Source organism: Mytilus californianus, unplaced genomic scaffold (genome assembly GCF_021869535.1).
Source record: "Mytilus californianus isolate M0D057914Y unplaced genomic scaffold, xbMytCali1.0.p SCAF_11, whole genome shotgun sequence".
In the NCBI taxonomy this organism is placed as follows: domain Eukaryota; kingdom Metazoa; phylum Mollusca; class Bivalvia; order Mytilida; family Mytilidae; genus Mytilus; species Mytilus californianus.
In genome coordinates this window covers 10051483-10123571 of record NW_026262593.1, presented here as the reverse complement: position 1 = coordinate 10123571, position 72089 = coordinate 10051483, and the positions used below count along the sequence as shown (strand labels likewise).

At 32.2% G+C, this 72089-nt stretch overlaps 4 protein-coding genes across 9 annotated transcripts in view; 2 read left to right on the top strand and 2 right to left on the bottom strand.

Moving 5' to 3' along the window:
* LOC127719523 (collagen alpha-1(XII) chain-like) overlaps nucleotides 1-19628 on the top strand; it is a 565245-nt gene extending 545617 nt beyond the window's left edge. For all 6 annotated transcript variants that reach the window (XM_052225688.1, XM_052225695.1, XM_052225692.1 and 3 more), the window contains exon 19: nucleotides 18389-19628. The gene's annotated coding sequence lies outside the window, so the exon portion shown is untranslated. The remainder of the gene's footprint in view (nucleotides 1-18388) is intronic.
* On the top strand, nucleotides 15094-16915 carry LOC127719533 (collagen alpha-1(XX) chain-like). The gene is made up of 2 exons (XM_052225740.1): nucleotides 15094-15521; nucleotides 16518-16915. The coding sequence occupies exons 1-2, from the start codon at nucleotides 15101-15103 to the stop codon at nucleotides 16670-16672; spliced, it is 576 nt and encodes a 191-aa protein (XP_052081700.1). The 5' UTR covers nucleotides 15094-15100; the 3' UTR covers nucleotides 16673-16915.
* A 3959-nt stretch (nucleotides 19629-23587) lies between the features above and the next one.
* Nucleotides 23588-56426, bottom strand: LOC127719529 (sulfotransferase 1B1-like). Its single transcript, XM_052225735.1, has 6 exons — nucleotides 56307-56426; nucleotides 27416-27585; nucleotides 26825-27148; nucleotides 25662-25762; nucleotides 24411-24579; nucleotides 23588-23763 (listed from the first exon to the last, which is right to left on the bottom strand). Exons 1-6 carry the CDS (start codon nucleotides 56321-56323, stop codon nucleotides 23648-23650), a joined length of 897 nt encoding a protein of 298 aa, XP_052081695.1. The 5' UTR covers nucleotides 56324-56426; the 3' UTR covers nucleotides 23588-23647.
* A 9350-nt stretch (nucleotides 56427-65776) lies between these two features.
* LOC127720785 (ankyrin repeat domain-containing protein 50-like) lies at nucleotides 65777-66856 on the bottom strand. Its single transcript, XM_052227537.1, has one exon. The coding sequence runs from the start codon at nucleotides 66854-66856 to the stop codon at nucleotides 65777-65779; it is 1080 nt and encodes a 359-aa protein (XP_052083497.1).
* Nucleotides 66857-72089: the final 5233 nt, after the last annotated feature.

Below are 72089 nucleotides of genomic sequence, written 5' to 3'. Positions count from 1 at the left end.
TACAAACTATCCTGAACTACTGAGTTTAAATCATCACACCTCAGCAAGCACAACTAATTTATGCGCAGACCAACCCATCACACAATAGCCCAAAAGGAATCTGTGATGTACCCATCCATATTCAGAAGTCATGGAAGTGGGAAATACAGATACTGATACTGACTTTAGTGACAGTTTTATATAACGAATACAGAGATGAAATGCTGGCACTCTAAATTAAAGCGGACAAGATTTTGTTATCATTGTATTGCAATGTTGCTGTCATTTGTATTATACAGTCCATCCTGACATCAAAATATTGCTGATTTACTATGCGGCTGCCGATATATAGATTTACATAATAAAGTGCAAATATGGTCAGTTTTGTTTGATACTTTAAAATAGTTTTGTTATACGATTCAGCCTGAGGTATCAAAACTACTGAAATTTTCTTGCGAGACAATATTTTTAATAAAAAAAGGACATGCTGGCTATCTAGATTGTTGGGGACAAATTTTTGTTGTCATTGTATTGCAATGTTGCTGTCATTTGTATTATACAATCCATCCTCACATCAAAATATTGCTGATTTACTTTGCGGCTATATGCTTATTTACTATGTGGCTATATAGATTTACATACATGACATAATAAAGTGCTAATATGATCAGTTTTGGCTGATGCTTTAAAATAATTTTGTTATACAAGTCAGCCTGAGGTATCAAAACTACTAAAATTTTCATGGGAGACAATATTTTGAATAAAAAGAGGACATGCTGGCTATCTACATGTAGATTGATGGGGACAAATTTTTGTTGTCATTGTGTTGCAATGTTGCTGTCATTTAATTTGTATAATGCAATCCATTCTGACATCAAAATATTGTTGTTTACTATGCAGCTATATAGATTTACATAATAAAGTGCAAATATGGTCAGTTTTGGTTGATTCGTTTAAATAATTTTGTTATACGAGTCAGCCTGAGGTATCAAAACTACTGAAATTTTGTTGCGAGACAATATTTTGAATAAAAAGAGGACATGCTGGCTATCTAGATTGATGGGAACAAATTGTTGTTGTCATTGTATTGCAATGTTGCTGTCATTTGTATTATACAATCCATCCTGACATCAAAATATTGCTGATTTACTATGTGGCTATATAGATATACATAATAATGTGCAAATATGGTCAGTTTTTGTTGATGCGTTTAAATAATTTTGTTATACTAGTCAGCCTTAGGTATTAAAATTACTGAAATTTTGTTGCGAGACAATATTTTGAATAAAAAGAGGACATGCTGGCAATCTTAATTGATGGGGATAATTTTTGTTGTCATTGTGTTGCAATGTTGCTGTCATTTGTATTATACAATCCATTCTGACAATAAAATATAACTGCTTTACTATGTGGCTATATAGATATACATAATATTAAAAGTGCAAATATGGTCAGTTTTGGTTGATGCTGTAAAATAATTTTGTTATACAAGTCAGCCTGAGGTATCAAAACTACTGAAATTTTCTTAAGACACAATATTTTGAATAAAAAGAGGACATGCTGGCTATCTAGATTGATGGGGACAAATTTTTGTTGTCATTGCATTGCAATGTTGCTGTCATTTGTATTATACAATCCATCCTGACATCAAAATATTGCTGATTTACTATGCGGCTATATAGATTTTCATAATAAAGTGCAAATATGGTCAGTTTTGGTTGATACTTTAAAATAGTTTTGTTATATGAGTCAGCCTGAGGTATCAAAACTACTGAAATTTTCTTGCGACACAATATTTTGAATAAAAAGAGGACATGCTGGCAATCTAGATTGATGGGGACAAATTTTTGTTGTCATTGTGTTGCAATGTTGCTGTCATCTGTATTATGCAATCCATTCTGACAACAAAATATTGCTGATTTACTATGCGGCTATATAGATTTACATAATAAAATGCAAATATGGTCAGTTTTGGTTGATTTGTTTAAATAATTTTGTTATACGAGTCAGCCTGAGGTATCAAAACTACTGAAATTTTGTTGCGTGACAATATTTTGAATAAAAAGAGGACATGCTGGCTATCTAGATTGATGGGAATAAATTTTTGTTGTCATTGTATTGCAATGTTGCTGTCATTTGTATTATACAATCCATTCTGACATCAAAATATTGCTGATTTACTATGTGGCTATATAGATATACATAATAATGTGCAAATATGGTCAGTTTTTGTTGATGCGTTTCAATAATTTTGTTATACTAGTCAGCCTTAGGTATCAAAATTACTGAAATTTTGTTGCGAGACAATATTTTGAATAAAAAGAGGACATGCTGGCAATCTAAATTGATGGGGATAATTTTTGATGTCATTGTGTTGCAATGTTGCTGTCATTTGTATTATACAATCCATGCTGACAATAAAATATAGCTGCTTTACTATGTGGCTATATAGATATACATAATATCAAAAGTGCAAATATGGTCAGTTTTGGTTGATGCTGTAAAATAATTTTGTTATACAAGTCAGCCTGAGGTATCAAAACTACTGAAATTTTCTTACGAGACAATATTTTGAATAAAAAGAGGACATGCTTACCAGGCTATCTAGATTGATGGGGACAAATTTTTGTTGTCATTGTATTGCAATGTTGCTGTCATTTGTATTATACAATCCATCCTGACATCAAAATATTGCTGATTAACTATGCGGCTATATAGATTTACATAATAAAGTGCAAATATGGTCAGTTTTGGTTGATACTTTAAAATAGTTTTGTTATATGAGTCAGCCTGAGGTATCTAAACTACTGAAATTTTCTTGTGACACAATATTTTGAATAAAAAGAGGACATGCTGGCAATCTTGATTGATGGGGACAAATTTTTGTTGTCATTGTGTTGCAATGTTGCTGTCATTTGTATAATGCAATCCATTCTGACAACAAAATATTGCTGATTAATACTATGCGGCTATATAGATTTACATAATAATAAAATGCAAATATGGTCAGTTTTGGTTGATTCGTTTAAACAATTTTGTTATACGAGTCAGCCTGAGGTATCAAAACTACTGAAATTTTGTTGCGTGACAATATTTTGAATAAAAAGAGGACATGCTGGCTATCTAGATTGATGGGAATAAATTTTTGTTGTCATTGTATTGCAATGTTGCTGTCATTTGTATTATACAATCCATCCTGACATCAAAATATTGCTGATTTACTATGTGGCTATATAAATATACATAATAATGTGCAAATATGGTCAGTTTTTGTTGATGCGTTTAAATAATAATTTTGTTATACTAGTCAGCCTTAGGTATCAAAATTACTGAAATTTTGTTGCGAGACAATATTTTGAATAAAAAGAGGACATGCTGGCAATCTTAATTGATGGGGATACTTTTTGTTGTCATTGTGTTGCAATGTTGCTGTCATTTGTATAATGCAACCCATTCTGACAATAAAATATAGCTGCTTTACTATGTGGCTATATAGATATACATAATATTAAAGGTGCAAATATGGTCAGTTTTGGTTGATGCTTTAAAATAATTTTGTTATACAAGTCAGCCTGAAGTATCAAAACTACTGAAATTTTCTTACGAGACAATATTTTGAATAAAAAGAGGACATGCTGGCTATCTAGATTGATGGGGACAAATTTTTGTTGCCATTGTATTGCAATGTTGCTGTCATTTGTATTATACAATCCATCCTGACATCAAAATATTGCTGATTTACTATGCGGCTATATAGATATACATAATAAAGTGCAAATATGGTCAGTTGTTATTGATGCGTTTAAATACTTTTGTTATACTAGTCAGCCTTAGGTATCAAAATTACTGAAAAATTGTTGCGAGACCATATTTTAATTAAAAAGAGGACATGCTGGCTATCTAAATTAATGGGTATATTTTTTGTCGTCATTGTGTTGCAATGTTGCTGTCATTTGTATTATACAATCCATTCTGACATCAAAATATTGCTGATTTACTATGCGGCTATATAGATTTACATGATAAAGTGCAAATATGGTCAGTTTTGGTTGATGCTTTAAATAATTTTGTTATACGAGTCAGCCTGAGGTATCAAAACTACTGAAATTTTCTTGCGAGACAATATTTTGAATAAAAGAGGTCATGCTGGCTATCTAGATTGATCAGGACAAATTTTTGTTGTCATTGTATTGCACTGTTGCTGTCATTTGTGTTATACAATCCATCCTGACAACAAGATATTGCTGATTTACTATGTGGCTTCATAGATATACATAATAAAGTGCAAATATGGTCAGTTTTTGTTGATGCGTTAAAATAATTTTGTTATACGAGTCAACCTGAGGTATCAAAACTACTGAAATTTTGTTGCGAGACAATATATTGAATAAAAAGAGGACATGCTGGCAATCTAGATTGATGGGGACAAATTTTTGTCATTGTATATGTTGTTTTGCAATGTTGCTGTCATTTGTATTATACAATCCACCCTGACATCAAAATATTGCTGATTTACTATGCGGCTATATAGATCTATATAATAAAGTGAAAATATTATGGTCAGTTTTGGTTGATGAGTTAAATAATTTTGTTATATGAGTCAGCCTGAGGTATCAAAATTACTGAAATTTTGTAGCGAGACAATTTTTTTAATAAAAGGAGGGCAAAAACATTTCCAAATTTTTTAACCCTATATAAATTAACAGATTGACACACTTCCCATTTCCATTCTCAATTTTATAATTATAAGTTCAAATATGGTCAGTTTTGGTTGATGCTTAAAATAATTTTGTTGTACATGTTGTACATGTACCAGTCATCCTGAAGTATTCATTTTTGGCATTGTATGTCGATTTTATCTGAAAACCAAGTTTATAAGATTTACGATACATGTTAAAACCGATAATAATAGCATTGTAACCAATATCGTTTTTAATTTATAGATAGGCAGATCGCGGATAAATTTGCATTACAAGCAAAGTTTTATGCGTACTTTATTTACAAATACATGTATATATATTTAATCTGTATTGTTTATATAACCATCATAGGCATGACCACGGAGATTTTAATTTTATACATTAATTTACAATATTGTGATCAAAATTCGTTTTTTAAATCAAATAAATAATTTTGTAGTCGCACGCTTTCTTTGAAATTTAATTGCATTATGGGTAATTTCGGATCGTGTAGATAGAATGGGGAATGGTGTATGGTGTAATGTGTAAGGTGTATGGTGCAAAGGTGTAACGTGTATGGTGTAATGGCACAAGGTGTATGGTGTAATGGTGTATGGTGAATGGTGTAATGGTGTATGGTGTGAGTGGGAAGTTTACACCATCCAAGGACTGTAACTTCAAAATTTATATACGGACAATTTTAGAAAGGTTTGTTATTGATCAACATTATGTCCTCTAGCTCATGTAAAAATTATGCAGCTCCATGGAATACATTATTTTTTTTAACTTAGAAAAGAAAACTCTGATGATAATAGCATGTATAGTTACTCTATAGATTTAAAAACTCTAATTTTTATCAAAATGTAGAATTTTTTTAAAACGACCAATCGCTTTTCATTATATTTAGACATTATTGCTAATCATATAAACATTTAAGTTTATTTACTTGTTTTGTTGACCACGAATTGAATTATTCAATTTATTCAAAGATATGGACCATCCATTTGATTTTATATAGAATATCATATATGTTGACAACAATAATGTGCTTGCTTTGAAAATAAAATTTACATTTAGAGTGAATGTTTATTCCCAGATTAAAACATTCTACTTGGTTTTTGACAAATAAATTTACGGTCAACTCGACTTTTAGAAATCGATGATCTACGTCGTTTCAATTTTTGTTCATTTCATGTCTCCATATTAATATTGTATATGATGCTATTCACATGTATTTTATTTTGTTCAGTAATTTATTATTTGTGTGTAATGAAGAAGACGTTCTAAGTTGAAAAACCTTTGACTGGTAAAAATAAAACCCTAACAACTGAGAGAATTGTATAAAAAAACATCTTAGACAAAAGGCTATGTGTTACATATACTAGTAAAAACAATCTTTGAAAATGAAATAGCTCTTGTATGAAAAAAAATTCAGTACTAAAGCCTACTTGATAAAAACAAAACTTACTATTTTTTTCATTGGGAGAATTGTGTGCCAATAGCAGAATTCATTTACAACTATGCTGGTTCTAAATATCAGCGTTTCCTTTCCATTTATTTTCGTGGATACCAATTTTCATGGCTTGAGGAGAAATTGTATTTTCGTGGATATTTCATTTCGTGGTTTTGATCATGTTTCCATACAAGCATATAGAAAATTTGAACTTCGTTGAACATTTAAATTCGTGGATCACTTTTACCCACAAAATCCACGAACATTGGTCTCCAATGAATAATAATGAATCCACAGTATTCATAATAAAAAAATCAAATCAACATTAGATGATAATAACATTTTGTTAAATGTACCTCCTTCAAAGGGCCATTAGCTACGATTTAGACAAAAATTTATATACAATTATTTTTGTTTCAAGTATAAATAAAAGAGGACTTTTGATATAATATTTCGTTACAAGCAGTCAGTTTGTCTCAAATTTGTCAAAATAAGCTCAAAAACATCGATGATGTATCATTGACTTGCAAGTCAATGATTTAACCTCATTTTATCCGTATTCATGTGGCCTTCAATTTAACCCTTTAGGTAGAGATGGGTTACGCATGTACTAAGCATGTTCAGCTATTAAAAGGGAAAGAATGTCAACATTTGGTTGGCGGATTCAATCCACAAAAGATCATTCTTATACAGATAAAAACATATTTTAACCTATAATATGAAATCAAACATATCTAGAAAAATCCTTTGCACCTGCTCGCTTTCTATTGCTATTTCTATTAATGACCGTCGTCAGTCTTTGGAGGTCATCGCAATAGTTAAATGGACGGCATCTAGACTGAAATACACGAACTGCTCATACATATTATCGAGTCCATGCATTGTTAATTGTTTATTTTAGACTTTTTGTAATTTGGATATACGATTTAGAATGATAGAAATCAAATATGAGAATTTGAGTGAAATTTGTGAACATAAATTTGACAGTTGTGCCCCTTGAACTAAAAGTTAAAACGTTTCAATAATTCGGGTGTTCCGAAATCATTGTATATAAAGTACTTATTTTCTGTTATCTAATAACCATTTAATATTCGTTCAATTTGTTTTGGGTTGTTTTTAGTAATTATGTTTAAGTATTGAATGTTTTTGTTACAAGAGCTATTCGATTTTAAAAGGCTTGTTTATATATAATACATAACCTTCTGTTTAAGTTTTTCTAAGTGTATGTTCATATTGCATATAAACATTCGGTTAACAACTGCTGCCTGTAATTTGAAAGCAACACATTTTTGACAAAAAAAGAAATAAATTATCGCAATGTAAAGCAATATGTAAAACAGAAAGGATATAAAAAGTTTCTCGGAGCGTTGAATTGTTATTTTTCACTACCGTAAGAGTTATGTGAACCTGCCATTGTTCTTATGATTTGACAAACATTATTAATCAAGTGCATATCAGAACTCTCTTTTCGCACTCAAAACTTGATACTGGTCGAAATGAAATTATTTTTGCAAGTCTATAGCTATGAAAACACTTTTAAAATAACAATAGATATAAGAAGATGTGGTATGAGTGCCAATGAAACAACTATCCATCCAAGTCACACTTTGTAAAAGTAAACCATTATAGCTCAAAGTACGGCCTTCAAAACGGAACCTTGGCTCACACCGAACAGCAAGCTATAAAGGGCCCCAAAAATATTCACATTATTCTATCAATTTCCCTTTTTATTGAGATAAGAGGCCAATGAATTAATAATGTGTCATGTAAGGGCTGTTTTAATTCAAGTATTGGGGACCGCTCATTATTTATCTCCAGTGGGCCGGCAGAAAAGTAGGGGGTCATGAGAAAAATGAAAACTGATAGAAGGGTGTCACTCCTTTCCAGGTTGATCAAGCAGGGGGTCATGATTTTATTGGCCATAGATTCACTGATCGCCATATTGTGCCATAGACTATATTGTTATTGTGGGCCCTTCAGAGCTAACTTGCAGCTTGATGTGGGTTCCACATGTTGAAGAAATAAATGTGGTGACTTCTGAATGTTATTTCTACTTTTGCATGTAAAATAATAAATGGATTTACATATAAATGGAAATAAAGATATTCAGCCCAAAAATATGTCTCCTAGTTTTTACATTTTGCAAAATATCAAACTGTCACTATCAGTGATCTAACTTGAGCTAGTCACTTTACTCTTTGACTAATAATAAAGTCAAGTGAGAAATGAATTTTGCCAAAAAACGTGCAAAATTAATCATTTTTTATATTTTTTTCTTAGATGTTATAGGACTAAGAAAAAAATTGAAAACAAAACGTTTAATAATTTCATGCGTCCGAAGCGCTTTTCTGGATTTACCTTCATCAGGAACGCTACTAGGAGAAGTGACTATAAAACTGGTTTCAAAATCCTGGCTTCACCACAGCAAAAATAGACTTTCAGTTTGCTCTCAAGTCTTATGGAATAATTTTACATATTATACATATAAAACACAATTTATAAAAGATTGATCACATTAAAAAGTCGTGTTCATTTGATTTGAATATTTCATTTTCCTTTCAATTTTTTACATTTTTTAAAACACTTGAAGACTGCGCTGCTGGAATGTTGGTACATAGAAAAGTTCACAATTGGGAAGCTGAAATCATCTCTTTTGTCGTAAATTTTTAAATTGATATATTTCAGACGTCGGATAGTCGTAGTTTTTTTCTCCTCTTAACCAGATAATCTCTTACATATACAACCACTGACAAATCAAACTTTGGATGTGCAAATATTTTATTTTATAGAATGAAAGATTGCAAAACAATGACTATAAGACATGTTTTTTTTTCATTTGAGTATGATAAAGACAGTTTAAGTGGCAACGTAAACATACATTGTTTTGGAAATGGTATGCTATAAAATAAAAATCTATAACACATTAGAAATTTATGCTAGCAATGATTTAACATTAAATCGAACATATATTATATTTGTAGCCTGTCGCCGAGCAGTGGCCGACATTTTCTTCATTGCTGATAGCTCGACAAGTATAGGTATCACTGCTTTCAACGATTTGAAGAGATTTGCAAAATCTGTTGTGAACAGGTTTACAATTGGTCCAGACCACATAAAGATTGGTCTCATTACATTTTCTGATGATGCAGAAATGCAATTTACACTAAATACGTACCGTAGAAAGTCTGATGTTATAAATGCTGTCTTAAATATTCCATACATTACTGGCATTACCAATACACATAAAGCCCTACAACTGCTTGATAAGTATGGATTTACGAGAGCTAGTGGCGGACGAGGAAACACAGTCCCTAAGATTGCAATCGTTGTTACAGACGGAGCGTCAACTAAACCATTGCGTACGAAAATGCAAGCAATTAAGGCAAAAAATCAAGGAATTATCATGTTTGCAATAGGTAGGTTAGAATAAAACAAAACGGTAAAAAATGAAAAGGTTTAAGAGCGCATATAAAGGCGACGGTATGACTGTAAAAGTCGTATCAAAATTTTAACATACGTGTAGGTGAATGCAGTAGATACGTGATCAATAAAAATGAATTCATATATTATTCAAAAAGGGAAGTCATTTCAGTATCAATCTCGCTATGAAATCGGAATAAAATTCTATACCACAACATGCTACGTCGAACTAACACTGTAAAATATACAACTACAATCATTGTCTAAACAAATGGAATAAGCACATGGAATAGGGCGAATTTCCCCTGAAATTCATTCACACACAGAGTCAAAATCTGGAAGTTGTTAAGACCTACTTAAATTTAATTCATAAACATTAAAGATTTCTCTATAAATTTAACTATTTCCATAAGATAAACAATTGTTTGTCAGTGCTGCATATTGTTGTTGAAGACCGTGCGTGTTTAAACAATATGATCACAAATCATTAAGTTTCACATTGAATGATATACCTGAACTAAAAAATGAATAAGTTTGCATCTTAAAGACAAAACATATCTTTAATTCGCACAGAATATTGCGTCTATAATTACCAAGTATTTAAACAAATTTACCACAATTGCAGTCTTGAAACCTCTTGAGGCATTTACAATGTGTTCCCATGTTTCTCCAGAAAACGTCATTATGCTGTTAGGCACATGTGAAGCAGTTCTACCGTGAATCTAAGTTTAAATTGGAAATTTTTTTGAAAAAAGATCTGATGGGAAATGAATCAGTGGCAATTGGTCATACCTCTATTTTATCTATAAGTAAAAATCAAATCTTTGCACACAAATTAACCAATGAGAAGATGTGTCATGAATGTTCTTCTGAAATAATAACAAATAAATAAGACATCCAATGTTTGCAAGACTTCAAACACATATTTTATATATAGTAGTTAAACATGGATATAATATATTGAATACAAATAAGAATTAATTTACTTTTTCACCAGGGGTTGGACCATACATTAATCAGTAAGAATTGGATATCATGGCGTCCAGTCCTAAATCAAAGTATTCGTTTTCTGTAGACAGCTATGCTGCTCTTTCGTCAATCGAAAGTTCATTAGCTAGAAGGATATGTATTGTTACTAACTAACTTAAGTATTTCTTAAAAAAAGAAGTAATTATAGCATGCATTTGAGATCAGTCATATTTGGAAAAAAAGTGTGAATTGTTTCATGTATTTTTTTTTTGTTATCTTTTGTTCTACAGTTTTGCCTGGTGTTTTTTTTTTTTTTTTTTTGTTATCCGACAATATAAGCTTGCATTGTGATTTTTTGTAATGGATTTACCCTTGAACAACCCTTACACGTTAAAAAACAAAAACAAAAATTAACGCATTTGTTATATGATCGTTGTCCAGTATTAACCTTTTAACTTTAAAGGGGCACTAGCTACGAGATATATAAAAACTCTAATATATGATTTTTTTTTGTTTTGTTCAATCATTAATGAAAGTGAAATAGTGAAATGATTATTCGCTTTTAGCCGCGAGTATGGTTCAATTTTGTCAAAATAAGCTAAGAAAAATTGATGATGAATTATTCACTTGCAAGTGAATAATTCGACCTCATTGAAGTTTCCTCGTTTGAAGCGTTAAATACAGATACTGTTAAACGAACGTTATTATCGAGAGTTTGTGTCGGTAAGTACGATAGTAACCGTACGACATTTATAAACAATTACATCTCAAGTATTAAACAGTTTGAATATGTTATGGATACACTATACATTAATAACTTCTTATCCAAAGGACAACATTTAGCATTTATATGTTTCTGATTTTGGACACGAATATGAAAACATAAGGAGATAAACTAGTTTTGTTAGATATAACCTGCCTTTTTTAACGTCTACCATTGAACTATAAAAAGGCTCACACAAAACAGCACAGGAAAAACTATCAATGTGATAACGTTATGAATCACTTCTATGTTGAAGGCATAATTATGATAAAAGAAAACAAAAACATACGTTCGAAAATAAAGAAAAACACAATAAAAAAAAAACAATCACGCAAAGAATAATGCTCGCGAATATTGACAGCAAGGCAAAAATATGTATTCTGATAATATGAAAGCATGCTGCGTTACACTCTAATATAATATGCTGTTCTTAAAAGTAAATTTCATAAAAGAACACAACCGCCTAAGTGGTCTCATGACGGCGGGTAGTGGGTTGGAAACCCGGCCGGTCAAACCAAAGACTTAAACATTGATATTTGGTGCTTCTCCACCAAGCAATCGACAAGATGCTTTTTCTTTTTGTCTTTGAGAAGGTTCTGTATTGCTTCTGATCTTACCTCCTATACATTTCTGGGAATATTATTGGTTAAAAGCGACCGCGTGGAGACCCTGTATACTGTACATGGGGTTGGTAGGCGTGGGTTATTTTAATACACGGTTAGTAGTGATGTTACGTCCCTTTATAAAAACAACACGGCGTTGAGGAAAAATCTGAAACATATCACCCGGACAACAGACGAAGAAATTGATGATGAATGATAGAAATAAATCCAGAAAACACATTAAAAGCTAACAAGTTGTCATTGTTGGCATTTGTTTTTGTATAAGACCAATGGAAGTAGGTTTTTTATATTGAAGACTTGATCACTTTAAAAGGCCACTAGTCTAATTTACTGACCCCATATAGATTATAGTAGGTCAATAGCACACTGTGTAACTAATAATATGAGTAAAAAAAAGCAAGTTGGCCAGTAGTGATGCACAATTAGTACCCAGTGGAATACTGACTGTCTGAAATATCAATCCACCAAACACAACGAATATGTTATCGATCAAAAGGTCCAGCATTTTAATGATATCTTTCTCGGTGTGTTTGTTTTTAGAATCATATATGAATATCACATTATCATGTTCTCGTTCTGAATATGCATTGTATTTGCCACTGGGCTTTAAATATCCACCCGTCCATCATATATACAACAACGTCATAAAACATACAGGAAGACAAGACCTATAAATAAATAAAACATTTGTGCTAAACATAGACATGTTAACAACTGTACATAATAAAAGGTGTACGTCATTGTATTAAAATCACATAATTTGTTTTGTTTTAGCTGTAGGGACAACTACCCCACAACCACAACCATATATAAGTACACGTGAGTCTTTTAAGAAATTGTTAGTGCATTAAAAATTTCTTTTTTCCTGCTTTTGGGATCTGATATTTCAAATGTCACGCTTTTTAACTTAATATTATTCAAGACTTATTCTTTCATTTGTAAATTTTCCTTTTCTTCCAAACAATGATCGAATTACTCTTTTCTGATGAGTGTAAATATTTTTCAAATCATTTCAATACATGTTGTTACAGTATGAATAATCTGAGACCAACAATCGTAATATCTTGGAAAGTGCGTTAAAAGGACAACTATCGACCTTCAACAGGAATCAATATTCATAAGTATATGTCAACCTTTAAGCTCATATAAAGATCAGAGAAACTGAAAACCGTCATCAAATTCAGATATTATTTAATAAATTTAGCTATGTATGGGTAGAACAATTTTATACGAGTATACGTTATGCTTTCGTGTAATTTTATTATTTGTAATGTACGGACCGTTATTGATTGACGTAAACAACTACATTGTACTATACGTTATGTTGTTTTGTAGCCATACCACCGTCACCACGTAAGTAAATTTGCATTTAGCTAATAGTCTAAAGGGAATACATTATTAGACAAATATTTAATATATAATGAATGAAATGTAGAACTAGTTTTGCTCATTGTTGAAGGCAGTACGTTGACCTACAGTTGTTAACTTCTATGCCATTTGGTATCTGGTGGATAGTTGTCTCATTGGCAATCATACCACATATTCTTATTTTTATAATAATCAAATGCAGATATTAATAGAAAAAATCTTAAATTAAATGATTTTACTGATACAAATGAAAAGAGGAGATAAACACAAACAATAAGCAAGTACTCTGTAAAATAATATCGTATTGTTTGATATAACAGTATAATATTTAAATAAGTGTGTGCCTGCCGTTCTTAGATGACTGTTGTTGATGTATCAGATGTTACACATTCATGTTTGCCTTCTACGATTAAGTTTGATTCTAAGTCATTGTTTTGTGCAAATCTGGATTGAATGTATCTTCTTAACGGCTTATGACATTTAAACATTGGTTAACTGTTGTTGCTTCTTATTTAGGACTTGCCAATGCGATGACATAGGGTGAATTAATAAAGATGCGTTGGATGTAAATGTATTGTGTTTAACAAGTAATTACAAGCACGAAATCATAAAATGTTATTTTCATTTCATACTAGAGAATACAGGACTTATATATTTTTCCAATTGAATTTTAATAATAAAAAAACCCTATTATTGACTCCCTTTGCTTTCTATGTTATTTTCTTTTTAATTTCAATCATTGGCGGTGGGGGAGTTGGGTCAATATACCTTTATTTACAGATCAGAGCGTAGGATTACCGGAACTTTGAATATACCAAAGCAGGAACTTCATATCTGAGAAACAGGCAATATATGCCACCTTTTTAAGATTTCATTCAAACATTTTTTTTTATTATTCCAAATTATCAGTCAAAAGGCGTTCATCGTTTACATGTATTTGATACCTTAATTATCAATATATATTCTACATAGTTTGATATTTACACCTATGCGCTTGAACTTTTTTGTTTGAATAAGTACTACTTTCTGGTATGTTCTTTTTGGCCGGGGCCGAGTTGGGTGTGTTATTTGCCCTATACATACGTTATTTCCTGCCTGGTTATCGAAAATACATCTTAGTGTGGCCCGTGGTTGTCTAAATGTTTATTGGGCTAAATTATTACAATTAATGTTTGCTTCTTTGCAAGATTTATTTCATTAATATTACTCCATGGCATTGTTTCTTCGATTGTGACTTGATCACCATTTTGCAAAGAATTAAGTGTTAAGAGCCGTCTTAAACTTGCAGTGAGGTGAGAGTTTTTGCTCTGTGTTGAAGGCCGCATTTTGACTTTAAGATGAAGAACAGCAACAAAAGAGCTGTTCCTTTGCTTTTTGTGTTTTTTTCTGTGCATGTACTTATTTTGTATCATGGATGGATACCCCATATCCTATCTGTTCTATTAATATTACACATGCATTATATGTATGCTACATACATCAAATACTTGAGTTGAATTAAATGATTTATCTATTCTTTAAATTGATATATTTCAGACGTCGGATAGTCGTAGTTTTTTGCTCCTTTTAACCAGCTAATCTCTAACATACACAACCACCTACAAATCAAACTTTGGATGTGAAAATTTTTTAATTTTATAGAATGAAAGGTTGCAAAACAAAGGCTATAAGACATGCTTTTTTTCATTTGAGTATGATAAAGACAGTTTAAGTGGCAACGTAAACATATATTGTTTTGGAAATGGTATGCTATAAAATAAAAATCTATAACACATTGGAAATTTATGCTAGCAATGATTTAACATTAAATCGAACATATATTATATTTGTAGCCTGTCACCGAGCAATGGCCGACATTTTCTTCATTGCTGATAGCTCGACAAGTATAGGTATCACTGCTTTCAACGATTTGAAGAGATTTGCAACATCTGTTGTGAATAGGTTTACAATTGGTCCAGATCACATAAAGATTGGTCTCATAACATTTTCTGATGATGCAGAAATACAATTTACACTAAATACGTACCGTAGAAAGTCTGATGTTATAAATGCTGTCTTAAATATTTCATACATTACTGGCATTACCAATACACATAAAGCCCTACAACTGCTTGATAAGTATGGATTAACGAGAGCTAGTGGCGGACGAGGAAACACAGTCCCTAAGATTGCAATTCTTGTTACAGACGGAGCGTCAACTAAACCATTGCGTACGAAAATGCAGGCAATTAAGGCAAAAAATCAAGCAATTATCATGTTTGCAATAGGTAGGTTAAAATAAAACAAAACGGTAAAAAATGATAAGGTTTAAGAGCGAATATATAAAGGAGACGGTATGACTGTAAAAGTCTTATCAAAATTTTAACATACGTGTAGGTGAATGCAGTAGATACGTGATCAATAAAAATAAATTCATATATTATTCAAAAAGGGAAGTAATTTCAGTAACAATCTCGCTATGAAATCCGAATAAAATTCTATTTTATTAACATGCTACGTCAAACTAACACTGTAAAATATACAACTACAATCATTGTCAAAACAAATTGAATAAGCACATGGAATAGGGCGAATTTCCCCTGAAATTCATTGACACACAGAGTCGTAATCTGAAGGTTGTTAAGACCTACTTAAATTTAATTCATAAACATTAAAGATTTCTCTATGAATTTAACTATTTCCTTAAGATAAACAATTGTTTGTCAGTGCTGCATATTGTTGTTGAAGACCGTTTTGAAACAATAATAAACATTATTAAGTTTCACATTGAATGATATTCCTCAACTAAAATGAATAAGTTTGCATCTTAAAGACAAAATATATCTCTAATTTGAATAGAATATTTCGTCTATAATTACCAAGTATTTAAACAAATTTACCACAATTGCAGTCTTGAAACCTCTTTAGGCATTTACAATGTGTTCCCATGTTTCTCCAGAAAACGTCATTATGCTGTTAGGCACATGTGAAGCAGTTCTACCGTGAATCTAAGTTTAAATTGGAAAACTTTTTGAAAAAAGATCTGATGGGAAATGAATCAGTGGCAATTGGTCATACCTCTATTTTATTTATAAGTAAAAATCAAATATTTACACACAAATTAGCCAATGAGAAGATGTGTCATGAATGTTCTTCTGAAATAATAACAAATAGATAAGACATCCAATGTTTGCAAGACTTCAAACACATAATTTATATATAGTAGTTAAACATGGATATAATATATTGAATACAAATAAGAATTAATTTACTTTTTTCACCAGGGGTTGGACCATACATTGATCAGCAAGAATTGGATATCATGGCGTCCAGTCCTAAATCAAAGTATTCGTTTTCTGTAGACAGCTATGCTGCTCTTTCGTCAATTGAAAGTTCATTAGCTAGGAGGACATGTATTGGTACTAACTACCTTTCTTAAGTATTTCTTAAAAAAAAAGTAATCATCGCATGCATTTGAGATCAGTCATAGATTTACCCTTGAACAATCCTTACACGTTAAAAAACAAAAACAAAAAATAACGCAATTGTTATATAATCGGTGTCCAGTATTAACCTTTTAATTTAAAAACAGATATAACGACTAATAATTTGAACACAACTGGCATGTTGAAGTATAGTTATTAACGATCATTAAACTTTTAAGAAAAATTTAAAAAATCTAAATGAGGAAATGACCACCAAGATGAATAAAATCTTTGGACAATTAATAACGATAAGTCGAAAAAAACAAACATACGTGTTACACCATGGCTTTAAAGGAAAAAGATGAAGATCAAAGATTGATCGAAACAAAACCCACCAGAACATGAATGTGATTGGAGGATGGAAAATTTCTCCTGCTCCACAAGTGGCACATGACATGTAATTCATTTGAAGTAAATGTTCAATGGTCAGTCGCATTTCAGGGCGAATAATCGTGAGGAAGAGGACTTGATTAACTGATAATTTGAAACTTTATCTTCATAGTAACTACACATATATATCAATTTAGCGTGTTACATTTGCAACATTTGTTATAATCATTACTAATATGCAACTGTTGTCCTAGGAACTCTGCTCTATACATGTTATACTAAGTAAATGTTAGCAGATGATACAAATCAATGCTTAATCAAAAGAACACATATTTATTAATGTTTTCGTGTATTGTTTTTCTTGTAGCTGTATTGCATAGGAATCCATGACTACACAAACTACAGTAATACATAGGTACGTGAACCTTATTTTTAAGCATAATACTATTGCAGATGTATAAAAACAAATAAAGCAGCACCATTAACAGTATTGTAAAGCATTATACTGTCCGAAAGTTTTAGTACCGATTTTCGCTGGATCGATCAATGTACGGAGATTGATTGTAAGATATTCTACAAAAGACATGATTATACAATTTTTAAAGGAAGCAGCCAAAACGTCCCCTAAAATATCATATTTAGAACAAACTGATAAACAAGTTTCTATTATTTTCATTGAGTAATACGAAAAGAAATATAGCGAAAAAGAAAAACACTCTTAAACTCCCCAACGGTTGGTTGTATCTGCTGTTCTCGTGATTGAGAATTTTTTGTCACAGTCCAGTCAGTTGTAAATATGTCATTAATACTCGGGATAAGACCAAACTGACAATTAATAAATTAAGGAATTCGGCAAAGTTGGATGAAGGTAATTTCGACCGAAAAGAAGATAAGATGGTAAAGAATATTGCATTGGTTCACAAAAGGATCCCTTAAATGTTTATTGCAAAAGTTCTTTAGCTTGCAGAGAGTGTGGTACTCTTCCTACACGAGGCATTGCATTTAAAGTCCTTTAACTGCTTAGCAAAACCAACAACCTTCTCTTTAGCATGGATTTTGCCTTCAGGACGGTTCGAGTCAAGGTAGCAAAATTTCTATATCCCAGTTCATGATACACTATTTTGCATTAATTGCCGGCAGGCAAAGATATTATGTAAAGGACTCCTATGAAAACTAGATATTGGATGTGAAATGAAAAATTTGACAGTAATGACGAAATTTTAAATTAAGGAAATTCTCAATTATAAAGGCCAGACAAGTCATAATTTAAAAAAATTAAAACAAATCCAGTTATTGAATGCAGGTTAAAACATATTCATAATAGTATTTACTTTTTTCAGTATGATGACTTGGATATAAATGAGATTGAGGTATACAGTCATGAAATTATATGGAACATTTTATGTAAGAATCCTGTGTCAGTGGTTCCTGTTCTTACTATTTTGATTTTGAAATTCAATATGTATCACTTGCAAAATGAAATGTTTTATTCATTGCAAAATGAAATGCTCTTATTCATTGCAAAATGAAATGTTTTTATTTATTGCAAAATGAAATGTTTTATTCATTGCAAAATTTTGTAACTTTTGAACGTATGTTTATCTATTTGTACATATTAGTCAATATGTCAATACGCTTCAACGTCTTACTTAAATTGGCATTTAACTATTTTGATATGAGCGTCCTTGATGAGTCTTTTGTAGACGAAACGCGCGTTTGGTTTTCAAAATTTTAATCTTGGTATCTATGACGAGTTTATTGACATTTGTTCACGAATTTTTAACGTAAAGGTATTTTTATAGAGTCACAATTAGCACACTTTTTTTTATGAATATGCATGTTCTGTTACGTCATATTTATGAATTGAACATTATATGTATTAAATTTCGCACCATGTGTAACAAAAATTAATGACACAAAATATCTTCGCACACTTCTAAAAAAAACATTTCCGATATTTTTCTACATGTAAACTAAGGCTCCGTGTTGAAGACCGTACTTTGACCTATAATGGTTTACTTTTATAAATTTTGACTTGGATGGAGAGTTGTCTCATTGGCACTCATACCACATCTTCTCATATCTATAAACGTTAGTTTTCTCAATTGAATTGTTTCATATTTTTCATGTCGGGGCCTTTTATCAGTGGAAAATCTAATGAACGAAAACAAAAGAAAATTCACTCTTCTTATGATAGAGTCGAGAAAGTCAATAATAAAACAATTCCGGTGACGATAGTGATCAAAAGTTATTTCTAAATAATAATTGTACATTTCAAAAAAAATATTTGTTAAACTGTGTTAGAAGAAATATACATGCAAATACACTATGTTTTATGTTCGGTATTTATCGAGATAATTGCATTAGAAGCTAGTGAAACTGAAATATAAAAAAATGCCAATCCTTGCTGCATATTGATTAAAAAATTGAAGAAAATCATGTACATACAAAATGTTAAGATCCTTCAGGTCACCAATTTTCGGAGTGTTCCACAAAGTCCTTAGCATGTTACAATTTCTCAAAGTTTATTTATTTTTTCACACCTAAGTTATTGAGAGATGCCGAATTGGTCATACTAGAGTGACATACGAGTATCGTTTAAAAAATGAAGATGAACCACAATGTGTACCTTGCAACTGCAAGTATACTATTAAACATGTTTTAATTCATTGTATTGACTTTGCTGATATTCGGAAGAAGCTTTTCAATGTCAATAATATGTATCATTTATTTAATAATGTTCCATTTACAAATATTGTTTCATTCTTAAAAGAAATTGGAATATATCATAAAATATAAAAAAAATATTGTTATATTTAAAACGATTTTAATTTTTATCACGTTATCTTAGTGTTGATTTTTATTTGTAAATAATCAATTTGCTTTAGTCTAGAATTTTAGTTTATTGAAAGACCTTTTGTCTGATTTTAAAAATATACCTTAAATTGTTATAATATTCGAATTAGCTGTCGCCGCGATATAGCCTTTCTGTGCTAATGCGGCGTAAAGTAAACAACAATCAATCAATCAATCTAAGTTATTGAGCACACCGGTCTGCTCTTGTCACATGTACACCCAATAGAGAAATATTGTCTTTTCGTGAATATGAAAATTTAAGTCTGTCTATGCAGGTTCAGACATTAAGAATAACTATTCTAATAAAGTAGGTATCTTTCTACTATTTTCTATAAAAATTTAAGAAATGGTCGTCTCGATTTTTTGTACATGTATTTGCGGTCTTCTCGATCTATTCACATTCAATGTTTACATCGAGATAAGGTCCGTTTGAATTTGCTCAGTAACTTAATTCCAAAAGTGCCAATCTTTACTGCATATCAATCGATTCCTTTGGATTTTTTTCCCTGACTTTCTCTGATCTAGCTGTATACATATACGGATAATTAGCATGTTCCAGAGAGGTATACAGCCAGTAGAAAAATAAATTGAAGTTAGTACTCCAGGAATTTATTAGCGTTTGTTGTTGTTTGTGTTTTTTTTTTTTTTTTTGTTGCAGTTCAGTGTTTCTGTTGTTCCATTGTTTATCACTTATAGTTGATGAGTTTCCCTCGGTTTTAGTTTGTAACCCGGATTTGTTTTCTCCTAATCGATTTATGACTTTTGAAAAGCGGTATACTACTGTTGCCTTTATTTCGCATAGCAATATTTTACATCAAGCTTATATAGCCTTCTGTTCTCGTCATTTGCCACTTAAGGAGGGAAATGACAACATTAAATGGAAGTTTTGTTTTTATTTCAACTTGCCTGTAATTGCTTACATCCACCTCATTTGAACTTTGGTGGATAGTTGTCTCATTGGCAATCATACCACATCTCCTTATTTTTATAAACTGTATAAAATGGTGTTTAGATCCTAACAACAATTTTAAATACTTTGTTTGCGCACTTATTTTTAAAAGACTTAGTTTAACTTTGTAACATGTTTAGATCAATTTGATTGTGTTTAGAATCATGTTTGGCTTCGAAATTAGTGTTTTTAAAAGTCCTAAAAACTTTTAATTCTAAATCACATTTAAAAGTGTTTATATTCAAGACATGTGTACATTTAATGTGTTTACTTAGAAATGTGTTTAGATAATATTATAATTCTAGACACGAGTTTTCATGCATGTCAAATAGATGATCGCTGGAAAATAAAACTTACTTTAAGTCATAGAAAAAAAAAGATTCCTAGTTAACCACTAGAAAATTGTGTTCTTACTTCCACATTACAATCTACCGAATGCAATTCCTGGCCTTTTTAATCTTCATGCACAATTCAATAAAATTGCAATACGGTTACATCGGATATAGATTTTCCAGATATAAGAGAGCAAAAAAAGTTAAGTGTAATAGATATTTTTTGTCTCGCCTCTACGAAGTAATAAAGGTGTGCTGTTTCCGGTGGCGTTGGCGGGGTCAACATTTAAAAAAAAATTAATAATTTAACTTTTTAGGCTATTAAATAAAAATTTCGGAGTAACTATCACAAATTTATGTACGAAATGTGATAATAAGTGAGTAATTGAAGTGTTCAAGCTGACTGAACTTAAGTTTACGCCGCCTTTCAGAGAGGGATAAATAAAATGATTCTCTTTAAGTAAATATTTGTTGTTACTGCTTCAAAAACATTTCATTTACTTATGACTGTATATTTCTTAAATAATTACTCAGGAAAAGGTTTTTTTTTATAGCCCAATATAAGAAATATGGAGAAAAAGAACACTAAATCACTGAGTATAGCTTGCTATGCTTACTAACATTCATGGTAGAGCCATATTTCAAGGCAAGTTTCCCTCAAATGTGTTTTTGAAACTCAATCCACTCAAAATATTTCATGTTTGCAACTTTTCTGTAAAAAAGCATGAAATTTAGAAAAATGAGAGTACATAGAGGTCAAAGGCGCATGTACAGCTTCCCTAAATAGGAGAAATACAACCATTGTTATTCCCTATTTGTCTTTGTTAAATTGACATTTTCAAATAATAACCATCACTAGAAGTTAACCAATTAAATTGTCACCCCTATTTTACCTGTTTACAAGCATTAGTAAGCATGTCACCTCAAGATTCCAAAATATTTTATAAAAACACCATTTAAACATGTTAAAAAATGTTGCTTTGAATCACCCAAGGTATTTGTTTATGACTCAGATTTATTTTCTGCAATAAAATGCAGGATTAATTTCCTACAACTGTCAAATTCAAGGAAATATTTTTTTGAATCTTTTTTCGTATGAAACCGGATGGGACGAGAGCATTACATTTGGGGATTAAATTTTCTTACGTTAACGCTCAGCTTTTGATTACATTTGCGCGCATTTCACAGGTAACACAGGTAATAACGAAGATAATTCATAAAAGATATAACTATAGTTATCATGAATTTTTAACATATTTATAAATTTGAATTATATATTTTTCATATTGAATTCTATAAGAAAAGAAAGTGATCATGAGAAATCCTGTTATAGTTAAGACATACATGTAACTTAATTGAGAATATTTCAGAGTAAGTAGTAATTTGTTTCCGAATTTTACAGAATACTGATCGCTTCAGTAAATAATTTTAGTCCGTTTTAAAGTTGCGTCAAGGCACAAAGTTCGTTTGTCAGACAAAAATATCGGGGAGAAGATCATTAATGTACGATGGATTTACTTTCCGTATCGACAGAACACTTAAGTCAGGATATTTCATGGGAATGCACCGTAAATAATTGCAAACTAAGATATTTCACCAGATTTCTTATTTTCTGCAAGTCTTTGGGAACCAGTACCATAAGCAGATTCCATGCGTACTACAAACAAACCGGAATCATCCCAAGCTCGCTACAATGAGTAATTGTATTCAGCAAATCCATGTATTTTTGTGTTATGTGTTTCCTGGAAGCAGTGGGCTTCAAAATATTCATCACGTTACGACATGTAAAATCAGTACTTTAATTTTTAGATTTTGTAATGTTATTACATTTTTATCTGTATGTATTTCAAGGACTATTTTTTACTCTTTTAAAACTATGACTGCATCTCTCGTTGGCAAAGTTGACCTTAATCGACTTCGGCTGTATTGATAGAGTCATTTGAATTTATACTATTAAACGTTTCATATTTAGGCATTCCAACATTAGTAGTCGCTAACATACTTATTTTGAAATACCTTCTTTATCATATGTAAAATGTGTGCCCAATGAACTCCAATAAGCGACGGAAATACCTTTCAATAGAATGAATAGCATTATATCAAAATACAGCGCAGCTGGAGTACTATCAGTCTTTTAGGTTACCATAATCCCCAGTGGCAATGTCCCCGGGACTAACATTTGTCATTCAATTATATAATAATGTTAAACTAGGGTTGCATTTCTAGAGATCGGTTATCAGTTGTTGTGTGGTTGTGTGTGAACGATTATACCAACCAGGGTTGTAAGTGATTTGGTACATGTACTATTAGGCCGATAGGTGAATGCATTTTTGGTGAATTCATCCATTTGAAAACTTTCATACATTGTTATGTTGAAATAATTTCTAGTTCATATGGCTCAGTCGAATTCGTTTTTTAATATTTGATTAATACAAAATTTTAACGTAATATCGATACAGTATCTACTGTATTTCGTATGTGAAGTCTACTTCAACACCCTCCATTTCTTTTCTGTACATTACATCAAATTGTTCATTTTGCGAGACCGAAAACCAGTTCTTCCAGTCTCCAATTTCCCCTGTAAGAATACAAAAAAAAGTAAAAATATATTTATAATGAGCTACGGGAGGGAGGGGAAAACTTAGATAAGGAACATTTCTAAATTATGATAGTTTATGAACTAGTTCTTATAGACAAAATGTGTGTAAATGAATATTTTACACACCCATGACAGTTTTGGAGAAATTCCACAAGATTTTGACATTGCAATTTTGTTTGTATTTAGAACTCGTTGATCTGCATCAGAGCATCGCAAAAGATAAATGTTGCATTTATAATTCCAGAAATACAGTCAATCAAAACTTAAAACCTAAATAATGTGCACAGAAAGGAGCGAAACATTTGAAATTTCTCCTTTGATTTACATTTTCCCGAAAATCTGTCCTCATAATTTGGATTGCAGATGATATTTCATAATTATATCACTTTCGTCTTTTATGATATATCGATATAAGTGGATCACCGGATTCGTTTTTATTTTTAACCGAAGTATTTGTAGCGTAGTTTCTAAACAATACTGACTTATTATCTCTTGATATTTACCTTTTCTAAACAACACTGACTTATAATCTCTTGATATTTACCTTTTCTAAACAACACTGACTTATTATCTCTTGATATTTACCTTTTCTAAACAACACTGACTTATATTCTCTTGATATTTACCTTTTCTAAACAACACTGACTTATATTCTCTTGATAATGCAACTGTAGCATCCTGTTTATGATCTTTTAACTTTTGAAAGTCATTTTTATCGGCAACTTCTGCTATAAACTGATCGTCAAAGGGAACTTCCAGGAACTCAGCAAGTTGTTTGATTGTTTCAATCGGGCGCTACAATGTATATGTTAAAGTTAGAAATCGACATTTGGAAAATTGGTGTTGATAGCTAGTCTTTATTCTTTTTATTCACAACTGTTATTGACTCATAGTTGTTGACAGCTTGACATATTGTATAGAAACAATTATAAACAAAATACCGAACTCCAAGTCAAATTCAAAAAAGGTAAGTTGAAGATCGTATATTGTCCTATCGATGTTGTTATGGCGCTTGTTTCCTGTCTCGTGTATGTATCTCCAACATCATATTATTCATATTTGACGTTTGCAATATCTGTCACAAACGATGATCAACAAACCTCGTGATATGTAAAGGTTTAATTTTTTTTTCATTAGGCAATTGTTTTTTCTTTTTTTTAATTAGATATTTAATGTCCATAATATACTATAGCTAGTATTTAGATTTGCTAGTATTTACATGTAGATTCAATATCTAACTTCTGTTAAACATTTGTGGCAATCGTGAACTTACTAAAATTTATAGAGGTTCAAGTTCTGTAATGGTTGATATTTATTTATACTCGAACTAATAGTACTTTATGCAACGATGAATGTGTAGAAGTTTCTTTCAAACAAGAATTTGTTACTATAAAGTTCGACTATATAAACTATGCATCTGTTTAATAAATGTGTCCTTCTCATTAGAGATAGGGAAGTCAATCGGCAAAACTCGGCAGATTTCGCTTCTCTTCGTTTAGATCTGCCGATATGTGTTGAATGATAAATAAGGAATTTTGAAACTGTTACATTAACCCTTAAATTCTGTTACATTTTGAAAATAAAATTTCAGTTCTGTGAAACTCGCATTGTTTTATTTTAGTCGAATTACTGTCAATTCATTATCATTCGTTGGATACCAATTTTTGAGGATTTCGTGGGTACAGGGGAACAACGAATTCAAATGTTCAACGAATTGTAAATTTTCTAAAGGAATGTATGCAAACTTTGCCAAAGCCACGAAATTAAATATCCAAGAAAATGCAAGTTTTTCTGACTCCACGAATATAGGTATCCGAGAAAATAAAAGAATCCACAGTAACCGACAAACGCAAATAAAGTCTTTATAATCGTTCTACCAATTTCAAATCTTCAAACAGCACACCATGCACATTCTTGTTATTTCTTGCAGCATTTGTCATTTCTTTCGTGTAATTGAACCAACCAGTTAACAATGTATCTATAATGATATGAAAGTAGATTAAAAGAATGAACTACATGTAACAGCATAATACGCGAACAAGAGATGACATAAACACAAATGGCAGTTTACATTCTAGTTAAAGGGAAACTGACAATGTCATGGCAAAAATACGAAAACGGCCAAAAGACAAAACGAGTCCTAAAACACTACATAGAAAACCGAAAGACTGAGCAACATGAACACCACTAAAATCCTGATTGATCCTTCTTCCCGTAACATTTCTACTCGGGTGTCATAGCTTTTGTATGGCTTGAACCATCAATGTTTTTGTATGGCTTGGACCTTCATTGTTTTTTTATGGCTTGGACCTTCAATGTTTTTGTATGGCTTGGACCTTCATTGTTTTTGTATGGCTTGGACCTTCAATGTTTTTGTATGGCTTGGACCTTCAATGTTTTTGTATGGCTTGGACCTTCAATTTTTTTGATTTGATCGTTCCTAATGAAGGTAAATCCACAAAAGAGCTTCGGACGCGCCACATCTATACAAATTCTATGTTCATAAAACGTCTGTATTTTCATACCTATATGAGGTATATGTATGGAAATAAATAAAGTTTACTTTCACCTTAGCTCATTTTCAAAAAATGCGCGAGGTAATTTCATAACACGATGTGCACCTTCTTTTAACTTAAATGTGTTTTGTGAATGTCCATTTAGTATCTTCTTTTACAAATGTAGATTGATTTAAAATATTATGGTAATATTTCATCATTCATAACTTTTTGCTTCTTCAAAAAACATATAAAACAGCAGGTAGATTTATGCTCTGGAATTATATTAAGATTTTATTTGTATAGTATCAACGAACCGAACATTATAGTTTTATACAAATGAATAGTAAATGAAAAAATGAACGTATTGAATTTTTAACCTAAATAACTTTTTTCTTTGTCAATTATACACAAATTTTGGATTATGACGTACATAAAAAATAAATATGTCTTTGTTTTGCAAAACAATTTTTAAAGTTGTTTTGTAAAGTATCTACGGGTCTAAAGCTTACACAAACGTAATTATTAAAAAGAAAACACTTTACCATTGATAACCACATCTTCATAATACTGCTTCCATGTCCAATTTGGAGGAACACCATTCATCTCTTTCAACCAATTGTACTGAGAAACGTGTCTATCCTTAGGATTTCTGTTCACATACACGACTTTAGCCTTTTTGTCTATATGCTTTGACGGCAAGAAGCTCCAAGGAAGATGTGAATGTAGAATTCTTCGCCTATTTTCAGCCTCCAATAATTGAAAGTCGGTCATAAAATCTAAATGGATTTTCAGTGTAGCGGCCCTACTGTTATATTCTGTCGTGTGGTCTACTAGCATGCATATAATCTCATGAACCCAATGTGTACCTGGTAGAAAAATCGTGAAAAACAATAACATCTACATTTCTTAAACGATAAGCAAAAGAATATTTTTCCCAAAATAGATATGGACTTTCGTGTTTAGCTTTGTAATGATACAGGACATTGTTTTTACAGTAAAAGTGTTAAGCAAAAAATATGTAGTCATTGGAATACATGTAATTAAATATGAAAGCGAACACAAAATATTATATATGTAATTATAAGATATTGATGAATAATTTGACTTTGATTGGAAATTAAAATGGAACTTACCTGTTTTCGGCGCCGTGCATAATAAAATGTCATCATCCCTGGAAGGAAATTCCTTTATGTCCTGGAACTGTTTTTTGGGATTTTCCTTCAAGCAAGGCCATGCAAAATATGTTGATTCTTCATACTCAATGAAAGGATAGATGGCCAGTTGTAAGTCTCCGTCTGCACGTCTTAAAAAGAAATGTTTTGTATTACACACTTCATACGAATATATATATTTAACAACTATGTAACAATGGCTGAAAGCGCTAAATAAAGGCACCAGTAGTATACCGCTGTTCGAAAGTCATAAATCGATTGAGAGAAAATAAATCCGGGTTACAAAACTAAAACCGAGGGAAACACATGAACTATAAGAGGAAAACAACGAAACAACAAAAAAACTGAAAGATTGATTATATGTCATTAAAATATTTATTGAGATATACGACAAAAGCTTTTTTGGCATACAATACAGTTACAGCTGAGGTTATCACGTCGCTAAAGAAAAAAGGTTTTCGCTAACACTTCTTATCATGTAATTAAGGTCTTTCCTTTCTTAATGGAAAAACCTTACTGTATTTCGTTTGTTTATTATTATTATTATTCTTTTTCCTCGTCCGATTTCAAAGTCAAAAGTCAAAAAAAGTACGCGACAGATCCAAATGATCTTTGGTGCCAAGTATTGGATTAATAAAATCTATCTTGTATTAGGGGAACCAAAGTGTACTATTTACCTTATAGGAGTTATCTCCCCAATTACAAAAACCATTGTTATCGCTACTCTTCATAAACTATAAGAGTTAGCGGCAAATGTTTTTTTTTTAAATGTTCCTTGCCACTTGTCGCAGCTTTAAATAACTTTAACCGAAACGATCCAGTGACCTCTTATAGGAGTTATTTCCCCTTGAATATTTTACTTTTCGGTATGCATAAGAATCTCATAAACCGTAAGTTGTAAAGACCTAGGGTCTTTTTATTTGAGATCATTGGACCATAACTTGAAAATGTAGGTCAAGGTCAAAGGTCAAGGTCATATTTTAGATTTTGACATTTCGTTGATTTCCCTATAATTCTCAAATGGTTATAGATAGGGAAAATTTAAATAGTGAAAAATGCTTGGTACTTCAAGGGGCAACTTTGTTACATTATGACTGTATTGGTTTTATCATTATGTAAGGGACATAACTCCCATTGATGGTTTGTAAAAAGACATTATTAGGCAAAACTCTTAAACAAAAGGCCTAGACCCATAGGGTCTTTTGCAATGACATTGTGGACCAATGACCTTGACCAAGGTCACAAGGTCAAGGTCATGTACAAAGAGGCAAATTATGTGTTTTTGGCACTATTTAAAGAGTTTGATGTGTGTTTTTTGTAGGTTGACATTGACCTTTAACCTTACTTCTTGTTAAGTGATCTCTCAAAAGATAAATCCCATGTGTTTAGATATAATATTTAGGCTTTCTATTCCGTTTTTGCATGATCAAAGTGGATCCGTTCTCTGTGTTAACCAACCAACCAACAAACCAACAAACCAACCAACCAACCAATCAATCAATCAATCAATCAATCAAACAATCAATCAATTAGTCAGTCAGTCAGTCAATCATTGCATGCATGTTTCTGTCTCATGTGTTTAATATGGGGACCAAGATCTTATTTCTTTCTATTTCGATTGTTTGAATAGACCATATCCCACGTGTTTAATTAATTAATTAATCAATCAATCAATCAATCAATCAATCAATCAATCAATCAATCAATCAATCAATCAACCAACCAATAATAAACCAACCAATCAATCAATCAATCAAGCAACCATTCAATCAATCATTGCATGCATACATGTTTCCGTCTCATGTGTTTGATATATGGGGGTCCAAGATCTCATTTGTGCTTTTTTTTCTCTTGTTTCAAGAGACCACCATATCCCACATGTTCAATTTTTTAACCAACCAACCAATCAACCAACCAATTAATTAATAAACCAACGATCTAATCAATACTTCATTGTATGCATGTTTCCGTCTTATGTGTTTAATACGGGGTCCAAGATCTCCTTTGTTTCTTTTTTGCTTGTTTCAGGAGACCCTATCCCACGTGTTTAATTAATCAAATAATCAATCAATCAATCAATCAATCAACCATATCCCACATGTTAAATTAACCAACCAACCAACCAACCAATCCATAAACCAACCAACCAACCAAGCAATCATTTATTGTGTGCATGTTTCCGTCTCATGTGTTTAATACGGGGTCCAAGATTTCCTTTGTGTCTTTTTTCATTTGTTTCAAGAGACCCTATCCCACGTGTTTAATCAAATAACCAACCAACCAATCAACAAATCAATCAACCAACCAATCAACAAATTAATTAATTAATTAATCAATCAATCAATTAATAAACCAACCAACTGATCAATCAATCATTCATTGTATGCACGTTTCCGTCTCATGTGTTTAATATTGTATTTACATCTCTTCTGAAAAAAAAAAATCCACATGCTTGTTATCAGATGTTCTGAGAAACTACATGTCCAGTTGACCCCAAAATTTGCAGTCAGCAGGGTATACATGTATTACATCTCCATAAAACAACGTGGTGCAGATATCTCCCAAGAATTTTCCTAGAGAAAAGAAATTGCAAAGCCGTAAAAATCGCTTGCTAGCTCCGTGAATCTCAGTGAAATCCTACAATAAAATGTCCGCTCCTAGATTAAAATACAAATCTGTGTTACAAACTGCTACTGAAAAATGTACATCAGATGAAAATAATCAACAAACGTCTTTTAAAATTACACAGGATCAATTAAATCCAAAGCATGCACTGCTCGTAAACTGTGATCAAAATGTCAATTACCTACAATGACAAAAGAAATACATTTTGTAAACTCCGTCGCTATACATGTTGTCTGTTTAACGTCCCCACCTAAAAAAAATAAAAATGCTAAGTTTTTGCTATTATAAAGCTTCGTCACGTGACGCCACAATCTGGCGCGAGACAAATACGCGCGCGGGACCTGAAATAGAATAAAAACTTTCCAACTAACTAAATATAGAATCTTAAACAACACACTAATATGGACCCTTTAAAGAAAGAAAGAAACAAACAAACAAACAAACAAACAAACAAACAAACAAACACACACACACACATATCAATCAATCATGTTTCAGAAGGGGGGAAAGACCGTTTACAATTGCTTTTTTAAAGCAATTGATTTATATTTCTTTGTGTTTTTTTCGCAAGACTAACGAAGGCTAGAGGTTCCTGATTTGGGACAGGCGCAAAAAGTGTTAAGGTAGATAGGGTGTCTTCCTCCATCTTGGATTTTGAAATACCAGAAAATAATCGGTCTAGACCTTTAATAAAATATGCAAATTTTAAGAGTAGTGGGTAATTCATGTGTAAGAATTTTCATTCTAATATAGAAAATGACATGTTTTATTATATTTATGGTTGTATTTTACAAAAAACAGAATAGTTTTGTTTGATTCAATTTTTTACAACTTTGCCACATAAGGGGAGGCAACTCAAATGTAAGGGCAGATAATTCAGATAAAGTTACTTTTACGATATAATGTGTTAGGAATTTATCTATTTTATTATGTAGCAAGAAAACGGGCCCGGTGATTCCATTTTTTTCTTTTTCTTATCTGAAAGTATAATATTAGAGCTATCTTCTCATATTTTATCTCAAATATCTATGGTGTAGTTTTCGTTTTATGGTAGAAAATTGCGTTTTCCATGCATAATCTATACAAAATCTGCCAATTTTGCACAACCTGTAGCGTGAAAATAAGCCCCGTGATCCATTCTTTTTATTATTTTTTTCAAAAAAGCATGATATAAACTACATTTTGGCAAATTATTAAAAAATTCTTTGGATTATAATTTAGACACCCCATCTACCTTAAACATGTTTTGTGAGATCTCAACCCTCCCCCTATACCTCTTATTTAGAATTAACAAACATACACCAAAACATTCATTGTTATAAAAAGATTAATATTTACATTAAATATTACATTATACATTAGATAAGCAAAACCCGTTACTAAGCACCAAAGGTAAAATTGAGCAGTCGAATGAGGACATACCACAAGAAATTGGTAGCAACAAAAGACAGCAATAACCCAAACAGTAATAATTGATTATTTTATCTATAATTCGATAAAGCCAAAACGGATGGAATAAAAGTACGATTCATAAACGTTTTTATATATCTTAAACGAAAATACCACCATACAATGATAAAAGCCAAGGTGTTTAATATTACTTAAGCTAATTCCTAGAAATGACATAGTCTTTCTTTAAAAAATTTACGTCGTCGAGCATAAACCCAAAATTATGGTAGGGTTGATTGCATGTCATTAAAATATTTATTGAGATATATTAATTGCATACGATACAGTTACAGTTGAGGTTATGACGTAGCTAAAGCAAAAAGGTTATTTTTCGCCACATCAAATTTTTTCCGCAGATTTAAGTCATAAACTTGAAAATTATGTAGGAAGATTATATGTGGCAATTTCTAATGAAAAAAGTCCCCGATGAGGTTTTTTTTTTAAATTAAATATATAAACAGCACAAATTGCCAGCTTTTTACAAAAATCATGAAATATTTGACAGATAACTATTTCCAAACAATTGTTACGCAAATGTAATGCATATATGTGTAAAGAAGAAATTGCAAAATGTTTTTACCACAAAAAATGCGTGTGTTTATCTTAAAAAGGACACAAATGACGAAAAAGATCAAAATGTTTGGCAAAAATCTACAATTTCGACCACATTTATCTTTAACATTAGCACATGAAGGTATAGTTTTATAACATATTTGATTTGATCAGGTAAGAATGACACATGCATGGCTCTACAATCTGACAATACCTGTATCGTAGCATTGCACAAGGTCATGTTTTTCTCTGATTGTTAATGACGTCTTTACACTAAATCCATTGGATGTTGGATGTGTACTGAATGATATTTTAGTCTTAGATGCATGATTTTGTTAGTTGTTATTGGCTTTGAACTAACTGTCAGTAACTGCGAGTACTCTCAGATCTGTACTTAGTGTCTTTTTTGTTGTGGGGATGTACACGTACCCTGCCACGTCCGGTTTGTGTTTTTGTTAGATGTATCTCTGCTTTGTATCGATCTGATTTGTTAAGCCCTTTTCAACTGATTTTTAGCTCATCTGGCCCAAAGGGCCTAGTGAGCTTTTCTCATCACTTGGCGTCCGTCGTCCGTCGTCCGTCGTCCTGCTTCCTGCGTCCTGCGTCCGTAAACTTTTACAAAAATCTTCTCCTCTGAAACTACTGGGCCAAATTTGACCAAACTTGGCCTCAATCATCATTAGGGTATCTAGTTTAACAAATATGTCCGGTGACTCGGCTAACCAAGCAAGATGGCCGCCATGGCTAAGAATAGAACATAGGGGTAAAATGAAGATTTTGGCTTATATCTCTGAAACCAAAGCATTTAGAGCAAATCTGACATGGGGTACAATTGTTTATCAGGTCAAGATCTATCTGCCCCACAATTTTCAGATGAATCTGACAACCCGTTGTTGGGATGCTGCCCCTGAATTGGTAATTTTAAGGAAATTTTGCCGTTTTTTGGTTATTATCTTGGATATTGTTATAGAAAGAGATAAACTGTAAACAGCAATAACGTTCAGCAAAGTAAGATCTACAAATATGTCGTCATGATAAAAATTGTCAGTCGACCCCTTAGGAGTTATTGCCCTTTATAATCAATTTTTAACAATTTTCCGTAAATTTTTGTTATCTTTTACAAAAATCTTCTTCTCTGAAACTACTGAGACAATTTAACCATACTTGGCCATAATCATTATTAGGGTATCTAGTTTAAAAAATTTGTCCGATGACCCCGCCTTCCAACCATCATGGCCGACTTGGTTAAAAATAGAACATAGAGGTAAAATGCAGTATTTGGTTTATATCTCTGAAACTAAAGCATTTAGAGAAAATCTTACAGGTGACAAAAATGTTCATCAGATTGAGATTTATCTGCCTGGAAATTTTCAGACCAATCTGACAACCCGTTGTTGAGTTGCTGCCCTGAGTTAGTAATTTTACAGAAATTTTGCAGTATTTTGTTATTATCTTACATATCATTATAATATCTAATATCTAATACTATTAATTTTGATTTTAACCTTATTTTAAATGATTTACAAAGCATCAGTAAATACAGGTGAGCGACACAGGCTCTTGAGAGCCTCTAGTTATATTTTGTTCTTATGTTGTACTGTTATACCACTTTTCCAGGTTAGGGGAGGGTTGGCGCTTTCAAATAAGTTTAACCACGCCACTTTCTGTATGCGCCTATCCCAAGTCAGGAGCCTGTAATTCAGTGGTTGTAATTTGCTGCTGTATATCATATTTGTTTATCGTTTATTATTCTAGTTCATAAATCAGGTCGTTAGTTTTCTCGCTTGGATTGTTTTACATTTGTCATTTTGGGGACTTTTATAGCTGACTATGCAGTATGAGTTTTGCACATTGTTAAAGGCTGTACAGTGACCTATAGGTTGCACTTTGTAAATACAGCTGTTTCACAAGCCACGCCTCCTTTGGGGAGATATTATAATATTCATAGATATTTTGTTTTGTTTACGTACTGGTTCCAAGATATGATCTCTATGTTTCATATCATAGAGAAATAACTTGGGAATGTTACCAGACGAGTATAAAAACGAGAGGTAGCGGTGAAAAATGAATTATGAGGAAGACCCAAAGTGAAGGTATGAGTAGTACAGAATTTTAGTATAAGTTTAAACTCTTAGAAGTTCGGGACATATAAATGTTGAAAATATGCCGCACAGCCCTATGCTTTGATCTTTGAATAAAAAAGTAGTGCATATCAACTTTTCGTTCTAGGATATATTTTTTAACGAAACTTCATAGTAAAAGTGGCACATCTTTAGCCGCAAAGAGAGTTCCTATGGGAAATTGCATTGTGTATATTTACAGAAGTGCAATCTATAGTTGTTAATTTCTATGTCATTTGGTCTCTTGTGGAGAGTTGTCTCATTGGCAATCATACGACATCTTGTTATTTTTATATGAATGTAAATTTTGGTAAAGATACAAATCACTTTTTGCCCTTGAAATAATGAATTGTTGTTGCTGTAATTTATATTTAAGAATAACTGTTTTTTTCTCTAAAAAAAACATGTATATTTAGATATAGTTAAAAACGTATCTTATCAAATTCAACTGTAGTTGGAAATAAGACATTTAACGTTATGCTATACTATGTGACATTTAACATAATAACCTAATGATCAATGAAAAGGATAGGAATGCCCTTTACCGTCAGGCGTCAAACGGTAATTTTCGGCTACCGTTAGCGTAAAATTGGTTAAAATTTTACCGTGATTCGTCAAAATATCCTTTAACGTGATTCGTCAGAGGTCTCAAAATAATTATCGTTACCGTTATTTTTGGAAAAAAATTATTGTGATTTGTCCAAATCAGTCGATTTTTTTATCATCTTAAAGAAAGTGTACATTTTATCGTCATGCACCAAAAAATACCGTTAACGTCATTTGGCAAGATTTGTTACCGTTACTCGTCATGAAGGTACCCCCATTACGACCCTCATCCATTTTTCTACAATTTCTAATAAAATATTATAAAACCTGCAGTTCAATAGGTCACATGCCCCAAATAAACATTCCCCGATTGGTCGAACAACTGTGGCCTCGGTGTAAAGCAACGCAAGCCTCGATGTAAAGATCACGCTTCCAAAAATAGAGGTATGTCCCAACTTAACATTCCCCGATTGGTTGAATGGCTGCTCGATGTAAAGCAACGGAAGCCTTGATGCAATGAAGAAAAGGGGTTGACAGGATAAACGTAATCATTGTAAATTTTAACTTCATGGTTCTTATGCAAGCAAATTTAATAAACAATGATTTTATACAGTTGTGTTATTGTTTTCACCTTACATAGGGCTTTATTTCTGATCTTATTATGGCAAGCCGTTGTGGAATTTATTCCCTATTTATTAATATTAATAAATCATTTATTAATATTAAAAAATGATTTTTTAATATTACAAAATCATTTTTTAATATTAATAAATCGATTTTTTAATATTAAAAAATACTGTCATTTTTTAATATTAATAAATGAATATTTAATATTAAAAAATCATTTTTTTAATATTAAATATTCAGTCTGATATTTTAATATTAATAAATGAATTTTTAATATTAAATAATACGCTGATTTTTTAATATTAAAAAATCAACATCAATGTTACCTTAGCGTTTAATATAAGGCAAACCAATCATTTATCTGTCAAACGCTTTAATGATTATTATTGGACAGGTCGGTCCGGAGAAATTTTGGACCGACTATGTTAAGTCAACTCGGACCATCTTATATCGACCCAGACAAGTAATTAAGGAAAGTTCGAACTATTTAATGACTATAAACCATTAAATATTGAATTTTGAATAAAATTTTCTTTTAAAATCGTGCATTAAATTTGCCAAAATAATTTCAAATTATAATTTAATCCATGTGAATGGACTCAATCCTACGGAAGCGTGTTAGGAACAAAACAAATTAGCATTGACCAATATTTGGCAAACATATAGACTAAGCAACTCTTTCGTATGGCAAGCCGTTGTGGAATTTATTCCGTGTACCACTCTCAATGTAAATTTTTTACTCTTCTGGTGATAGCCACGTGGTTAAATATTCTGCATTGTCCCTATCAGAGCTTTGAAAAGATCTATTCATATCAATATTTAAGTTCATGAAAAAATCAAAACATAGTGTCACATTCGTGTTTACCACTGACTAAATTCTCGATCGATTTATTTACTTGGGCCAACATAAGCGATTTGTAGGTATTTTTTTGTTAGTCAAATAGGACACGGAATTTCAACCCTTCCATTTTGTACATTTCAAATATCTGTAATAACGTTACGCACGCTGTTCCTACAACCCATAGGATTTAAAAAAGAATCTTCGACATTACCTCCGCAAAACAAAAAAAAATGTTAACAAACTCTAACCACTATAAAAACAAATTCAGTATATGTTTTCAATAATGTTCTTATAGCTCTTGGTCATATGCTTAGTAATATCTAGTATATTTGAGGATTAAAACAACAAAGCTATATGTGAAAAAACGGATGTCCAACGTTACATTTTTGAACAACTGTTTTAACTCTTATGTATAGTGATCCTATTTCTTATTCTCTGATCTTCCTGAAACTTGGTGAGAACAACGACATGTGTCGGTTCTTTTTGACAATTAAGTCATTAGTTTGTCAAATTTCATTTGACTCGGCGGCTGCATATTAAGCTGGAATAAGAAAAATGTCCAACGACGTTTTTCGTTGACTCAACGACTGAAAGTGTATGTTATAAGTAGATATAGCAGAAAATGTCTAAAAATGGTAAGATGATAATAACATCTACCAATAGTACAATTATTTGCCTCATTGTTCGTGAGTTCAAATATTGTAGATTCTATAAAATCTTCTCTTAACAGTCGTTTTTCAAGCGGTAGTCATTTTGTCCAAGTTGATATTTCATTTGTCAAAGCAATTAATGCGGGTTTTTTACCTGATATTTCAATAAGTTGTTTATAATTTATAAAAACAAAAGTTAGATACACGAAGAGTACACATTGCCTAGATTTGTTTTTTATTAACTGCATGCTTGGGTCTGAAAGGTATAAAATGCTACGAAACATTACAAAACGGTAGTCATTTTGTCCAAACGGGTGAAAACGTCGAAAAATCCGAAAAACGCTTATTTCCGACGTTGCATGTGCTAAATTTGTTTCAACTAAATGTTCCTGGTAATAAAAACAAATCGTGTGGTGAAATTTGGAAAAAGATATTGAAGGCTGTCGAAAAAAGAATAGTGCATATTGACAAACTCGGAACATAGATTCGACACAGATTAAATTTTGATATTTTATAACCATTTTTAGCTTTTAGTGATTTATTGTTGCTAGAGGCAAATGTTTGATTCAGAATGCGAATGATATGTACAACTTTTGCAAAGACAATTTGGAGACACCATCACAGTCCTCTATATGTTAAAGGTGAATTTTTCGTTATGTTGTGGAAGTACCCTGAAATAGATATAGATCATTTAAAGTCGCCCCTTCAGTAAGGTACATTCACCAAATTAAAAGTACAAGTACTCGAAAAGATTTAGTTCGCGACTTGTTCTGCTACTCATGTTTTAACTGTCGTACTGAAACTAATTCATGTACTAGCGAAGCCGGACCTTTTCGTCAAAATAAACTTGTGCATGAAACGGAGGTAACTGAAAGACTGATTGCAAACATCGACGAAAACAGTGTCATTGAAATAATACAACCCGGGATTGTATTACCCGTTTTTACGGACGATCCAGGAGAAGATTTCTAAAATTCAAAAAGTACATTAGACGTTAGAAAACTGAAGCAAGAAACTATAGATGACTGGGGAAATAACTTTGAAGCTGGGGTTCAAATAATTGAAGGGCTGTATTTCGACAAATTGTGTGTCAAGGAAAGTACAATTCATTTCAAATTAATCAAGGGTTAAAAAAAAATGATTTACTTGCATAGTGTCGGATATATTTGTATTGGGGTTGAATCAAGCTATGGAAAATTTATAATGACATATGATATGCACCATAAAATTTTAGCAGCCTGTGATTAAAGTTTTGTGCTTCTAAAATTATGTTTTAATTTATTTATGGAAAACTGTATATTTAATAATTCCGTCCCATTTTGCCTTTCTACATTATTTACGATTATACAGCATTTTAAGGGGAATTAAGGGTAAAACATTGTTAATCGATTTCTACAACTTCAGGTAATTCATGGTAAAAATACATCACAAAAATAACAGAGACAGAATAAACCCATAAAAAAAACGAATGCAACTAACACATTTAATTAATCGACGTCAAAATTTCAGAAAACACTCTTTGACGTCCCATTTTTGGTGTAAAGTCGTGTTGTAGGAACATCATGCACAACGTTAATACGATTTCCGTAACCTGGAGTCTGGACTAAGCAAACATACAAACTATTAGTCCCATGCATACAGTTACCTTGTTTCTTCTGTCAAACATTTGAAACGTGTTTAGGTTAAACTAGTAGTACAGTGACACGATATTTCTTTATAGCAATATAAAGAATAAGGAGGTGTTATGTGGTAATATATGATTGCCAATAAGACAACTATTCCACCAAAGTTCAAATGAATTGGGTGTAAGCAATTATAGACAACTGTTCGTCCATCAACAATAAGAAAAATATAGGGACATAGTAAAAAATAAAATGGGCACATTTGTTTCGAAGTCGAACTTTTGACATGTCAAATCTAAAAATTTCGACTTTAACTCAAATTTTTGACTTTTCAAATCTCGAAATTTTGACTTTTTTAAAAAGTATTACAACTTTAATATAAGTATTCAAACACAGCAATTACAATTTTAGAAGGAGATGACATAGACGCAAATAAATAAATAAAGCGTCATCCAAACATTTTGTCAATTTATATTCAGAAATAGTTTTGTTCTCTTTAATAATGATATGGATTAACATTTAAGATTGAAGAGTTTAATTCGGAAGGAGCATGCGTGTTAACAGAAAAAAAAATGTTATTTTCCCATATTCCATGTATTAGTGTCCACGACTCTGTCATAGGGTCGTCACATCTAAGGACATTTTGCATCCTATGTTTTATGATTGGGTTAAAAGTCCTGTTCGGTATCCCAAAAGCAGGTCAACGACTTTGCCTTGTTGAAACAATGGTAAATCAAGTGGCAAAATATGCCATGCATATTCAGGACGACTCATGAGCTCCTCAGTTTTCTAGTTTTAGAACATATAAACATATAAATACTGAGAAGTTGAAATTTCCAGATTTTAAAACTTGAAATTTTGAGTTTAAAGTCTAAATTTTGACTTTATAAAGCTGAAATTTCGACTTTTCAAAAAGTCCAAACTTTCATCTTTCTAACAGCCGAAATTTCAAAATTTCTAATAGCTAAAATTTCCAATTAAAGTCAAAATTTCGAGATTTGAAAAGATGAAAATTCGATGTTTCAATAAGATTTGATTTGTCAAAATTTCGAATTTGAAACAAAAGTTCAATGCCAATTTTAATTCTAGTTTGTCCCAAATATGATTCCGTAGTATCCAAATTTCATCAAGTTTATCATAAAACTTAATTCATACCCAGAAAAAAAACCTTGTGAAGTGGATGCTGATTATAGTGTGTGATACACAGCGTTATCATCATAAACAAATATAATAATGATTGATTAAACAAGAGTTTATATACTAGTAGTTTGTTCTTATGTTGTGCCGTTATACCACTGTCAAAGGTTAATGGGTTAATGGGTTCTCACATACATGTTTAATGTTTTACCCCGGCACATTGTCTAAGTCATGAGCCGTAGTTCAGTGGTTGTCGTTGGTTCCTGTCTGTCATGATATTTTATTTCGTAAAAAGCCGTTAGTTTTCTAAGTAACGTTGTTTCATTTTTCATTGCGGGGTCTATTATAACCACCTATACCAGTGTATATAAAGTCTAGGTACTTGTTAAATGTCTTATAGTTCTTCAAGTTACCTATGGTGCTTCCTTGTTTGCTTTTGATACAGGTAGGAAAGAGACATTTACACACATTTTACATGCCTATGGCCCATAAGGTATCGCCCCCTGGTGTCAGCTGCCTTTAGGAAACTATAATACTTTCCTATTTGCTGCTGACACAGGATGAGTCATGGACATGCTTAATTTCTACTTTCTTTTTGGCTAATTATTATATGTTTAATTGATCCAACTTTTTGTGTACTATACATATATGGATATCTATTTTTCTTTTTTTCTTTTTGGGCTGCTTGTTTGTTATCTATATCAACCACGCTTGCAATAAAATGCATTAGTATTAAAAAAAAAACATACTATAGATTTTTTATCTTCGTATTCTTTAAGAACTTTTAAATAGTTCTCGTTAAACTTTTTTTTTTATCTCATTGTTTGTATTGTATTATGAAAAAATTATTGATGTTGTAATGTTTATGCCCTTTGGGGCCCATAATTGGAAATAAAATATCTTATCTTATCTTATCTGATCTTATAGTCAAATGAGGTACTTGTTAAATGTCCTCAATTAAAAGATGGTATTCGATAATTGTCCAATATTTGTAGCAGGTCCTTGATGAATGTCCTATAGTTAAAGCAGGTACTTGTTGAATGTCCTATAGCTATAGCAGGTACTTGTTGAATATCCTATCGGTATACTAGGTTCTTATTGAATGTCCTACAGATATAGTAGGTACTTGTTGAATGTCCTATAGTTATATCAGGTATTTGTTGAATGTCCTATAGTTATAGCAGGTACTTATTGAATATCCTATTGGTAAAGTAGGTTCTAGTTGAATATCCTATAAATATAGCAGGTACTTGTTGAATGTCCTATAGATATAACAAATACGTATTGAATGTTATATAGCTATAATAGGTAAGTGTTGAATATTCTATTGGTATAGTATGTTCTAGTGGAATATCATATAGATACAGCAGGTACTTGTTGAATGTCTTATAGTTATAACAGGTACTTGTTGAATGTCCTATAGTTAAAGCAGGTACATGTTGAATGTCCTATTGGTAAAATATGTTCTTGTTGAATGTCCTACAGTAATAATAGTAGGAACTTGTTGATTGTAATCTAGCTATATCAGGTATTTGTTGAATGTCCTATAGTTATAGTAGGTATTTGTTGAATATCCTATTGGTATAGTAGGTCCTTGTTGAATGTCCTACAGATAAAGCAGGTACTTGTTGAATGTTCTATAGCTATAATAGGTAATTGATGAATATCCTATTGGTATAGAATGTTCTTGTTGAATGTCCTATAGTTGTAGAAGGTACTGGTTGAATGTCCTATAGTTATAACAGTTCTCGTTGAATGTCCTATTGCTATAGCAGGTACTTTTTGAATATCCTATAGCTTTAGCAGGTACCTGTTGAATATCCTATTGGTAAAGTATGTAGGTACTCATTGAATGTCCTATATATATATATCAGGTACGTGTTGAATTTCCTTTTGTTACAGTATGAACTTGTTGAATATCATAGTTCTAGCCGGTAGTTGATGAATGTCCAATATAATTACTAGGTAGTTGATGAATGTTCTTTACGTATAGCAGGTACCTGTTGATTATAGTATAGCTATAGCAGGTACCCGTTGAATTTCCTATAGATATAGCAGGTACTCGTTGAATTTCCTATATCTATAGCAGGTACTTTTTGAATATCCTATCGGTATAGTAGGCTCTTGTTGAATGTCCTAGACATATAGCAGTTACGTCTTGAATTTGCTTTTTTATAGTATGAACTTGTTGAATGTCATTTAGTTATAACAAGCACTTGTTGAACGTCCTATATTTAAATCAAGTACTTGTCGAAAATCCTATTGGTGTAGTAGGTTCTTGTTGAATGGCCTATAGATTTAGGAGTTACGTGTTGAATATCCTATAGATATAGCAGGTACTTGTTGAATGTCTTATAGTCATAGCAGGTACTTTTTGAATGTCCTATAGTTATAGCAGGTACTTGTTGAATGTCCTATAGTTATAACAGTTACTTGTTGAATGTTCTAAAGTTATAGCAGGTACTCGATGAATTTCCTTTATGTATAGCAGGTACTTGCTGAATATCCTATCGGTATAGTAGGCTCTTGTTGAATGTCCTAGACATATAGCAGTTACGTGTTGAATATGCTCTTTTATAGAATGAACTTGTTTTATGTCATTTAGTTATAAAAGGTACTTGTTCAATGTCCTATATTTATAGCAAGTTCTTGTTGAAAATCATATTGGTATAGTAGGTTCTTGTTGAATGGCCTATAGATTTAGGAGTTACGTGTTGAATATCTTATAGATATAGCAGGTACTTGTTTAATGTCTTGTCTTATAGTCATAGCAGGTACTTGTTGAATGTCCTATAGTTTTAGCAGGTACTTGTTGAATGTCCTATAGTTAAAACAGGTACTTGTTGAATGTCTTATAGCTGTAGCAGGTACTTGTTGAATATCCTATCTGTATACTAGGTTCTTATTGAATGTCCTACAGATATAGTTGGTACTTGTTGAATGTCCTATAGTTATATCAAGTATTTGTTGAATGTCCTATAGTAATAACAGGTATTTGTTGAATATCCTATTGGTATTGTAGGTTCTTGTTGAATGTCCTACAGATAAAGCAGGTACTTGTTGAATGTTCTATAGCTATAATAGGTAATTGATGAATATCCTTTTGGTATAGAAGGTTCATGTTGAATGTCATATAGTTGTAGAAGGTACTTGTTGAATGCCCTATAGTCATAACAGGTACTCGTTGAATGTCCTATTGATATAGCAGGTACTTGTTGAATATCCTATAGCTTTAGCAGGTACCTGTTGAATATCCTATCGGTAAAGTAGGTACTCATTGAATGTCCTATATATATAGCAGGTACGTGTTAAATTTCCTTTTTTACAGTAGGAACTTGTTGAATATCATAGTTATAGCCGGTAGTTGATGAATGTCCAATATAATTACTAGGTAGTTGATGAATGTTCTTTACGTATAGCAGGTACCTGTTGATTACACTATAGCTGTAGCAGGTACTTGTTGAATTTCCTATATCTATAGCAGGTACTTTTTGAATATCGGTATAGTAGGCTCTTGTTGAATATCCTAAACATATAGCAGTTTCGTGTTGAATTTGCTTTTTTATAGTATGAACTTGTTTATTGTCATTTAGTTATAACAGGTACTTGTTGAATGTCCTATATTTATAGCAAGTACTTGTTGAGAATCCTATTGGTATAGTATGTTCTTGTTGAATGGCCTATAGATTTAGGAGTTACGTGTTGAATATCCTATAGATAAAGCAGGTACTTGTTGAATGTCTTGTAGTCATAGCAGGTACTTTTTGAATGTCCTATAGTTATAGCAGGTACTTGCTGAATGTCATATAGTTATAGCAGTTACTTGTTGAATGTCCTAAAGTTATAGCAGGTACTCGATGAATTTCCTATATCTATAGCAGGTACTTTTTGAATATCCTATCGGTTTAGTAGGCTCTTGGTGAATGTCTTAGACACATAGCAGTTACGTGTTGAATTTGCTTTTTTATAGTATGAACTTGTTGTATGTCATTTAGTTATAACAGTCACTTGTTGAATGTCCTATATTTATAGCAAGAACTTGTTGAAAATCCTATTGGTATAGTAGGTTCTTGTTGAATGGCCTAAAGATTTAGGAGTTACGTGTTGAATATCCTATAAATAAAGCAGGTACTTCTTGAATGTCTTATAGTCATAGCAGGTACTTTTGGAATGTCCTATAGTTATAACAGGTACTTGTTGAATGTCCATTAGTTATAGCAGTTACATGTTGAATGTCCTAAAGTTATAGCAGGTACTCGATGAATTTCCTATATCTATTTCAGGTACTTTTTGAATATCCTATAGGTATAGTAGGCTCTTGTTGAATGTCCTAGACATATAGTAGTTACGTGTTGAATTTGCTTTCTGTAGTATGAACTTGTTGAATGTCATTTAGTTATAAAAGGTACTTGTTGAATGTCCTATATTTATAGCAAGTACTTGTTGAAAATCCTATTGATATAGTAGGTTCTTGTTGAATGGCCTATAGATTTAGGAGTCACGTGTTGAATATCCTATAGATATAGCAGTTACTTGTTTAATGTCTTGTCTTATAGTCATAGCAGGTACTTGTTGAATGTCCTATAGTTATATCAGGTACTTGTTGAATGTCCTATAGTTATAACAGGAACTTGTTGAATGTCCTATAGTTAAAGGAGTTACTTGTTGAATGTCCTACAGTTAAAGCAGGTATTTGTTTCATGTCCTATTGCTATATCAGGTACTTGTTGAATATCCTATTGGTATAGAAGGTTCTTATTGAATGTCCTACAGATATAGTAGGTACTTGTTGAATGTCCTATAGTTATAGCAGGTATTTGTTGAATGTCCTGTATTAATAGCAGGTACTTGTTGAATATCCTATTGGTAAAGTAGGTTCTAGTTGAATGTCCTATAAATATAGCAAGTACTTGTTGAATGTCCTATAGATATAGCACATACTTGTTGAATTTTCAATAGCTATAATAGGCAAATGTTGAATATCCTATTGGTATAGTATGTTGTAGTTGAATATCCTATAGATATAGCAGGTACTTGTTGAATGTCTTATAGTTATAGTAGGTTCTTGTTGAATGTCCTATAGTTGTAGAAGGTACTTGTTGAATGTCCTATATTTATAACAGGTACTTGTTGAATGTCATATTGCTATAGCAGGTACTTGTTGAATGTCCTATAGCTTTAGCAGGTACCTGTTGAATATCCTATTGGTAAAGTAGGTACTCATAGAATGTCCTATTTATAAAGCAGGTACGTGTTGAATTTCCTTTTGTTATAGTAGGAACTTGTTGAATATCATAGTTTAAGGCCGGTAATTGATGAATGTCCAATATTATTACTAGGTAGTTGATGAATGTCCAATTATATTACTAGGTAGTTGATTAATGTTCTTTACATATAGCAGGTACCTGTTGATTATACTATAGCTATAGCAGGTACTTGTTGAATTTCCTATAGATATAGCAGGTACGTGTTGTATTTCTTATTGTTATAGTAAGAACTTTATGAAAATCATATTGGTATAGTAGGTTCTTGTTGAATGGCCTATAGATTTAGGCGTTACGTGTTGAATATCCTATAGCTTTAGCAGGTACTTGTTGAATGTCTTATAGTCATATCAGGTACTTTTTGAATGTCCTATAGTTATAGCACGTATTTGTTGAATGTCCTATAGTTATAGCAATTACTTGTTGAATGTCCTAAAGTTATAGCAGGTACTCGATGAATTTCCTATATCTATAGCAGTGGCTTTTTGAATATCCTATCGGTATAGTAGGCTCTTGTTGAAAGTCCTAGACATATAGCAGTTACGTGTTAAATTTGCTTTTTTATAGTATGAAAACTTGTTTGATGTCCTACTGCTATAGCAGGTACTTGTTGAATATCCTATTGGTATAGAAGGTTCTTATTGAATGTCCAACAGATATAGTAGGTACTTGTTGAATGTCCTATAGTTATATCAGGTATTTGTTGAATGTCCTGTATTAATAGCAGGTACTTGTTGAATATCCTATTGGTAAAGTAGGTTCTAGTTGAATGTCCTATAAATATAGCAGGTACTTGTTGAATGTCCTATAGATATAGCACATACTTGTTGAATTTTCAATAGCTATAATAGGCGTGTTGAATATCCTATTGGTATAGTATGTTGTAGTTGAATATCCTATAGATATAGCAGGTACTTGTTGAATGTCTTATAGTTATAGTAGGTTCTTGTTGAATGTCCTATAGTTGTAGAAGGTACTTGTTGAATGTCCTATATTTATAACAGGTACTTGTTGTATATCATATTTCAAGCCGGTAATTGATGAATGTCCAATATTATTACTAGGTAGTTGATGAGTGTTCTTTACATATAGCAGGTACCTGTTGATTATACTATAGCTATAGCAGGTACTTGTTGAATTTCATATAGATATAGCAGGTACGTGTTGAATTTCTTATTGTTATAGTAGGAACCTTTTGAAAGTCCTATACATATAGCAGGTACTTGTTGAATGTCTTATAGTTATAGCAGGTACTCGATGAATTTCCTATATCTATAGCAGGTACTTTTTGAATATCCTATCGGTATAGTAGGCTCTTGTTGAATGTCCTAGACATATAGCAGTTACGTGTTGAATATGCTCTTTTATAGTATGAACTTGTTGGATGTCCTATAGTTATAACAGTCACTTGTTGAATGTCCTATATTTATAGCAAGTACTTGTTGAAAATCCTATTGGTATAGTAGGTTTTTGTTGAATGGCCTAAAGATTTAGGAGTTACGTGTTGAATATCCTATAGATAAAGCAGGTACTTGTTGAATGTCTTATAGTCATAGGAGGTACTTTTGGAATGTCCTATAGTTATAGCAGGTACTTGTTGAATGTCCTTTAGTTATAGCAGTTACTTGTTGAATGTCCTAAAGTTATAGCAGGTACTCGATGAATTTCCTATATCTATAGCAGGTACTTTTTGAATATCCTGTCGGTATAGTAGGCTCTTGTTGAATGTCCTAGACATATAGTAGTTACGTGTTGAATTTGCTTTTTGTAGTATGAACTTGTTGAATGTCATTTAGTTATAAAAGGTACTTGTTGAATGTCCTATATTTATAGCAAGTACTTGTTGAAAATCCTATTGATATAGTAGGTTCTTGTTGAATGGCCTATAGATTTAGGAGTCACGTGTTGAATATCCTATAGATATAGCAGTTACTTGTTTAATGTCTTGTCTTATAGTCATAGCAGGTACTTCTTGAATGTCCCATAGTTATAGCAGGTACTTGTTGAATGTCCTATAGTTATAGCAGGACCTTGTTGAATGTCCTATAGTTAAAGCAGTTACTTGTTGAATGTCCTACAGTTAAAGCAGGTATTTGTTTCATGTCCTATTGCTATATCAGGTACTTGTTGAATATCCTATTGGTATAGAAGGTTCTTATTGAATGTCCTACAGATATAGTAGGTACTAGTTGAATGTCCTATAGTTATAGCAGATATTTGTTGAATGTCCTGTATTGATAGCAGGTACTTGTTGAATATCCTATAGGTAAAGTAGGTTCTAGTTGAATGTCCTATAAATATAGCAAGTACTTGTTGAATGTCCTATAGATATAGCACATACTTGTTGAATTTTCAATAGCTATAATAGGCGTGTTGAATATCCTATTGGTATAGTATGTTGTAGTTGAATATCCTAAAAATATAGCAGGTACTTGTTGAATGTCTTATAGTTACAGCAGGTTCTTTTTGAATGTCCTATAGTTGTAGAAGGTACTTGTTGAATGTCCTATAGTTATAACAGGTACTTGTTGAATGTCATATTGCTATAGCAGGTACTTGTTGAATGTCATATAGTTTTAGCAGGTACCTGTTGAATATCCTATTGGTAAAGTAGGTACTCATAGAATGTCCTATATATATAGCAGGTACGTGTTGAATTTCTTATTGTTATAGTAAGAACTTTATGAAAATCATATTGTATAGTAGGTTCTTGTTGAATGGCCTATAGATTTAGGAGTTACGTGTTGAATATCCTACAGCTTTATCAGGTACTTGTTGAATGTCTTATAGTCATATCAGGTACTTTTTGAATGTCCTATAGTTATAGCAGGTATTTGTTGAATGTCCTATAGTTATAGCAGTTACTTGTTGAATGTCCTAAAGTTATAGCAGGTACTCGATGAATTTCCTTTATCTATAGCAGTGACTTTTTGAATATCCTATCGGTATAGTAGGCTCTTGTTGAATGGCGTAGACATATAGCAGTTACGTGTTAAATTTGCTTTTTTATAGTATGAAAACTTGTTTGATGTCCTATTGCTATAGCAGGTACTTTTTGAATATCCTATCGGTATAGTAGGCTCTTGTTGAATGTCCTAGACGTATAGCAGTTACGTGTTGAATATGCTTTTTTATAGTATGAACTTGTTGAATGTCCTATAGTTATAACAGGTACTTGTTGAATATCCTATATTTATAGCAAGTACTTGTTGAAAATCATATTGGTATAGTAGGTAGTTGTTGAATAGCCTATATATTTAGGAGTTACGTGTTGAATATCATATATATATAGCAGGTACTTGTTGAATATTTTATAATCATAGCAGGTACTTGTTGAATGTCCTATAGTTATAGCAGGTACTTATTGAATGTCCTAAAGTTATAGCGGGTACTTGTTGAATATCATATAGTCATGGCAGGTACTTGTTGAATGTCCTATAGTTATAGCAGGTACTTGTTTGATATCCTATTGCTATAGCAGGTACTTGTTGAATGTCTTATAGTCATAGCAGGTACTTGTTGAATGTCCTATAGTTATAGCAGGTATTTATTGAATGTCCTAAAGTTATAGCAGGTACTTGTTGAATATCATATAGTCATGGCAGGTACTTGTTGAATGTCCTATAGTTATAGCAGGTACCAGAAATAAAGGTAGGTATGGCCTCTAAAATGTTCCATAGCACTTATACCCTTAGGAGTGTGTCAGGAAAGAGAAGGGGATTGGGGTATTCTTGTATGGCACATAGCTGAAGGGGGATTTTCTCGCTGTGTTGAAGACCCATTGGTGGCCTTCGGCTGTTTTCTGCTCTATGGTCGGGCTGTTGTCTCTTTGACATTTTCCCCATTTCCATCCTCAATTTATTTTTATGTCCCACCTACGATAGTAGAGGGGCATTATGTTTACTGGTCTGTGCGTCCGTTCGTCCGTTCGTCCGTCCGTTTGTCCGTCCGTTCGTCCGTCCCGCTTCAGGTTAAAGTTTTTGATCAAGGTAGTTTTTGATGAAGGTGAAGTCCAATCAACTTGAAACTCAGTACACATGTTCCCTATGAAATGATCTATAATTTTAATGCCAAATTGGAGATTTTACCCCAATTTCACGGTCCACTGAACATAGAAATGATAGTGCGAGTTGGGCATCCGTGTACTATGGACATATTCTTGTTTTATCTCTACTATTGCCCGCTGGGAAAACTAAGAGATTCTCCATTGGGGCCATGGTACTAGAAAATGGTAATGGTCTCTAACATGGAATATAGCATTTAAAACCCTACAACTGTACGAGTTTGTCAGCAAAGGTTAATGGGGACCCGGAATGTTACATAGTCCAACTTTTATATTGCCTGCTGACCAAACTAAGAGATTTTCTACGTGGGCCATGGGAATAGAGGTAGAGGTTGGAATGTCTCAAAGCAATTAAAGCTTAGACCCATACGTGTGTGTCAGCAAAGAATGGGAGTTTGGGTATCCTGGTATGGCAAATATGCCAACTTTCCTATTCCCCACTGGCCAAACGAAGATATTTTCCATGTGGCCCACGGTTACCAGAAGTAGAGGTAGGCATGGTCTCTAAAATTACCCATAGCACTAGACATGTAAAAGTTTTGAAGCATATTGTAGGAGGTGTCTGGTTTGTCACAAAGACCACATGAACTATCACCTGCTGGCCAAAGTAAGTGATTCACCACATGGGCCATGTTATAGAGGTAGAGGTAGAGTTATGCATGACCTCTATTATGGACCAAATCATTTATACATTTAAAATTATAAACAAAATTTATTAAAAAATATCTTACACAGTTATTATTTCTGAGACTTATTTTTCTACATTCCAATTCACTATGACAGCATGTTTTTGTTGTCTCTTAAACACCACAAAGGACCTCCTTTGAGCACAAAAAAAGCACAATGTAGCACATAGGACCACAAAGGACCTTATAATCATTTTTTTGTAAGGAAATAATATTTTTTTTAAATCTCTATTTCAGAAATGTCAATATATGCTTTGCTTTATCAAATTTTATTTTGGACAAAAACAAAGCATCTACAGAAATGTTCTTACTTTATACGAATCTTAAATTGCTATGAGGAACAAAAAGTGCACATGGTGCAATAAATAAGGTGCAGTAAAAAAGGACTGTACAGCTGTCTTTTGGGAATATGTTTCGTTGGGCTGTTTGATGAAAATGAAAATATACCTGTTGCCGTCTAGATAACCCCGATAAGTAACTGTAATAAAAGTGTATCATCATGCCGTGAAATGTATGGCCTTGAAAAATGTATTTATGATAAACTCTCTTATTTTATACCTTTTGGCTGAAATGGTTTCTATTTCTCCCTTTTTTACATCAATTAACGATGACCGGTGTCTTTGGTCGCCGCTTGTGTGGTCTAGACTTAGAACACTTGTATATTTTGCATATATCGTATTATTTATTCTACATTGGCTAGGTTGAGATCTCACAATATATGTTTAACCCCGCCGCACTTTTGCTCCTGTCCCAAGTCAGGAGCCTCTGGCCTTTGTTAGTCTTGTATGCTTTTTAACTTTAGTTTATTCATATGTTTTGGAGTTTAGTGTGAAGTCCATTTTCACTGAACTTTCTTTTCTTAATGTTCTTCGTCTAGTTTGAAGAGCTCTAAATTAATTATGGGACGTCACCTAACCACATAGAGGTAATATACAATAATTATTGTAGAAGGCTTTTTTTCTGGGACCTTTTTTTTTTATTATCATTTTTTTCTATTAAATGAGCAGCTTTTTATTAATATGTTTATGTTTAGTAATGTTTTTAACTTGTATTTTCATAAAATATATAAAAAAAATGTTTTATAGATTTCAGTAATAAAAAAACCTAACTGATTGTCTAAAAAGTCCTTTCTTAAATTTAATAAAAAAAAAAACAGTTTTCTTATCACTGGATTGTGATTTTTGTCGTGTGTTAAAATATGCAAGTCAATGTAAAAAGTGATTATTAGAATAAAAGATTAGAGAAAAAGATAAAAAAAAAAAACAGCAACCGTAAGAATATAAATCTTTCAAAATTTCGTTTTCGTGTATGAATTAATTTATTGTTTTGAATAGTCATAAAAATAACTTTTATTACTTTTTTCCTGTTATGTCAGCTTGCCATTTATTGAGGGTAGTTGTTATTGAAATTAAACGTATGTCAAATATTAACAATATCATGAATATAACAGGTAAAGCTTTGATAATCTGGTCACCTGTAATTACATTTACCTGTTAAAATCAACCTTATTTTGTTCCAGATTTAGAAACAGAACGAAAAGCAACTCTTTTCCAGGTTTTCTCTTCTTTCTTAGTAGCGAGTACACATACATTTAGTATTTCCGACAATGTACATTTATTATTTATATCCTACAATTTATAACTGACGCTTTAATGGTTAGTTTTTAAATCCAAGTCTGAATTTTTACATTTTTTAAACATGTTAAAGAAATCTACATAGTTTTAACCGCTGACCGCGAAGTTGATCGAAATTGAACTGTCACGGCAGAAACAGAAATATTCTCATTACGGCCGTTTGCTCAATATGGAGGTGGAGTACAAGAGGCTTTATTTGTACAAGTAAAAATAAACAAAACTTTATTTTTGAACTTGTTATTTATGCAACAATTAGTTGATAGCAGGATAAAAGCCGGTGTTTCGTAGATATTTTTGTTATTCATATTTTCCACTGATCTAGTTCAGCTACATGCTTGCAGTAACGTATGATCATCGTATATAAAAGCGCTCAAACAACTCTTATATATAGGTGGCGTCTTTATTAATATTAGAAAATGATTTATTAATATTAAAAAATCAAGCTGAATATTTAATATTAAATATTCATTTTTTAATATTAAAAAATAAGACCATTTATTAATATTAGAAAATGAATTTTTAATATTAAAAAATGATTTATTAATATTAAAAAATGATTTTTTAATATTAATAAATATGATCTATTTTTTAATATTACAAATTATTTTTTAAAATTAAGAAATCGAATATTTAATATTAAAAATTGAATATTTAATATTAATAAATAAAACCCATTTATTAATATTAAAAATTACCTATTTATTAATATTAAAAAATATTTATTAATATTAAAAAATCGATTTATTAATATTAAAAAATAATATTTAATATTAATAAATGATTTTTTAATATTAATAAATAGGGAATAAATTCCACAACGGCTTGCCATATCTTATTTCTGTGTACACAATTCTGAATCTACATATTTCACCTATAACAATATTAGGTAATCCGTTTGGACGATTCCATATACTATTATGTTTTAGGGTTTTTTAGCTTCAGTGTCGAGTTGGTGTATAGTATTGAGGGCTATCTGCGAGAAATAAATCTTTTTTTCTGATATATTAACTAAATTCAAAACCAATATAAAAACAGTTAACACATATATTTTATTTAACTGAGTAAATTGATCGGAATGTGAATGATACATAAACCTAAAATTCGTTTTGGTCTATCCCAGTGATGACATTTGCGCGGGAATTTAGTCCATTGACATCGTAATATAATTTACTTAGGATTATAATTATCTTTAGATGTAATGTTACAGGATTTAATGTGAAATCATTTGTGTCTTCTTTTATAGTACACGAGTTTGACGTCAGGTTTGTACACATGAAGTCTCTAGTCTAAAAAAAGCCAGTGACAGAACGATAAACAGATATTGAGATAAGCAACTGTCTAGGGTCAAGTAAGGGAGGTGAAAAAGCCAGTATTACGCAGAACGATAAACAGTAACATAGACGGATCCAGGGGTGTGGAAAATTTGGTTGATTTTATAGGGAAGCAGGGGCGGATCCAGCCATTTTATAAAAGTGGGGTTCCCAACTCAGGACAATGGGTGTGGGAGTTGTGTTCCAACTATGTGTCCCCATTCAAATGCATTGATCGTCCAAAAAAGGGGGGTTCCAACCCTCGGAACCCTCCCCCGGATCCGCCACTGGGGAAGCATGACGGGAGTGGGCAACCCTTAGGTCAGTCAGCACCCCCCCCCCCCCCCCTCCGCCACTGAGATTTATATGATCAGGTTTTCTTTGTGTAGATACCTTAAAATATCACCAACTGTGACTGAGTACACAATTTGGTTCATTTTAGCTCATTAGCTGGGCTCACTCACTAAAAAGGTTCATTGCGGGCCTGCTCACTGGCTAACATTTTACGATATTCGTGTAGAAAAGCCGATAATCTATACATGTGTGTGAGGAGTAATTATCAAGCTTCCTTTCGTCTGTAAAAACTGTCTCAGGCCAAGTTAGGGAGGTGAAAAAGCCAGTAATAGAACGATAAACAGATGATCAGGTTTTCTTCATATAGATCCCTTAAAATATCCCCCACTGAGGACACAATTTGATTCATTTTAGCTCATTACCTGCGCTCACTCTCCATAATAGGTTCATTGCGGCTTACTGGCTAATATGTGTAGAAAAGCTGATAACCTATACATACATGTACATGTATATGGTCAGATCATATGTTTTCGTACGTCATATGAATTTGTACTATGCATGCCTTTTCAATGGAAATTGTGACGACAGTATGCATTCTTAATAGCACGAAAAATGATGAGAAGAGGATACATATGTCAACCAAAATTTTTCAGCAACGTCAAAATATGTGAGGACACCCTATCAAGATCTATCAAGCTTGTGTTCATGTTGCGTTAAAAATGTTTTAGGAAGGTGAAAAATACTAACAACATAACAATAAATAGATAATCGATATTGTAAAATATCAATGTGTTGAAAAGCCTATGATCTACATATATACTTAAATATGTCAACCATAAAATAAAACTGATTTAATTTACACAACAACTGTTGAAAAAACCTTTATGTTTATATAACTTATCTCATTCTAGTCCATTCAACTGACAGAATCGGTGTACATTTCATGAACTCTTTAATAACAAGAATCATAATGGACTATTCTTTATAGCAATATCTGTTAGCCATTTAGGGGTCTTTTGCATTCGAAGTTTAGTTTTAGTGGGTTTATTTTGCCAAAAAGAACTCAATTTCCAGATCAAAGTTAACATTTTCTATATATTTTGCTGTGTCAAAATGACCTAATAAATATAAAGAACAGTACCCATATAGACCCAAAAATGGTATATCACATTCTACACATGACATTTTAGCAGGAAAGACTGCCGTTGGAGTATATAACTTTTAACCTGTGTATATATAATTAAAATACGATAATAAAATTCATGTCTTTTTCAGGACCTCTGATCCAACCATGTAGTATGGCATGTTTGTGAGATATGGTTTTGGTGGATAGGATGTTCATGAAGGACCTGTAGTACAAAGTATATCACTGGATTGAGCTCTTTGTCTAAGTGTATTATTAAAGTGCTTTGCTTTGAGCTCAGTTCATTGTTATGCAATTCATTCTTTGTGAAATAAAGATTTGACAGACAACTCTCATGTACAAGGATTTGTCAGGGTAGTATCCATTCTACATGTTCTATGTACAATGTAAGTAATAAGGAGATAAAAGCATTTTATTATGATTTGAACCAAACATTTTTTGTCCAATAACCAAATTTAAAAAAAAGAACAAATTTACCCGACAATGCTACACTCGCTACTAGCAATATGATGCTAGGTTGTTTAAATACATCTGTACTGCCTACTGATGACTCTGTCCTGAGTGTAAATGGTCATTCAGTATGTTAAAAAAAAAAGGCAAAATTTATAAGGCCTATCTGGCCTAATTGATTTCTAAAATTATATTTCATTGTACATGTTCAACATTTTTCATTCATTTGTTTATTTCTTAATTTGTGTGAATTAACATTGTTACAGTAAATGTTAATTACTACACTTTCATACCACAACAAATACTGTATTGGTATCATTTATATTTGTATCCATATAACAAAAAAAATTGAAAAGAGAATAATTTTGCAATATCTTTTTCATATTGAATACTATAACTTTTTTGATATTTAGACATATTAAGTAGATTTTCATAATACCCACTTGATATGCTTGAAATTCTATCAGATTACTTTTGGAGCAGTTATGAGTCTTTGAAGCATGCTCACAAAGGCTTTTTTGTTGATATCATTTTCATATTGGTCAAAAGTTTTTTTTGCTTCGGCCAGCTTTGGAGGAGATGTTATCAAAGAATTGATAAAAACAACACAGAAGTTTACTTTCTAGCTCTTCTAGCCCCAAGCATCATGTCAGGCATTGTCATTACTAAAAACCAATAAATGTCTTCTAATCTGAGAAACAATTTCGACATTTTAACAAAATATTTTACTAATGATACTTACAATCCACCACAAAGTAATATAAATAGAACCATACAAATAGTGAGCAAATACATATAAAACAGATGTGGTATGATTGCCAATGAGACAATTCTCCACAACAGACCAAAATGACACAGAAATTAACAACTACGGGTCACCGTACAGCCTTCAACAATGAGCAAAGCCCATAACACATAGTCATTTATGTTATTTATGTACACAAAATAAAAGAAAAACAAATATTATGTAACACATAGACAAACGACAACCACTGAATTACAGCCTCCTGATATCATGTTCTCAGATATCATCTCCCATTTAAAAAAAAATCACATGAAAAAATGAACCTATTACGTGTTGCTCTCCTAGCTACAATATGTATCCAAAATCAAAGATGTGGAAAATATTCTATCATAATCATTTGGTAATTAATGCAATTAGTGTCTCTTCCATGCCCGTCTTGAACATAAAATCTAAATATTAATTAAACAACACTCCTCATGCTCAGGTTGGTTGTCATCGTGCCATACAGTTAATAACAACATGTAGGAAAAACATAAACATAGAACTCCTTTTGTCATATAAAACACTGTCAAACATCCAAACATACTATCCACATTCATCTGTGTCCACACTTGTACGAATAGAAAAAAACTGGTCGGACCTGTGTTATACCTACTGCATCTGCTTTACTTATAGCCTGTACATAATAGGTTGAGCTTTGGCATCGCCACTTTACTTATAGCCTATACATAATAGGTTGTGCTTTGGCATCGCCACTTTACTTATAGCCTGTACATAATAGGTTGTGCTTTGGCATCGCCACTTTTCTTATAGCCTGTACATAATAGGTTGTGCTTTGACATTACCACTTTTCGTATAGCCTGTACATAATAGGTTGTGCTTTGGCATCGCCACTTTTCAAATGGTGTGTAAGGTATATCATATTTTGTGTACAGTATGTTACTTATAACACGTGACAAAATTTTACTACACATTACATTAATTTGAAATGACTAAGAGACAATCGATCTAAAAAGAAATTTAACAATTAAGGCTTTCACTAATGGTATGACTGAAAATACAACAATTATGTTATGTTAAAAGATCAACTTACGATTTTGGGTCCATCATGGATTCAAGTTATGAGTGAACTTTTATCCTAATGTAAACAAGGTCATAACCCAATATGTATCAAGTGTACAAATATAGTTATCTGTATGCAACGGCTAAAAATACAACAATGTGAATTGAGCGCAGAGACGTCATACTTAATAGGAGCAGGTTATAATGTAAGGACAGCCATTTGATTTTCGTGGTTAAGTGTTGTGGGGGATTGGGTATGGGCGGTTTGGTTTTGTTTTATTTTTACGGGGGGTTGGGGGTTTGGGTTTGGGTTTTGGTTGGGTTGGGTTGGGGGAGTTGACAATGAATATACTGGCTAGTAAACATAGTAATATATAAAATTTGCAGAATAATTTTGTAATTTTGAAATAAAAAAAAATTTTTTTTTTAAAAGTTCATACCTTAGTTACTCAGTTAGCCATTGCTTTTTTTATTACCATTTAAGGAAATATTTATTTTTTTTCTTTTTAACTTAAATTATAGCTGGCTACGCCTTGGGCTTTAAATATTCAAAAAACATGACCAAGTATTATCAAACCTATACATAAAAGATGACCCATACACACAATCCAATTCTTGATCATTGATTAAAAGTATTAATAAACAATATAAAACATGTCAGTTTTATTGTAATGGAGACAGGTTTTGTTTGTCACGGTTGCCTATAATTGCTTACAACCACTTCATTTGAACTTTGGTGGATAGTTTTCTCATTGGCAATCGTACCAAATCTCCTTATTTTCATATGATATCTTATTGTTATGCGCAATGAAACTTTGACTTCTATATTTGACTTCTTATTGCGAACTTTTTATATTTATTTTGATATTTATTGTTTATGTGGATAACTTTGTCAATAAGTCTGTTTATTAGCAAAGGATGATTGAAAAGCCAATTAATTATCTTGTTCGCTTCATAAATATCATTTTTTAAAATTAAAAAATGCGATGTGAGTAATATGGCAATGAGACAGCAAACTAACGACAAATATTGCAAAAAACATCTAGATGTCAGCAAACATTATTTAACAACTGACAGGTGTCTAATAAATTGTAAAGGAACAATAAAATCTGCTTTTTTTCATCCCTTTCTTTAAGTAACGTTAATCAGTATACAAGATGGGTGATACAACCACTTATTTCAAGGATTCTGACCTAGGACTATTAACACATGAAAATGTTGTTGGGTTCATATATGTTTTTGTTAACTTTACCCCACCCATTTTATAAATCTTGATCGGAAGATTGACAACAACGATGAACAATAAATTTGCATTATTGATAAAATTGTTGTGGTGTAAAATCCAAACAGTGATACCTGGTCTAGATTAGTACACCAGACGTGTCTTTCGTCAACAAAATCTTAAATTTTCTCAATTGCACTCGAATCAAATCATTTTGAAGGCCAACTCAAGTACGATATATGCAGGGTATTTGTAAAAAAAGGTAAAATTGAGAATGGAAATGGGGAATGTGTCAAAAAGACAACAACCCGAACAAACAGCAGAAAACAGCCCAAGGCCACCAATGGGTCTTCAACACAGCAAGACAATCCCGCACCCGGAGGCGGGCATCAGCTCGCCCCTAAATGTGTACTAGTTCAGTGAAAATGGACGTCACACTAAACTCCGAAACATATAAATAAGATAAAATTAAAAAAAATATATATACAAGATTAACAAAGGTTTATCCTTTAACTAAAACACACTCCACAAAGACGGTGTCTCTCTCTTGGAATTCCTGCTCTCCACAAATCAAAAAGCTATGTAATAGCCAATAGTGCTAAAATAAGCGTTAAACACAAAAAAACAATATAATGGACTGATGTATTATACTACCAGTCCATACATAACGAGAATACTTTGTGACGATAGAAATAGGAATCTAGCTCAATACTAGACCGACACATTAAGCCGGATTTCCTGTGCGAGTTCACAGGTTAACAATCCACAAAAACATACGTCATCCAGCCCGGAAGTGTTAATCTGACTTTGATTAGTCTGCTTCCACCTCAAAATGCTGAGTATTTAGCGGCAAAGCCGTAAAAACCATTGTTAATATAAAAAGAAGATGTTGTATGATTGACAACTCTCCACAAGAGACCATGTTATGTTGACACAAACATGATCAAACCTACGTCCTCTCACAATCAAAACAAGGAAACTACATCAAATACAAGAGGTAATGTATGTGTATCATTTATTTCAAGTAAGATAACATATATATAATAGAGAGAGAGAGAGAGAGAGAGAGAGAGAGAGAGAGAGAGAGAGAGAGAGTATTGTTCTCAATTAAATAGACATTTAACATTACAGACAAAAACTGTAATATTTTCTAGAAGAGCCAATGTAAGAAAATGATGACAGCGGACTCTCTTAAAGGTTGTATATATATATATTAAGTTTTAGAAACCATTGAAAAATTATTTAATTACACAATATAATTTTTACGAATTTTGACAGTACCTTTTCTAATCCCCACAGACTTGTAATCTCTTGTTATTATCACTGTTGCATCCTGCTTATGAATATCTAAGTTTTTTAAACTCGTTTTTATCGGCTATTTCTGATATCTAGTGATCATATAGAATTCTTAAATAATCAGCACGTCGTTTGATTGTTTTAATCGGACGCTGCAATAAATATTCTAACGAAAGATAATCGAAATATAAAGTAGTGGTTTGTAGACCGTTGTTTGTCGTTTCGTCGTTGTTATATATATATATATATAAAAACATTGAACACTACAATACCGGTACATTAAAGGACAAATAATAAATAAAACAATTTATATCATACCGTATTTAAGAATGCATAGTGTTGCATAATACACGTTTAAAGTGCATTAATTAATTATGATAGTATAGAATTCACACCGTACTATATTCCTGTATCGGTGGCTATATTGTGGATATGACTAAAAGAAGGTTTGGGTCATATGTCAACTCAAATGCAATCCAACGATGCAAAACCCAAAAGATACCAAGAAGTCAACATACGGTCTAAATCAATTGACAACTGTCTATGCAATATCTCGTGTTCAACAATTGTTCAAAATCGAGTCTAAAAAAGTTTAAACAGAAATAACAGTCCATATCAACCATTGCTACCATGGACACCACATTCTCATGATGACAAAACATAAAGATATTATAATGAAAGAAACAAGGTTCAGTCTAAGGAAAGTGCGAATCGAAAAAAAACAAAAAAAAAACGTTTCTTATGTGTAGTAGCGATATTTCCTACTATGAAATTGTAAATATGCAGACACTTCATGAGAAAAAAAAGATGTTTTCGGCAATGAAAAATATGTTTGATATAAACAAACATCAATAGATTAGTTACGGGATTACTTCACGCGACAAACAGGTGAGATTTATGCATAACTATAAATCAATAGAATCTGAATTCGATCATTACCTACATTTCAATGTCGTTTTTAAGGAATATAATCAAGTGCAACCGTAAAATGTTTAGATTAGTATAGGGGGAGGGGGGTTGAGATTTCACAAAACATGTTTAACCCCGCCGCATTTTTGTGCCTGTCCCAAGTCAGGAGCCTCTGGCCTTTGTTAGACTTGTATGCTTTTTTAATTTTAGTTCATTTATATGTTTTGGAGTTTAGTGTGACGTCCATTTTTATTGAACTAGTACACATTTTGTTTTAGGGGCCAGCTAAAGCCCGCCTCGGGTTGTTGTCTCTTTGGCACATTCCCCATTTCCATTCTCAATGTTATTGTGTTTTTGATATATTAGATATAACTAAATATGGGTTTTCTTACATTTATAAAAAGCTATGGTCCTTCATCCTGTCAAATTAATGCACTTATGTTATGACATTTACTGTTTATGACGTCATTACACTAAATCAATTGGATGTGTACTTATTAAAACGTTAGTCTGGGAGAACACGATTTATTTAGTAGTTGTTATTGTCTTTTTACTAACTTTGAGTAGCTGCGAGTACTCTTAGATCGGTACTGTGTGTCTTTTTCTACTTGATATGTATTTGTGCTTCGTGCCGATCTCATTTGTCAAGCCATTTCTTTTTTTACGGGTAGTTCTTATGTTTTACTGGTACACCGTGTCCCTGGTAAGAGGAGCATAGAGCGCTCTCAAACATGTTAAACCTACCATATTTTGTATGTACCAAGTCGGGAGCCTGTTATGAAGTGGTTGTCGTCAGCTGGTGTATGTTATATCTGTTTTTCGTTTTGTTTTGTCATTAATCAGATCGTTGTTTTTCTTATTTGAAACGTTTCACTTTTTGTCATGTTCTTTCATAGCGGTCTGTATGGGTTTTGCTCACTTTTCACGGCCGTTCGTTGACTTATAATTGCTTAAATTCGTGTCATAATGGAATCTGTTTGATAGTTGTTTCATTGGCAACCATACCCCATCTCCTCATTTTATACACTGTACAAAATGTCAGTGTCAGCGATGATAATTTAGCTTATCCATCTAAATTGTCATGCACAAATGACGATGTTTCTTGTTTGAAATGCATATTGTAATAATGTCGTTATTGTTTTCATAAGAGAAAAGTATCACATAAATAAGTGTTTCATAATAAAAACATATCACTATTCTATTAGAAAAAATCGCACTTATATAAGAAAATATAGCAGTATCAATCTATTACACGTGATTATAGCTTAAAAGGCAATCGAACACATTGAAAATGCAATCCACTGTCGTTGCTACATTACTGTCTTAGTATTTATACACTTCAAAATTATAGATCGTACATATAGGTTTCATTTAATCAAATTTGCCTATATTTTTGTATGAATACAAAAAACTTGGAATTAAATGTATAAAATGCATTTGAAGTTATATAGACGTTTGTTCTGTTGTAAACGTCCCTGATTTAAAAAGGAAAACAATTATTTACCAAATAATCTTCTTTTCTAGTAACAAATGTGATATTTGTCTGCAATTTTCCCACAATGCATCTCGTTGTCAAAAGAAAATATCACTACTCTACATAAGAAACGGTTTTATAATTCACGCTTTCCTTAGACTGAGTTTCCTGAATTTACACAGGCATGTGTATACCGGTATATCCTTCAATCTTTCAAATTGAAAATCAAGTAGATCACATACAGCGAAAATACAAACACAAGTGTCCCAGGTTAGAGGAAGGTTGAGCGTTCACATATATATCTTTAACCCCGCAATATTTTTGATGTGCCAGTCACAAGCAAGCACCCATTAATTCAGTGGTGGCCGTTAGTTCATGCCTGTCTTAATTACTTTTTTTTTTGTAAATGGTATTGTTATAAGTTAACCATTAGTTTTATCATTTGAATTGTTTCGAATTTTTCATCCCGAGGCCTCTGATAGCTGTATAAATGGTTTGTGTTTTGCTTATTGTGGAAGGCCGTATGGTGACATATAATTGCTTATACCTGGTAACTCTGTGTCGGTCTTTCTGACATATCGTCTCATCTGACGCAAGTGAAAAATGACAAATGTCACTGCCATAAACAAATGCAAATATGCAAATATTTCGTCATCTGCAAACTACTCTACTTATACCATTTTTCAGTATTGAACTAGAAAATCCTACTCGATTCTTTATTCTATTTGATCCTAATATCAAATATCGTTATCATTATAGTCTGAAATAATTGATGCACAATAATGCCTCTTTCCTATGTGTTTTAACGAGTTTACTCCAAACAGTAGGAAAACTCTTCCGTGCATTTCAAAATGGAGACATAAGCAATACATATCATAGAATTTGTATCTGTTTTATAATTTAATAGGATAGGGTAAAATTAAAAGAAATTTAGGTTAACGAACTTTCATTTCATTTGTTGTCTTGGTTATTTTTCAATTTAGTTTAAGACAGTGGACATCCAAAATAGAAAGACAGTTAACATGTCAAAAGAACGAGAGAAGTTATACAGAAAGGAGCTAGAGTGTTCATGAAGAATACACAATCCAGAATCATCAGCTATGCATTTTACCTTGTCTACTTTGTTTACTAGAGGTCAAAGCGACATAGATTGCAGATCACCTTAAAAAGCTTACAAGATTTAATTAAGGCTATTGTAGAAGGAAATTGATTCTTCTGGATGTAAATATGATTTGCACTATAGGGAAGCAGGTCGAACAAAAGAAGGATTAGTAATATGTAAATTGGAAATGTGTAAGGCCCAAGAAAAGAGAAGTAAGCCTTGAAGTTTTTGTACTCAGAAAATTGACAATTAAGTCAAAGAACTGAGAAAAGTTGTGGACAAGTACAACTTAAAAACAAACGAGAACTGATATCGAATTTTAATGAAACCGGTATTAATTTTGACCATAATCAACAACAGATAGTTACATCTCGATATGATAAGCCATTAGTAGTAACTGATAGCCGTGATGGGAACTTAACTATTATTCCTTAACAATGCTCTTGGAGAGAAAAAAATGAATATTGAACAAGAACTAAATGTGTTCATTCTACATGCCAACGGCTGCCACCCGTCATTAAAGTTCATGAATGAAATCCCTGCCTCTAAGATCACATTTATTGAAACTGCCACACTAGTGAAGGTTGAAATCATGTTTACAGATTTGAATAGCAAGCCTATAGACAAACATCAATATCTTTCTCCTCTGAGTTGTCATCAAAAACACTGCACCAAGAGCAATCCGTACAGCCAGGCCATCAGAATAAAGCAGACTTGCTTCACTTGCTAATACTGTGAAAAAGCGATTATAAGAACTTCGCGATGATCTGAAAAATTGGATCTACAAAAGAAAAGACGTTAACAATGGTTTCTCCCGTGCTAACTGCATCAGCCGTGCTGACCTATTATCCTAAATTTGACAAATCATGACACCGTTCATGTGAATATTGGAAAGAAATTGAGAAACATAATACACTATCCAAGATCTTCCCCGAGCCACCCGTATTGGATTTCCGTAGCACCAAAATCTTTTCACAATTGCTGGTGAGAGCTGATTAATCCTTATAACCAAGCTTTTTGTCAGCGTGCTTATTATACGTGTTTTGGGAACAAATAATGTTTGACTTGTAAGTAAACACTGAAGACATAGACTTTTAACAGTCACTCCACTGGTATGAATTCCATATATAAATTTCACATTTTTGCAGCCGAAATATTTGTCAACACGATTTTACAACATCATCATTGGATCATGCGTATATCATTTAATATTCACAAGTACTTTCATGATTTTACAATAATCGTCAGGTGAAAGGCCTTCGAGCATCTCATTAGAGACATTATATGTCGAGAGGCACATCTTGTGTAGTAAAGAGGGTACCTTTAATGTATAACAAAGATAATGAATTGGACATTCATTCACTATACTGTATACCCAAAATACATAAGTTTCCTTTCAAAAGCCGTTATATGACAAGGGCTATACGAAACATCATTCGAAATTAATAACATCTACCTTAGGGATGATGTGAATCAAATGTGGATACAAACACATTCAAAAGATCTGTTAGAATACACTCAATCAAAGTTTCTCTCTGCATGCTGTATTATTAAAACATTTGGTCACTCTACCCTTCAGCATAGCATTCATCATTTTAAACTTAAAGATCTGATTTTCTATCGGCATTTATATAAGAACTAACTGTGCCTATCTACTTGCCGACCTGTTCCTTTATTCTTATAATGCAGACTTCATACAGAAGCCCAACAAGAAAAAATAAAAAGAAGCTGGCTTTATGTATTATCAGTTTCACTTTTCACTATAAAGGTGATGATGTCCTGTCACTAAATTACTGCACATTTGTCGACTTTTTGACTGCATCTATCTAAATGAACTTGAAATACATGATACCACTGATACGGTTAATTCGGCCTCATATCTTGACTTTCATTTAGAAATCGACAACTAATTTTAATGATAAACAGGAAGTCCTCATTTCGAAAGTTATAATGGCTTGTTAACCGTTACTGAATATCTGTGTCTCATTTGACTACATATATGTTCCACAATGCCGATTTTTTTACACTTTCTTGCGCAACACGATTGGTACGTGGAACAGGAACTGCTGACCATTCCAGATTACCCGAGATGGTGTGGTTTATGTTGCTCAGTATTTTGTTTTATATGTAATGTTTATCTCCTTTGTTTGTCCTTCTGTCGTTTTTATTTTTTGGCCATGGTGTCATCTTTTTCATTGGATAAATGGTTTTCGAATGACCCTTGATATTTTAGTTTTTCGTGTTCAAAAGCAACTTTCACAAAACTCATAACTGAATGGTTAGTAATGTGTTCAAATTATGCAGTCGTAGATGAAGAAAATTTTAATGTTTATCTGATGCAGCTTGCACAGTTCAATACTAGGAGTTTGAAATAAGGCATAACAAAGCCTCGTATTAAGGTAGATAATTTTCTGTCTAAAAGTAAGAAACACTTGAACAAAGCCAAACCAATATTGGTAACAGTTAAAACATTTACTGTTGTTATCTTTTAAACATGATCTGGAAGTGATTTGTTTATCTGGCTGATATCCCGCTTTTGCGGGGGACATAGAAATACCGGTCGTCCGTCCGTCCGTCTGACCGTGCGTCCGTGCACTCTCATGGGTACAATTCTAGACAGATTTTTATAAAACTTATAGTATAGTATAATTTGTTTGATAAAGAACCAAAACAAATGGGTTTTCTAGTTATTGCGAAGTTCTATAATGGTGGCCGATCGTTTTATTTTAAAGAGTTATGCCCCTTGGAAATATTAAATTTATGGAAAATGATCTCGTTAGCGCTCTCTCGAATACAATTCTTGCCAGATATTTATAAACCCTATACTATAGCTTAATATCAGCAATATCTCGGACAAGTTCTACAATGGTGGCCTAACGACTTTTTTAAAGAGTTGTGCCCCCTGGAAATATTAAATTTATGGAAAATGGCCTCGTTAGCGCTCTCACGGGTACAATTCTTGCCAGATTTTTATAAAACTTATAGTATATTCTAATATGTTTTAAAGAACCAAAAAAAAAGAAAGGTTTTCTAGTTATTGCATTTATAACATAAGCTCCTTCATTTATCAGTAAATATGTTATCCTCTAACCCCCCCTCTATGTCAAGCGACTGTGAGAGATTTTTCACTCCAATCATCGGCCTGGTTAGCATTACATAATTTGTCTATAAGTATTTGTAATATCTTTTCATTTCCGTAAGAACAAGCGGCTGTCAAAGGTGTCTTACCCAAACCATCAGCCGAGTTAAGAAACATCCTTTGTCTATAAATAAATGTACCATCTTCTCATTTGTTTTCAACAAGCAGCTGTCAGAGATGCCTGTCCAATATCATCAGCATGGCTTGACCACGTCCACATGTGTTAAGTCAATAAACTATCATCTCAATTCTTCCCTTAGAGCAGCTGGCAGAGGAGTTTGTGTCAATCCATCAGTCTGTGAATATCACATCTTTTGTATATTATTAAAAAGTCAGAGGTGTCTGTCCCATCGATCAGCTTAGGTAGCATCGCATCCTTTGTCTATAAGTAACTGTACTATTTTATAATTTCCTCCACTATAAGCAGCTGTTAGAGGTGTCTTTCCCTTACCATTAGCCTGGTTAACATCACATCCTTTGTCTATAAGTAACTGCACAATATTTTCATTTCCCCCTAAACAAGCAGCTGCCAAAGGTGTGTCTTCCATACCGTTAACCTGGTTAATAACACATCCTTTTCCTATAAGAAATTGTACTACCTTCTCATTTCCTCCCCAACAAGCAGCTACCAAAGGTGTCTCTTCCATATCATTAACTTGGTTAATACCACATCCGTTGTCTATAAGTATCTGTACTATCTTTTCATTTCCTCCCCAACAAGCAGCTGTCATAGGTGTCTTTTCCATACCATCAGTATGGGTAACATCACATCCTTTGTCAATAAGTAACTGGACTATCTTCTCATTTCCTTCCCAACAGGCAGCTATCAAAGGTGTTTCTTCCATACCAAAATCCTGATTAACTCCGCATCCTTTTTCTAAAAGTAACTGTACTATCCTCTCATTTCCTCCACGACAGGCAGCTGTCAATGGTGTTTCTCCAATACCACCAACCATGTTAATATCACATCCTTTTTCTAAAAATAACTGTACAATATTCTCATTTCCCCCACTACAAGCAGCAGCCAAAGGTGTCTTTCTCATACAACCAACCTGGTTCATATCACATCCTCTTTCCATAAGTATCTGTACTACATTTTCATTTCCTTCAGAACACGCAACTGTCAAAGGTGTCCCTCCCATACCATCAGTTTGGTTAAGATCACATCCTTTTTCTATAAGTAACTGTACTATCTTCTCTTTTTTTCCGGTACAAGCAGCTATCAAAGGTGTCTGTCCCGTACCATCAGCCTGAGTAACATCACATCCTTTGTCTATAAGTAACTGTACAATCTTTTCATTTCCTCCACTACAAGCAGCTGTCAGAGGTGTCTTTCTCATACAACCAACCTGGTTCATATCACATCCTCTTTCCATAAGTATATGTACTATCTTTTCATTTCCTTCAGAACAAGCAACTGTCAAAGGTGTCTCTCCCATACCATCAGTTTGGTTAAGATCACATTCTTTGTCTATAAGTAACTGTACAATCTTCTCATTTCCTCCACTACATGCAGCTGTCAGAGGTGTATTGAATGAATAACAGTACTTTAAATCGACATATTTGGTGATAAAGAAATGAACTATATCATAATATCCTCGGAAGCATGATGTGATAAAAGGTTCCGACAGATTATCATCGTCAACCGCATCTGAGGAGTCTTCATTGTATTCTTTCTTTAGTGTGAGAATATAGTGAAGAAAATTTCTCGGACATATTTGTTTAAAAAGAAAGTTGTAATCTATGGTTTGTAATAAATTGAGGAATGAAGCTCTATATTTTACATGCTTCATCTGTGAATTGCAAAAACATTGATACAGTTTGCGAAGTTGTAAATCATTTTTTATTCTCTCAAAGTAATCCTGTTCAAACTTCTTTGATATCAGTATAGTAAATGTGTTATGTTTTTCATTAATAGATTCTAATTGTGTCCGTTCATTCAAAACTCGGATGTCTGAATACCGCAATATACATCTGACCAGCGTTTCCTTGGAACCAAAATAAGAACATAAAAAATCAAACATTTGGTCATGTATTACTCTATATTCATTTCGTGTTTTCCATACGTAAGTTCCAATCATGCTGACGAAAACTGATTTTATTTTACTTCTAGATGTACCTCGATTCATATCGCAGATTTCGTAAATGTTTTCCAAGACATCTTTATTTTTCTTATTTCTCTCATTAAAGATGTCAAATAATTCCTCCTTGATAATGCCATTGTGAATAACACATAAAAATAGTGAGCAATATTTTTGTGGGTAAATTGCTTTTAACTTTTCCCATTCATTTCGGTATGTATCGTAAGGACAGTGTAAAAAATAAGTCAAAATGAAATTTTCATGTTTAGAATATAGATAACACATTAAAGGTGTAAACTCAACATTTTGATCTTTCAACAACTCACTATTAGTTTTTGTTAAATACTTAATACCTATCTTTAATTTGTCCTTTTTTGAATACTCCGCTGACAAGTTGACGATATTTGATGAAAAAAAAGTACACGAGTTACTAAATGTTTCCTCTCGGAAAATATCTAAACGGCATGTTGCTGCTATTTTCGTTCTTCCCTTTTCTAGGATCCATTTTAAATTGTCTTCATTTTTTATCAAGTATTCAATTTCCAACATACTAGGTGCAAACCGTCCACAAATATCGTCAAGAACAAACACCTGCCTTTCGTCCTCTTTATAATGCTGAACTATATCCTGGATTCCAGAACATGGTATTATACTATAAATCGTATCCGAAAGTATTTTTAAAGCGACATGATGCATTAAAATGCTCTTACCAATACCGGGTTTACCTACTATTAAGACGGAATATTCTGATTCAAGGATCTGTGAAATCTTTTTTACGGCAGGCGTTTCAACAAACATTAGTTCTTGCTTTTTCCAAAATTCCATCTCAACAATGTGGGAATCTGAAAATAACAAATATGAAAATTAAAATTAGTTGTCAAAATTGATTTGGAAAGCCTTCATCGAATTGTTGTTTATATACGATATATTTCTTTCATTTACAACACAATTCATTCATAGTTCCGTCTTCTTATTAACTGGGTTTTTTCGACCTGTAAAATTCCAATTAAGGGCATTAGCGTGAATCATCTTTGTGTTTCTATCAAATAGATGATAGCAAAGCAAGGTTTTTTTTCTGATTACACTCGATTGTTATTAGAATGAACTGTAAAGCATATTTATCTGTTCAGTAAAACCCACGCCTCAGTCACATATGAGATCTAATTTTAAACCTTCAAAATTTTTTCTCGTAGATTTATTAAATTGCAAAAATATGGTTGCAATATGTACAATGCATAGCTTGACTGAATTATTTACATTGCCATTTAGTGGTTGTATGATCGTTAACATTGCGCAAGATGAAAACAGATGGTTGCACATAAACCATATTGTTATTTTTTTTGCTGCTAATGGATTATCTTTCTCAAAGAGTATAGCCCACACCAAACACCATTGCTGTTATGATGGTGTAAATTATTTCAAAATAATTTTATTTCTCTGCGCTACACTTGTAAAAGATTGTTTGATAGATTGTTGTTTGCTTTACTTTCAGTGGCAAATATATCAGACATGTTTAGAACGAGAACAAAATATTAATCAACGAAATAGGTAGTTCATGTTATAGGGGTCTACTGGGATGAAAGGCATGTATTTGGACTGCCACAGGATAAATAGTATATTATATAGACAGAGAGTTATCCTTGCAATAGGCCTACTAATGACCCCTCAAAGATGAGTTGCATCGGTTCGTTTTAAGTGCCGACAACGTGACATTCTTTTTATGAGCGGCATCAGATTTAACGTCACCTTTCTGAACAGACATGTATTCCTATTGACACCAATTGCGTCTCTGTGATAGCAGACGTGTTCGTGTACTGTTATGAATCACAGTTTATGACAAAACTCGGCAACGACCCGTCAAAATTGCGTTTCATTGATAAATTCAACAAGACTTTTCGTTATCTTGATGATATTTTTTGTTACATATTCAAGAATTTTCTACATATACAGTCGAAATTTACCCAAAGGAACTAATTTTAAATAAATCAAATATAAACGGTAATAACTGTCCTTTCCTAGATTTAGATATTTCAGTTTTACACAATTCTACGACAAAAGGGACAATTTTTCTTTCCCTATTTTTAATTTAAATTGATGAGTGGAAACCTTTTTACACACTAAAAGAACACCTAATAAAATTGAAGCTCAATCGCATCGCAGCGGCAGTAATTGATATAGGACATTTTATGTATAAGCCCCCTGTCCTTCTTCAAGAAATACCATTTCCCTCAAAGCCCACATCTAGTGGTAACCATAAAAGCCAGTATGATGACGTAACCGGTAAAATTATGTCAAATGGAAAAATATTGAATATATAAGATCAATGAAATATATTATAATAATTGATATTACCTTTCGGGTGGTATTGGCTTGATTACTATCTGCTTATGAGTAATTTTGTGTAAAATACTGTCAATGGAAGTTTGTGTATACGTGTAATCATTGATGATATCGGTATCAGTAACGAAAGCACATGTTTTCTTAATCCTAACAAACAAAGAATCTACTAAAATATCCTAGAAAAAGTATACTTATTGTATTTGTATGAATTGAGAGAAATTTCATAAATATACGTTAACATTAATTGAATCAAAGCTCACCATGACATGCGCACTGGCTTAAGTTTTTTCTCAGTTCCTCTGAAAATAATAAAAGGTTAGCATCAAAAACTACTTTATAAAGTTCCTCTGAAAATAATGAAGGGTTAAGATCAAAAACTACTTTATAAAGTTCCTCTGAATATAATAAAGGGTTAAGATCAAAAACAACTTTATAAAAAAAAAAAGATTAAGTATAACATAAAGATCAAGAAAGTTTTTAATTTGGACTGTGATTAAGTACTAGAAATATGAAGCAGGTGCTGTCTCGTTAGATTTCAAATGTTATTTTGCATTTCAATAATTTTATTTTTAGTCATATTTTTAGAAACCTAAAAACTCATATTTGTGCGACTTCATATCCTTTTTGTTGCTTAATCTGTAACAAAACTGTTGGGAATCGTATGCTCTTTGATGATGTTCTCATATGATCCCGAAATAAATAAAAACCAAAATCAAGTTTCATCGTCGATTTGTAAATAAAAGGGCTTCAGGGCCATAGACTATATAAACCCAAATTGATATATCTACTAATATCGTATGAAATTATTTAGATTATAGACAATGCAAGGATAATAATATAACAGGATAATTGTACATGCTTTTGTTACATTTGTTTGTTTTTATAGTGATTAAGATGATAACATAATGTTGACTGCTGTACCCCTATTTTTGACATTTTTACCTATTGTGTCTGTTTGTTTTGTTCACGCATCGTTGTCAATATAATGGATTTTTTTATGCGACTGTCATACAAGTGATATGTTTAGCTAGCTATAGAACCAGGTTCCATCTACCATTTTCTACATAAGAAAATGCCTGTATCAAGTTAGGAATATGACAGTTGTTTTCCATTCGTTTGATGTGTTTGAGTCTTTGATTTTGCCATTTCATTAGGGACTTTCCTTTTTAAATTTTCTTCGGAGTTCAGTATTTTTGTGATTTTACTTTTTATAAACTCAACCAGTAACTTGGTCGAAGTCAAAAACATGAATGACATAAAGGGACACATACATAATATTGTTACCATAATTGTTTAAAAAGTCTTTTAAATTTCATTTGTTTTTGTGTCATTTAAAAAAAGTATTGTATCACTCGTCCATTCACAAGATAAATATGGTTTCTTCATGGCGATTATTTTAATTAAATGATGCAACCATTTTGTTCAACAATATAGAAATTAATCCCTACTTATAAAGAGATTTTAGCGGTATTAATAGTATAATGAGAAAGTACCAATTGGCATCAACACGATTACAATCTGATCGGTCACTGTACTCTGTTACATGTGTCTGTCGCTGCATGTAAGATCTGAAAACATCCCATAATGAGTCAGGAGCAAATGCCTTATTATGATTAAAAAGTTCAGCTAACAATTTAAAAGAATAAAAATATGTCCTTAGAACACGATTGCCTGTCTGTATTATTCAGTTCTATTTCCAGTGAAGTGTAAAATGGGGATAAAAACCGTTATTTGGTATAGCAATTAAAAACATCAAATCATAATGAACATGTGTACTAAGTTTCAAATCTATGTTACCACAACCTCGTGGTAAAGCATCTTTACGAAAAATCTTAATCTGAAACAGGGCAGAGGGATGCACAGTCCAGAAAACACAATGTCTCTTCTATCGACGAATGGGCAAACAAATAAATTAAACAATTTAAACTTCATCTTTTGCTAATAAAGGGAATCTTTTCACTTAGGTCGGGGTAATTTCTGTACTATAATTGATAATTTAATGCTTCGTTTTGATATTTTATTATGGTGAAAAGGCATTGATCAAAGCACATTTTGTATGAAGCGCTGAGCGCTGAAGCGCTTCATGATAAAAATGTGCACATTAACAACGTCTGCATACCTGCCAACTTTTCAAAATCTCCATTGTGGATTTTAAGCACAAGAGGACATTATGGTCCTTGTCATAAGTGTTTTTAATCTCTACAATTTTGTTTCAATGAGTATGTAGGTGCTTAATCACCGGTACCCTTTA

Bases quoted from the DNA above. Each gene is read 5' to 3' on its own strand.
- LOC127719533 (XM_052225740.1), top strand. From the start codon at position 15,101: ATGGCCGACATTTTCTTCATTGCTGATAGCTCGACAAGTATAGGTATC. The intron at 15,522-16,517 runs GTAGGTTAAAAT...TTTTTTCACCAG, and splicing joins AATTATCATGTTTGCAATAG to GGGTTGGACCATACATTGAT.
- LOC127719529 (XM_052225735.1), bottom strand. The intron at 27,149-27,415 runs GTAAGTTCCATT...TTTTTCTACCAG, and splicing joins ATGCACGGCGCCGAAAACAG to GTACACATTGGGTTCATGAG. The intron at 23,764-24,410 runs GTAAATATCAAG...GTATTCTTACAG, and splicing joins GTCAGTGTTGTTTAGAAAAG to GGGAAATTGGAGACTGGAAG.
- LOC127720785 (XM_052227537.1), bottom strand. From the start codon at position 66,856: ATGGGAGAGACACCTTTGACAGTTGCTTGTTCTGAAGGAAATGAAAAG.